Source organism: Dromiciops gliroides, chromosome 3 (genome assembly GCF_019393635.1).
Source record: "Dromiciops gliroides isolate mDroGli1 chromosome 3, mDroGli1.pri, whole genome shotgun sequence".
NCBI lineage: Eukaryota > Metazoa > Chordata > Mammalia > Microbiotheria > Microbiotheriidae > Dromiciops > Dromiciops gliroides.
The window spans coordinates 651,885,687-651,957,482 of NC_057863.1; the positions used below are offsets into that span (position 1 = coordinate 651,885,687).

The following is a 71,796-nucleotide window of genomic DNA, read 5'->3' on the forward strand; positions in this document are numbered from 1 at the left end:
ATGGTGGTGGTTATATTCTTTTTTTGTTTGTTTGTTTTGGTGAGGCAATTGGAGTTAAGTGACTTGCCCAGGGTCACACGGCTAGTAAGTATTAACTGAGGCCAGATTTGAACTCAGGTCTTCCTGAATCCAGGGCCGGTGCTCTATCCACTGCACTACCTAGCTGCCCTGCTGGTGGTTATATTCTACTGGGAGGAGACCACTACCTATTTCTTCACAATAGCCTCAGAGCAGCAAAAATAAACTCGGGGCAGATGTCCAAGACCCCTGGAAAGACCAGACCTCCAGGGGTGGAGGTTCAGCCCAAGTGAAGTGCAAACACAGCCAGGTTCACCAAAGAATCAACAAACAACAGGCCCTGGAGGCAGCTGGGTTGAGAGGCAGCCTCACCCTTGGAAACTTTTATCTTACAGACAGTGTGTGGGGTCTGACAGTTGAGCAGGAGATTGAAAGACCTTTCACTGTTGAGAGATGCCAAGCATAGCTCTGTTGACCAGATACCTCCTGGGCTATGACTGATGGGGAAAAGGAGCTATCGAATACCTGCAGGAGAGCAAAGTCCCTGGTTTCAGTTACAGAGCAGAGATTTTAGCTATAGTTTGCAACCACCAGAGGGACTGCAGGGAGCAAGAACACTTGTGGGAGAATGTGGCAGGGCATTTAGGGGTGGCTTAGGAATAAAAAGAGAAGAGGTTGGGCCCGAGACAGACCTCAGGAAATAACTGATAAGAAACAAAATAAAGCAAACAAACAAATAAATAAATAAAATGAGCAAGTAAAAAAGAAAGAACCCACCTATATGCATAGTGCTTTATCTGGTTTCATATTCAGAGGAAGATAATGGAGCTAAAAACAAGTCAGTTCTTTTTCAATGAGAAATGTCAAGTGGTCCCAAGCACAGTTCTTAGAAGAACTTAGAAGAACTTAAAAAGGACTTTAAAAACTAAATAAGAGAGACCAAGGAAAATTAGAAAAAAAAATTAGAGCAAGCCAAGAAAATCAAGAAATTTATGAAATGAAAGTTAAGCAACTTGAAATAGAGAACTAAAAACTTAAAGAAGAAAATAACTCCTTGAAAACTAGAATTTGACAAGGGGATGATAATGACATTCTTAGACAACAAGAAATCATGAAATAAAACCAAAAGAACAGGAAAAAAATAGAAGAGAAAGTGAAACATGTCATCAGAAAAACAACTGATTTGGGGAACAGAGAGAGGAGAAAGAATATAAAAATAATTGGACTAACTGAAAATTATGATAAGAAAAATAATCTTTATAAAATATTACAATAAATTATCAAGGAAAAATGCCCTGAAGTTCTAGAACATGAAGGGAAAGCAGAAATAGAAAAAGTCCACTGATCACCACCTGAAAGAGATCCCAGGAGAAAAACCTACCAGAAGTTCATAGCCAAGTTTAAAATCTTCCAGGTTAAGGAAAAATATTGGAAGCAACAAGAAAAAAAAATATCATGGAGCTACAATAGGGATTACACAAGACCTAGCAGCTACTATACGAAATGATTGTAGGTCTTGGAACAATATATTCCGTAGAGCAAAAGAGCTGGGGTTATGACCAAGGGTAACTTACCCAGCAAAGTTAAATATATCTTGAGTAGAAAAAAAAAAAAAGGACATTTAATGAATTGAAAGACTTTCAGGTTTTTGTGACAAAACCCCCAGAACTTTAAAGGAAAATTCAACATATAATATCCAGGAGAACTATAAGGTAAACATTAAAGACAAATTATAAGGGAGTCAATAATGACAAAGTGTATGCTTCTTATATGTGCAAATATTAGCAGTATCTTTATGACTGTCATTATAATTTGGGTAGTTGGATAGAAATGCTTTGGCTGACCTAAGTGTGATGGGGTGATTCTAAAAACAATAAAATTCTGTAGGGAGAGATAAAAAGGAGTAATTGCCTCATACAAATGAGGCATAAAAAGAGAAAATGATACAGAAGCTAGAAATGGGGAGGAACACCAGTGATGGAGCCTATTCTTATCATGAATGGGTTAAAAGGGGACAGGGAGGGGGCAGCTAGGTGGTGCAGTGGATAGAGCACCAGCCCTGTATTCAGGAAGACCTGAATTCAAATCTGACCTCAGACACTTGACACTCACTAGCTATGTGATCCCTGGGCAAGTCACTTAACCCTCATTGCCCCACCAAAAAAAAAAAAAGAAAGGAAAAAGGAAAAAGGGGATAGGGAGGGGGAGAAGAGAAGGGAGGAGCTCTTAGAGGGATGGGTAGGGTAAGGTCAAAGTAACAGGTAGAAGTAAAGCAAAGTAGGGAGGCATCTTGGTGGCTCAGTGGATAAAGCACCGGCCCTGGCTTCAGGAGTACCTGAGTTCAAATGCAGGCTCAGACACTTGGCACTTACTAGCTATGTGACCCTAGGCAAGTCACTTAACCCTCATTGCCCTGCAAAAAACAAAAACAAAAATGGAAGAAGTAAAGCAAAGTAGTGAGGAACGTTAGGGTAAATAGGGTGAGAAGGATAATGAGGAAAAATAGGAAGGAGGAAAATACAAAACAAGTAATGGATAGCAGAATAAAAACTTGAATTCAACAATATGTTGCTTTCAGCAAACATAGAAATGAAAGATACACACAAAGATAAAATAATGGGCAGGATTAGAATTTATTATGAAGAAAAAATGGAGATAGTAGTCAAGATCTCAAAGTTAAAATAGATTTAATCAAGAGGGAAAAACAGAGGAACTACATTATATGTCAGCAATAGTATTCACTATTGTTTTAAAATATTTAAAATAACTAGACAGTTGTTGTTTTTTGTCCTTCATTCTAGAAGAGGATTATGATATTGGGGCAGCCAGATGGCTCAGTAGATAGAATGCTGGCCTTCTAGTTGGGAGGACCTGAATTCAAATCTCACCTCAAACACTTACCAGCTGTGTGACCCTGGGCAAGTCATTTAACTAGACAGTATAAAATATTTGATTGTATACCTGCCAAGACAGACACAGGAACTATTTGAAGATAAACATAAGATACTTTTTATGTAAATAAACTCAGATCTAAATAATTGAAGTAATATTAATTTTTTGTGGGTAGGTAAAGCCAATATAATTTTTTAAATGACAATTTTATCTAACTAATGTATGGATTCAATGTCATCCCAATAAAATTACTTTAAAAATTGTTTTAATGAGTTAGAAAAAATAATAAAGTTTATTTGGAAGAACAAAAGGTAAGGAGCTTTCAAAGAAACCAGGAAAAAGGATGCAAAGGAAATTGTTTCAGCAGTATTAGGCATTAAGGTGAGAGCTCTGCTAAAGTGTAAAATGGTTAATTTTGATTATTTTAAATTATTCTTATATAAACAAAACTTCTGTAGCCAAGAATAGAAGGAATGCAGAAATTGGGGATAAAATCTTTCATGTTTAATATCTCAGATAGTATGTAATTAGGTTGGAATACTGCTGTGGTCTAGGAAATGATGAGCTAGCTGGTTGATTTGGGAAGGCATGGAAAGACTTGGACTTGTGAAGGAAGATGTTATCCACCTTCAGAGAAACTGATGATGAGTGGAAATAAGCATAGTACAGTTTTACATTTATGTGTACAAGTATATGTGTGTATAGATATCTTTCTATATGTATATGTGTATATATGTGTACATTTATGTATGTATGTATGTGCGTGTATACACATATACATCTCCACACTTAATTGTAGCCTTCTGTAGAGTTGGGGTGGGGTAGGGACAGGAAAAATAACAAATTAAAAATTAAACCGCAGAGAACAAAAGAAAACCAACAAGGAAATAAAAGCCGGGATGACTTGAAAACAATGGGGAGTATTTATTATGTAGGTTTTCTTGAAATGGAAGTGTATTGTTTTGTATTGAATCCTTTCCTATGTTCTACTGTGTACATGGCAATTTTTTTTTCTTTTCTCATTTTGTATTTAAGTTCAAAATAAAAAAAAATTAAAAAATGGAAGAGATGGTAAAATTGGAAAAGATAGAAGATAGAAGAAATGGAAGGATTAAAAGAGGGAGTAGATAGATTGAAATATAGGGGAGATAAGGAGAGATTATAGTTATGAGTAGGGATGGAAAGAGATGGGAAGAAATAAAGGAAAATAGATTAAGACAGGGGAGATGAAGATGGGAAGAGAGAAAGTTTAAGAACAGAAATGCAAGAAAAGAAGAGCTGAAAAAAAAGATAGCAATCATAGGACCATACAAGGAAGGGACTGTACAAGGCATGAACTCCCTCATTTTATAGTTGAAGAAACTGAGAACTAAAAACTTTAGTCTTTAGTGAATTATCCAGGGTCACAGAAGTCATAAATGCTAGAGTCAACATTTGAATATGGGTTTTCTGACCCCAAATCAAGACCTCTTTCTACTGTGTCAGATGATACATGAAATGCATGTCATAAGATGAGATGGACAAAAATGAGTAGATTGGGAGAGATGAATATAATTGAGGAAGAAGTGGAAGAGAATAAATGGATATAGATAGAAAAAGATGATGATAAGGAAATGATGGGGGAGATAGGGGAGATGGGAGAGATAAGCAGGAGATAGGAGGGGAGGGAGCTATTGAAAGTGAATGGAGGGTGGCTAGGTGGCCCAGTGGATAAAGCGCCGGTCCTGGATTCAGGAGGACCTGAGTTCAGATCCGGCCTCAGACACTTGACTTACTAGCTGTGTGACCCTGGGTAAGTCACTTAACCCCCATTGTCCAGCAAAAAAAAAAAAAAAAGTGAATGGAGATGGAGAGAGTTGATAGCTAGATAGATGATAGATCACTTGATAGATAGATGAATAGACAATGGATAGATAGATAATTTATGGATTATATCTATAATATACTTATATATGTGTGTCTATGTGTTGTTTGAAATCTATTGGGGGTACCTGTCTCTGTTCTAAGTTATTGGGGAACTTAGCTGGGGTTTCTAATATATTGCTACTTTTAAATTAGAGGCTATTGCACCAGTTTTGGAATTATGCATTTATTGATCATATTAAATATTAATAAAGAGAAAGAGCACATGGCTCCAAATTAGAGTTTAGGTAGAGAGGAGAGCAAGGGGCTACCCGTAGCTGTATCCTCCAGAGTCCCAGTCGAGAGAGAGAGAGAGAGAGAGAGAGAGAGAGAGAGAGAGAGAGAGAGAGAGAGAGAAGAGACAAGAAGAGCAACCCCCCTCTCCCTAAGGATTTTTATCCTCTTTCAGGTAGAGGTGGGTCACTGCATATTGATCCTAGCTAATTGGCCAGTAACATTCAAGTCCATTGAGTAACATGACTTGGGAGGGGGTCGCCCAGGTGAGTTAACATTCTATTGACTCTGGGCTGTCCCTCGGAAATCAGCCATGCCCTGAGTGGGGGGGGAGTCCCTGGGTCCCCCCAAAACCCCATTATTAATTTTTTCACACACACACACACATATATCCCCTATCCCTCCCTCCATCCATCTATCTATCTATCTATCTATCTATCTATCTATCTATCTATCTATCTATCTATCTATCTATCTATCTATCTATCTATCTACAGCATATATTAGTGTATACTTTGTGCCAAGTATTGTGCTAAAAAGACTAGTCTATACTAGTATTAATCCTAGTACTATTTACCACATATCAACTAGAGTTATATCACACTTTAAAATTTGCAAAGAGCTTTACATATGGAATCTTAAAATACTTACATTTTAATGAGTGGTGGGGTTGGAAACAAAACTTGGATAAAATGTAAGTGAAGGACAGGGGGAGGGTATTGCTGGATCAGAGGTGAAGAAGTACAGGTAGTAAGGAGTGGAGCCAGGAAAGAAGTGATTTTGCCGGGGACCCTTCATGAAATAATTAAGCTGGATAGATTCTCACCAATCAAGAGAGTGAGCCTCAGGGCAGAGGATTCAAGGTTGGCTTCTGGTGAAGGGGTGGAGAAGGGTAAAGAGTCAGCAGCGGATCTAGGAGTGAAGTGAATATGTAAAAGATAAGGAGAGATGGGAGGCTATAAATGGGGAGAAGTGGAAAGAATGGAGCTGGAAGAAGATGGGGAGAGTGGAAGAGCAGAAAGATGAGGAGCGATGGCTAGATTAGAGGAGATGGAGAGAAATGAGGGGAGAGATGAACATTGGACATTTCATAGCAAGAAATTTAACAAGGAAAAATATTCTTTTTTTGGCTTTAAAATTAAACCCACAAGTTAGGTATGACAAGGTAGCAGTTCATTTGAAAAAAGAACTGGAGGTTCCAGTGGATGACAAGCTCAATATAAATTAATCAAATTCACTTTTTTGCTGCATTAAGGCATAGACAGGTGAATGGTGTTCCTGCTGTATGTATTCTGTACTGTTCAAATCATATCTGTAACACCATGTTGAGTTTTGAGTACTTAAAGCATTGTCTCAAAGGATATAATATATATAAAGCATCTTCCAAACCTCAAAGCATTATATAAATGTCAGTTCTTGCTACCTCAACTTCTGCTACAACTACAACTCCCACCATCACAATTACCATCTGTGCTATGTCCATTGTCACCATCACTACTACTGCTAATACTAGTGTTACTACTACCAATAACACCACATACCACTACTACCACCTCCTCATTGGCAGCCTCTCCACTTTTGGATAGCTCAAGTCAAGCTTTAATTTGTCTTTCTCAAATTTCAATCATTATTTCTAGTTCTGATATCTGGAATCAAAAGGAGGGGGGAAAAAACTCCAAAATTTCATCCCTTTGACAAAATGAAAGTCCTTCAGATAGGTGAAGACAGGTTTACTGGTCATATTATTGTTGGTTTTAAGTATGTATCTTTTGCCTTGTGGAATATCTACTCCATGTTCTCTCCATGCTTCTCTTCTTCAGGCTAAACACCCCCTTTCCCTTTGACTAGATTTTAAGTGGCAAGATCTCAGAGCCACCCTGATCACCTTTTTCTGGATACTCTTCAGCTTAACAAGGCTTTTCCTAAATGTGGATGCCAGACTTTAACCCTTTACATCAGATGAGATTTGACACTAGTTAGCTTTTGCCTAAGTATAATTACTATTAACTCACATTGAACTTCCCATTCCTTGAACCCTTCAGAGCTTTCTCAATATATTGCTGCCTAATGAGGAATTCAGCACCTTGCATGTGGGAAATTGCTTTGTTTGAAGACATAAAAATCTGCCATTGACATGTTACTTATACCCCTCATCTTGGAATCCTATGAAAATGTACTGAAGGAACCTCAACTATGCTTTTGTCTAAGTCACTGATAAAAAGTTAACAGAGTGGGGCAGCTGGTGGCACAGTGGATAAAACAACAGCCCTGGATTCAGGAGGACCTGAGTTCAAATCTGGCCTCAGACATGACACTTACTAGCTGTGTGACCCTGGGCAAGTCACTTAACCCTCATTGCCCCACATAAAAAAAAAAGAAAGAAAAAAGTTCACAGAGCATATGGCTTCACAAAGATGACTGACATATTCCTTCTTGCAAGTTGATTTTAATGTTACTCTAGGTCACTAATAATAATAACAGAAATGCAAATCAAAATGTTTTAAGATTTCATGTCATATTCAGCAAATTGGCCAATATAGCAAAAGATAGGGGATGATGATGAGTGAGATGAGCAGAACCAGAAGAACATTGTACACAGTATCATCAACATTGTGTGTTGATCTACTGTGATGGACTAGATTCTTCTCACCAATGCAATGGTACAGAAGAGTTCCAGGGAACTCATGATAGAAGAGGATCTCCAAATCCAGGAAAAAAAAAAAGAACTGCGGAGTATAGATGCTGAATGAACCATACTATTTCTTTTGTTTTTGGTGCTGTTGTTTTGTTTTTCTATTTTGAGGTTTTTCATCATTGCTCTGATTTTTCTCTTATAACATGACTAATGCAGAAATATGTTTAATATTATATATATATATATGTAACCTATATAAGATTACCTGCTGTCTATGGGACAGGGGAGGGAGGGGAAGGAGGGAGAAAAAATCTGAAATTAGAAATCTTGTATAAACAAAAGTCGAGAACTATCTTTACATGTAACAGGAAAAAAAATAAAATACTTTATTAAAAAAAGATAGGAAGAACAAATGTGGCAGAATAGGTACCTAATACCTTGTGGTTGTTGAATATTATTTTGGAATAGAATTCAGAATTGTGCCAAAACCAAAATGATGACATCCTTTTTGTTAAGAGGTTCTACTGCTAGGTGTATCCCCTATGTAGATCAATGATAAAAATAAAGGTGCCATATCCCCTCAAACCTTTAGGTGGTAACAAAGAACTGGAAACAATAAAAATTTCCACTTATTGTAGAATATCTAAATAAATTGTGGTACATGAATGTAATGGGACATTATTGTACCATAAAAAAGAATAGATATGAAAATTTCTGAGAAGCATAGGAAGATTTATATGAACTGATGCAGTAAGGTAAACAACTATGAAAATGACATATATAGTGACTACCACAACATAAATGAAAAGAACAACTAGAGCTAAATGTTGTGTAATTATAATGCTCAAGGTGGGCCCTAAAGAAGAGATTTTTAAAAATTATACACCATTTTCTCTGTTCAGAGGCTATAGGTCTTAAACATTATATAAGCTGTAGGACTCATGATGTATTGGTTAAATTTGCTAAACTGCCTTTTTTCTCTTTCTTTTTTAAAACTCACTGTGGAGGACATGAGAGAGGACTGCATTGGAAAATGAGGTTGATATAAAAATAATTTTAAAGAAACACAAACAAGACAAGTCAGCATCAAACCAATAACTAGTCTTTAGGTGAAGCCAGCCAACTAATTCTGGATCTACCTTATTATTTTATTACAGAGCCCACAAATCTTATCCTCAGCAATAGCATTAGATGCTTTCTCAAATATTTTGGTAAAATTTAGACAAACTATATCTACCAGTATAGTAACCCTTTCTAAAAAGCAGGTTAGGTTAGTGTCATATGACCTGTTTTTTTTTTTTTATATATAAATCCATGCTGACTTTTTGTGATTGCTGTTTCCTTTTCTAGTTGTTCATTAAGTGACCCTTTAAAAAAATATACTTTAAAATTGTGTCTAGGATAGAAGTCAAACTCACTGGCCTATCTTCTGTGGAATCCATTCTATTTAATTTCTTGAAAATAAAGACAATATCTGTCCTTCTCAAGTCCTGAGTTCCCTTGCCAATTCTCTGTGACCTTTGAAAAATTACTCACAGTGGCTTGGTAACCATCTGTGCCAATTCTGTCAATATCTTGGGATGTAATTTATCTGGGCCTTCTGACTTGAACTCATCAAGGATAGTTACCTTGGGTAGCAACTCCCTACCAGTAGTTCTGTTCCATTGGAGCCACCATTCTCCTTGGCAAACAGAAGAAAGTGGGAATTGAGCATCTTCTGCTTTTCTCTATTGTCCATTATCATTGCCCCATCTACCCAAGCTATGCTCCTATCCCTCCTTTGATCCTTATTTTCCCCAATGTAAGGGACTAAAATTCTAGCTATACTGTCTAAAATATCTAATGAGTGGTCGCCAATAAATTATAAGCTCTAGCAATAGTTTAGACTTTTTTTTAATAAAGTATTTTATTTTTTTCCCATTACATGTAAAGATTGTTCTCAACTTTTTTTTTTTGTTTTTTTTTTTGCAGGGCAGTTGGGGTTAAGTGACTTGCCCAGGGTCACATAGCTAGTAAGTGTTAAGTGTCTGAGGCCAGATTTGAACTCAGGTACTCCTGAATCCAGGGCCGGTGCTCTATCCACTGCGCCACCTAGCTGCCCCAACAGTTTAGACTTTTAAGCATTTATTAAGGAGAATGAGAATTTGGTGAAGAGAGAGAAAAAGGCCTACATTCATCTATCTATTTCGGGGAGCTACAGTTCTCCTGCTCCGCTGTCCACGAGAGTCCTGGCGAAAGAAAGCAAGAGAGCCAGCCTCGTCCCTTCTTCCTCCCACCAGCAAACATCACTTCTTGATGCCAAAGAAAAGCCTCATGGCTTGCCCTCAGATGCCTTCTCTTCATGGCAGAGCTTTCCTACAGTAGTTCTCCAGCAGGTGGTGTCATTCCAGTCATTACAGCAATCTACTAAGAAAAAGAAAACAAACCTTTTTTTGCCTCTTTGATTTTTCCTTTTTTATTGTTTTTTATTTTTCAATTGAATATTTATTTTTTTCTCCCTCCCTCCCACCCTCTCCAATTTAAAAATGATAAAAACCCAAAACCTTTGTACAACAGGCATACATACTCCAGCAAACCAAATTCACATATTGTCCAAGTCCAAAAATATTATATCTTATTCTTGAATTCATTAGTTGTCTGTCAGGAGGTGGGTAGCAGTTTTCATTTACAATTCTCTGGAATCAAGGATGGTCATTGTGATGATTAGAGTTCTTAGTTAAGTCAAATGACTCCACATATTGGTTATGCTGAAGACAAAGACAAGACAAAGACATAGACATAGGTCTTTTTCTGCCTTTCGAGTCCCTTGCTTCTTGGTTAGAAAGTGGATAACATGCTTCACATGTTGCATGAATCATTCTTTCTTTCTTTTCTTTCCCCCAGGGAATTCAGGGTTAAGTGACTTGTCCAGGGTCACACAACTAGTAAGTGTCAAGTGTCTGAGGTCAGATCTGAACTCAGTTCCTTCTGAATCCAGGGCCAGTGCTTTATCCACTACACCACCTAGCTGTCCCCTGAATCATTGTCTTTCAAAGTTGTTTTTCTTTAAAATGTTCTGGTCAACATATAAATCATTCTCCTGCTTCTGATCACTTCACTCTGCATCACTTCATAAATCTTCCCAAGTTTCTCTGAATCCATTCCTTTTGTCATTTTTTTTCTAGCACAACAATATTCCACTATATTGATATATCAATAACTAGTTCATGTTGTGAAAACCTGTTTAAACCTCAATGCCCTATACTTGTTCTTTTGTCATTGTTCTTAATATATGCATATGAAGCCAATCACATAACCCACATATATCTTAGAGAAAATAATCTAATTTTGTTATTTTTTATCAGATTGAAGTTTACTACTCCATCAAAATGTAAAGTTTTTACATCTTTGCCACATCACATTTTTGTTCTAATTGTCCTATTCTCACTTTGAGATTATATTATCCTCAACTCATCCAGAAAGAATGAAATACTTTAAGTCCCTAATCTTATATATGAATGTATAATTCTTAAATTCTTTTTTTTTTTTTTTTTGGTAAGGCAATTGGGGTAAGTGACTTGCTCAGGGTGGCACAGCTAGTAAGTGTCAAGTGTCTGAGGCTGGATTTGAACTCAGGTCCTCCTGAATCCAGGGCCAGTACTCTATCCACTGCACCAACTAGCTGCCCCAACCTTTATTTTGGAATAGCCAATCATACAGAAAAGTTCCACATTATTCATGGGGATATCAGCCAGGCTCAGAATTAAGGAAATGGGAAAAATTTCCCATTCAGAAGGAAATAGCACAATGGAGAAATTGAGTCAATCAAATCCTACCATAGCAGTTGCAAACTCATTCTTTCAACCTTCTGAGGTACAGACTGTAGCAGTTCTTAGATTTCACTCCCTTTGAGCAGCAGTCAGCATGGGCCTTTCCTTAGATATAAACCTGATCCCCCAAAAGGGACTTTTCCTTTTGACAGTGACATGCCTGGTGGGGACTTGGGCACTCTGAGCTCAGTCCTAGAAAGCAAAATTCAAAAGGGGAACCTCTGTCCTCTCAGAAGGGATTCCCTTATGCCAGAGGACTATGAAAAAGACAGTGGCCATCTACTGAATATGTTGAAGTTACTGGTTTGGTACGGCCAAACCCTCAGACTGACACTGAAGTTCTTTTCAATTCTGTGATTCAGGATACTCTGTTACCTCATATCAAACAAATTCTTTTGCATCCACACTAGACCCTTCATGTTAGGATATAAGCACCAAAGGCTGTACCATTTTTAAAAATCTGAATTCTTCCAGTCAAACTCAGGATGCTGAGCTAAGCTCGTGACAGCAATGAGGAGAGGTGATGATATGGGAAAGATAGAAGGAAATGGAAAAAAAATGAAGACAGAGATGAGAAGAGGTAAGGAGGGATGAGAAGATGTGAGAGGTTCTCTGTTCTCCCCATCCCATTTGATATACACTCATTTATCCTGCTGGGGGAGTGGCTCCCAGTTTCTTAATCTTGGTTTCGAGCCAAAGTACCTCTGCCTCTGAGAGCTGCTCCCAGGGCCTCAGGGGCTGGCAGGGGAGTCTCAGTTTGAATTTAAGCTTTCCCTCTCCTCCCCCCCCCAAAAAAAAAAAATCTCCAGGTCTATCTTTCTGTTCCTGTTTCCCTACTATTTCCCTGTCTTTCCTTCTTCCTTTTCCAGTTTCTGTGTCTTCAGGGAATTTCTCTGACCCTAATTTGTTCATGCTGCCACTAGGCCCTCCCACTGTCCTTGTGAGGTCACAGGTCATTCACATCCCATACAGGATAAACTTGCTGTTCCTGACTCAGATTTGAGGGAACCACTGGATTCTCTTTATTCTTACCCTTCCTTCTCTTTCTCAAGGGGAAGGAAAATACACTCTAATCCGTCCCCTTTCCCCACCCGGTGTGGCAGGAGTGGGGGATCCCTGCCTACCCTTGAGGAACTGAGGAACGCCCTGGCCCCTTCACATATACACACCCAAGTCCCAACCCACAGTGTGTACAACTAGGCCTTCCAGTAAGCAGCCAGCTATTCCTGAATACTGTAGCCCCAGTCTGGGGTTGAGGCTAGGAGGCTGTTTCCCTTCAGCCCAGAGGTAAGCCTTCCCCCTCCCCTCAGGCCCTGGGGCTCCCTCCCCTCAGGATAATTTCCCAACCTGATTAATCATTGAAGGAGGAGGAAGGAGGGAGGAGATGGCCCCCAGCCAGTTCATAAAGCATCCAGGGAGAGGGCAGGACTAAGGACCCAGAGATCTGGGCCTCACGGCTGATCTCCTCGTCTTTCCCACTCACGCCAACTCTAGTGGGTTCTCCTTCCTGGAGCCTGGAACTATGAACCAGGTCATCTGCATGTCACTGTTGATGCTCCTTTGGGCAGGTGAGGTTTCTTTTGTCTCTCTGCTTCTTTGTCTACCTGTCTCTTGTTTGTTTGGTCTATATAATTGTGTCCTTGGAAATCTCTTGTCTCGCTGCCTTCTTGCCTCTCTGTGTAACTGTCCATCTGTCAGTTTGTATGTTTGCCTACCTGTCCCCAAGTCAATGGACCCCTGTCTGTCTCAAATATAATTGTCTAACCTATCAGATTTCCACTGACCCCTTGGACCTGCCTTCTGTCTCCCTAGGGCAGGGTTGGACAGAAACAAGGACCATCGGAGCAGAAGAATGCATCCCCAACTCGCAGCCCTGGCAGGCTGGGCTCTTTTTCCTCACTCGTCTCTTCTGTGGGGCCACTCTGCTCAGTGACCGATGGCTACTCACTGCCGCCCACTGCCGCAAACCGTGAGTGGGCCCAGGTTCTTGTCAGGCTGGGAGGGAGGAAGGGAAGAGTGCCTGGGTAATTTTTAAAGTGGAACAGCCTCTGGAAATCCCAGACATCTTGGAGTTTGAGAGGACAGAGGTCACAGAACTTGGAACTAAGGAAACTAAGACATTTGGTGGCCAAAGATACAGGGAGTTAGAACTTGGGGTCCACAGATGCATGGATAGATTTTAAAGAACCCATGAATTTGGATAAAAATATAAAATTACATATGTATTTCAATACGATTGACTTCCAGTGGAATTTTAGGTATTTCATTTTATGCATTTAAAAAGAAGATTCTGGGAAGGGATCCCTAGACTTTCCCAGACTTCCTGAGGAGTCTGTGACACCAAGTAAGGTCAAGAACCGGGGTCTGGAGAGTCTGCAGACTTTGAAGAGTTTGGGAAGCTTTGGAGGCATAGAAGTTTGAGGAGCTTATAGAGACCTGGGAGGCTGATAGAAACTGGGGATTGGAAAGCAAAGCACTGGCTATTCAAACCCATTTATTTCCTCTGTGACCTTGGCCAAGTCATTTACACTGTGTGGGCCTCAGTATCTTAAGCTATCAACTGAGGAAGGTGGGCAGGATGATTTCTAAAAGCCTCTGGTTCTTCATGTGGAGAGTTTAGGGAGGCCAGGAAGGGAAGGAGACTTGGGGAGAGAAGGCTTACAGTCTAAAGGTATGTGAAGGCTAAGGAGGCCACACAGGCTTGGGGTATGAGGAGCTTCAAACACAGAGGCAAGAGGGGTTAGATGGTCTTAGAGGGCAGAGATAAGGAGAGGCCAAGGTGGATGGAAAAGTCAGAGGGCTGAATTGGTGGAGGCTGAAGGCAGAAGATGCCAGAGAGGTTGGGACCAGAGGATTCAGGGGCCCTAGGAAGGCAGGGAGATGGGGAGGTCAGGAAGACTCAGGTGGAAGTGCCTGACTGTGGGTGAGATGAAGGCCATGGGGTCTAATGAGTATAAGGAAGATGGGAAGGTGTAGAGGCTGAGGAGGTGGGGAATTTGAAGATCTCGGGGAGTACAGAGTCTGGAGGAACTGGGAGACTTATAGAGTCTGAAGAAGCTGGAAAATACTGAGGTGGAGAGACCTAGGAGGCTGGGGTGCTGAGGGAGTCTGAGACTGGGGCTTTGGGGCATTTGAGGAGGGAGCCTAGACAGGTGAGAGGTCAGGGAAGTCAGGGAGGCTAGGGAAACCAGGTAATAAAGGCCAGGGATTTAGAGACCCCAGGAGTTCAGGAGCTTAGGTGGAGCAAGGAGACTGGGGAGACTGCAAACATCCGACGTCTTGAGGAAGCTGAGGAACAGAGGCAGATTAGAAGCTACATTGTAAAGAGGGAAGAGAGACTGGAATAAATGGAGATTCTGAGCCAGGAAAAAGGAAGCTATGGGGAGATCCAGGAGGTGTAGGAAGCTGGTAAAGGCAAGAGGCCTGAGAAAATGCAGAGATTCAGGTGTGTTGGTAGGAGAAACTGACTGGATTGGAGAGGAAAGAGCCAAGGAGGGGAGGGGGCAGTACCCTTTTGTAAGTCCCAGTGAGGAGGAAGAGGCTGTGGGGAGCCAGATAGTTATGGGACAAAGGAGCCAGCATCCTTCCATTCCGCATGTTCTGAAGGAATCCCATCCTGCATCTCTTCAAAAAGTTGACCAAAGGGTCCCCGGCTGGCTGTCTGGGTCCCAGGCCCAGGTTCAAAGGGCTGAGCCTCTTTCCTTTTTTTTTTCTTTCCTTTTCTTTCTTTTTTTCTTTCCTTTTCTTTCTTTCCTTTTCTTTCTTTCCTTTTCTTTCTTTCTTTCTTTCTTTCTTTCTTTCTTTCTTTCTTTCTTTCTTTCTTTCTTTCTTTCTTTCTTTCTTTCTTTCTTCCTTTCTTTCTTTCTTTCTTTTTTGAGCCTCTTTCCTAAGGGAATAGAGAAGACCTGAGGGACCCTGAGGCAGGGATGGAAGATCAGCCAGTCAGTCAATCAATAAGCATTTATTAAGTGCCTACTATATGTCAGTCACTGTGCTAAGCATTGGATAACCCAGAAGATGGATAGATAGGGAGGCTCAATGGTAGAGGTAAAGAGACAGAGAGACAGAGTGACAGAGTGACAGAGACAAGAGACAGAATGACAGAGAGAAACAGAGAGAGATGGAGAGACAGAGACAAGAGAGACAGAATGACAGACAGACAGCATGGTTCCCTCTTCCTCCATTTCCTAGCCCTCAGGCCGCTCCAATGGGGTATTAGCCTTTAGATCACTTTAGATCACTAGATTCACCAGATCTTTGAGTAACCAAGTTAGGCAGACTGGAGGACCATTGAGGGTTATTTAGGAAGGACGAGTAGGCCGGTGGAATCAATTGAAGAAACTGAGAATTATCCTGGAGAAGAGAAGACTGGGGCCAACAGAGGGGGAAGTCTCCAAATATTTGAGGGGCTGGCCAAGGGAACAAGGAGTAGTGTTTTTCCTTGGCCACAGAGGACACGATACGGGCACGGTGGCAGTAGGGAGAGGTCACTGTGGAGGAAGATTTCTTATGGGTGGAAGGTTGCCTTAGGAGGTACTGAGTTCCCTGTTATTGGAAGTCTTTATGTGGAGCCTGGATGAGCATTTATCCCATCTGTTGTAGAGGGGATTTCTGTACCCTAGTGCATTGGCCTAGATGGTTCCTGATATCCCTTCAGGCTCAGAAATTTTGTTACTGAAGCAAGAGTTTGAGGTTAGACTCTAGCAAGTCCTGGATGCTGAGGGTTAGCCAGGGGTGAGCAGCACCACCAGAGCTGGGGACTTTCCACACTCCCCTCCATGGGGCCACTCCCCTACAGAGTCACCAGACCTGTTGAGATAGGGTGATTATTTTTGGTGGGTGGGGTCCCCTCCAGCCCACACATTCCCTGGGCACAGAATGAGGTGGAGAAGGCCCAGGTGACATATCACAGAAAGGAGGGAGGGTTGAACAAAAGTCCACAAAGAGGAACTAGGGTTGTGGGATCTGGGAAAATAGAGATTGAAAAGATAGAAGCAGAAAGAGGTGGGAGCAGAGCTACAGTGAGGGAGATGGAGAGGAAGAGAGATAGAGGCAAATAGAGAGGGAGACAGGGAGACAGTCAGAGAAAGGAAAAAAATGGAGATAGAGAGGAGATTGATAAGACAGAAACAGATAGAAGATAGAGATGGAGATGAGGGCAGAAAGAAAAGTATAGAGAAAGAAAAGAAGATCCACAGAGATGGGGACAGAGGAGGCAGAAAGGGGGAGACACACACAGATAAAACTGGAGGTGCTCAGTTTAGAGAACAGAAAACTGAGGGGAATCAAGGGGAGATGGTAAGGGGAGACAGCTGGAAGAGCTGTTATGGGAAGAGTGATTGAATTGTTTTCTGTTTGTTCCCAGAGGCCCTTCCTATACTTCTTCCCTTTTTTTGTATCTCCCAGAGGGGAAAGAGAGATGTGTTCTGTGTTTCCTCCTTCCAGAGAAGAAAATTCAGAGCATTAGGAGAGAGATGGGTGAAAGGGAGATGTCAGCTCCGGAGAAGGACTAATCTCCCTTTAGAGTTTCCATATCTGGCAGGGCAGAGAAGGGATTCAGAAAGCCAGAAAATGTCAGAGGGTGAGGGGAACCTTAGGGACTATTTAATCCAAACCTCTTATGTTAGAGATGAGAGAACAGGGGCAGCTAGGTGGCTCAGTGGATAAAGCACTTGCCCTGGATTCAGCAGGACCTGAGTTCAAATCCAGCCTCAGACACTTGACACTTACTAGTTGTGTGACCCTGGGCAAGTCACTTAACCCTTATTGCCCAGCCCCCAAAACAAAAACAAAACATAGAGATGAGAGAACTGGGATCCACTGTGTACTTGTGGAGGTCACACAGGCTGCAAGGGAAAGGATGCAATAATCGTTTTCATTTGAGGTACTCAGCAGGGGCCACTGAACATAATTCCCTGTAAGATTGTGGTCCAGGGAAAGAACACTGGATTTGAGTCTGAGAACCTGAGTTCAAATCACACCTTCACAATTTACCTCCTGTATGACCTCATGCTAGTCATGTGCCACCTTGGGGCCTAGGCCACCCTATCATTCCAGTGGCTTTCATCTATTAATTGAAAAGAGTAATACTCTCTAAGGCCCCTTCTAGTTCTAAATAAAATTCTGAGACTCAAGGATATCCTTGCTTGACAGGCAGTACAGGCTTGAGAGAGATCTGGGTTCAAAGGCTACCATGGGCACTTATTAGCTATGTGACACTTAATGTCTCAAAGCCTCGGTTTCTCCATTCTTAAAACAGAATACATTTGTAGTCTACTTCTCAGGGTTGTCGTGAGTATCAGATGAGATAATATATGTGAATCTTGAAGCGTCATATCATTAACAGCTATTATAGTTATTAAACTTATTCTACTGTTTTCCATCATTACTGTTATTTTCATTATCATCTTTTTTTTTTTTTTTGGTGGGGCAATGAGAGTTAAGTGACTTACCCAGAGTCACACAGCTAGTAAGTGTCAAGTGTCTGAGGTCAGATTTGAACTCAGGTCCTCCTGAATCCAGGGCCAGTACTCTATCCACTATGTCACCTAGCTACCCCTATTTTTATTATCAAACTCAGAGTTTGATAATAAAACCCCTTCCTAAACAGGAAGCCTTTTTCCAAACTTGCCCAGGAGCAGTTATCCCATCTTTCTTTGAGGGCCTTCCAGGAGGTAGACCAGTCTCTTGCAGGAAGCCTTTTGTCTTTGAGATGCTCCAGATCCCCAGGAGATGTTTGCTTACCTCAAGCATAAATCTGCCTTTCCACCCAGTCCTCCCTTTCTGCTTATACCTGATGAGGCCACTTAGAAGAAGTCTATTCCACAGCCCTTTGGATACCTGAAGAAAACTCTCCAATTTGCCCTAAGTCTTTTCTTCTCCATGGTGACCACTCCTTCAACCTCTCTTCATCTGTCATGGACTTCAGGTCCTTCCCAAACCTGGTTGTTCTCCTCTGGAAACTCTCTAGTATGTTGGTTTCCTTTCTAAAATGCAGCTCCCAGATCTGAACATAACCCTCCTGAGATGCTACGGAGGAAGAGTCTTAGATTTGGAATCAGGACTGGGTTTCTGATCCGAGCACCACCACTTGGTGAGTGGGGGACCTCCGGGGACCTCTTTCTGACCTCTGGGCCTCTGAGAAATAAAGGAGACCTCTAAGGTCCCCTCCATATTTCTGGGATTTGAGGAGTGCTGGCCCTTGACTTTCTTAACTGCTCTCTCTTGAATTGGAAGGCTCAGATTAGAGTTGGAGGCTAATAGAGTTTGGGGGATTTGTCAACCCTCATACAGCATTTGAGATTCCCCACATTGCACAGAAGGGAAAACAAAGGTCTTTGAATGATATCATATGGTATGTTAAGTGCTCTCACCCTATCATTCCAGTGGATTGAATGGAGGCTGAGAGTTGTGTGACTTAAAGTAAGGAAGAGCCCAGGTTTTTCTCAATGATGCTTGGAGAGAAAACAGAGGCCCAGAGAACCTGCCCAAAGATCTTTTCTTATGGAATTAAAGACCAATTCTCTGAAAACCTAGAATGGTCAGACTGAAGATCCTAGAATGGTCAGATTGAAGAACCTAGAATGATCAGATTGAAGAATTTAGAATGGTCAGAGCCCATGGGAGGGGGGGATGAAAGGAGGACATTGAATCTTTGGAAACAGGGGGCATGAGAGAAAATACAGACTAGGAACTGACTTAAAGTTTGGAGCAATAGGGAATAGGATGGGCAGGGGCCAAGAGGGTTTGGGATTTGAGAGACCTAAGTCAATGAGAGGATTAAGGAGCTGAGAAGCCTGGGAGCTAAGGTTCAGAGTCAGGTTCCTTAGAGATACCCTCTCTTTACCAAATCTCTCCCCCTATACAAGTGATCTCATTCCACCTTAACTTTATTTTTTGTGAGGCAATTGGGGTTAAGTGACTTGCTCAGGGTCACACAGCTAAGTGTCTAGCATCTGAGGCTTGATTTGAACTCAGGTTCTCCTGACTCCAGGGCTGGTGCTTTATCCACTGCACTACCTAGCTGCCCCTCCACCTTAACTTTTGCAACAGATTGCTGCCTCCCTTATCCTTATCCTTTGATTTATCATCCATCTCTCTGTCTCCTGGCTGCTTCCCTATTACCTACAGACATGCCCAAGTCTCCCCCACCTTCAAAAAGTCTCACTTGGTCTGTTCATCCCCACCATCATCCCATATCTCTTGTACCTTTTGTGGCTGAACTCCTTGAGATGGCTGTCTAGAATTAATGCTTTCACTTCCCTGCTTCTATTTTTCATTTTCTACACCCTGGCTTCCAATGCCATTTAGCATAAAAGATTCCATCCAAAGTTATGGATGATCTCTTTTTGTTTGTTTTTTTGTTTGTTTGGTGGGGCAATGAGGGTTAACTGACTTGTTCAAGGTCATACAGCTAGTAAGTATCAAGTGTCTGAGACCAAATTTGTATTGTTTTTTGTTTTTTTGCCTGTGGGGCAATGAGGGTTAAGTGACTTGCCCAGGGTCACACAGCTAGTAAGTATTAAGTGTCTGAGGTCAGATTTGAACTCAGGTCCACTTGAATCACTGCGCCACCCACCTGCCTCTATCCCAGAGATATCGTAAACTCAACATGGTCTGAACTCATTATCTCAGCCCCTTAAACTCTCTCTCTTTCTAGATTCCCTTTTACCCACCATTTCTATTTCCATCTTCTATCTTCACATCAATGCCCCTCTGTGTTTACCCCCAACCCTTCCTTCTGACGCTATTCCCATCTCAATTTCCATCCTCTATTTGTCCATCTACATCTCCATCCTCCCCTCTTTCTTGATGCTGCTCTAGACCAGGGTCCACTATAAAGGCTGGAGATGGCCCACTGACTATCCTAGGCTAGTGTTGAGGGCAAAACTATCCACCCACTCACCCAGGCTTGCAACCTAGGTGTCATCTCTATTCCTCTCTCTCCCCCTCCCTCCCCCCACCTATAGCTAATCTGTTTACAAATCCTGTTGATTTTATCTTTATAACATCTTTAATATGCTTCCTCTTTCCTCTGACACGCCACCACCTTGGTGCAGGCCCTCATCACTTTATGACTGGACTGTTGCAACAACCTGCTAATGCTTCAAATCTCCCCATTCCAGTCTAGCCTCCATTCAGCTGTCAAATTAATCTTCCTAAATTGCAGATAGGACCACCTCCACCCCCAGCCCATATTTCATAAACTCCAGTGGCTTCCTATTACCTCTGAGATGAAATAAAAAGTCCTTCACATAAAAAGTTCTGCCATTATCTTACCCTTTAAGCATTCCTATATCTTATCATTTCCACATAATGTGGCGAGAATAACAGTTCTAGAGTCAGGAAGATCTGAATTCAAATCCAGCCTCAGACATTTACTAGCTGTGTGACCCTGGGCAAATCACTTAACCCTGTTTGCCTCAGAACACTGTTCTGACTCTTCATGATCCCATTTGGGGTCTTCTTGGCAAAGATACTGGAGTGGTTTGCCAATTCCTTCTTCAGATCATTTTACAGATGAGAAAACTGAGAGGGTTGTGACTTGACCAGGATCACACAGCTAATAAGTGTCTGAGGCCAGATTTGAAATCAAGTTGTTTTCCTGACTCCAGTCCAGCACTCTGTGCACTATGGCGCCACCTAGCTACCAGAATGGAGTATAGACTGGTCTAAAACCACAAGTTCATGCTTAGTTTCTAGGGGGAAATTCAAGCCCCGAGGGAATGAATGATTTATGCAGTCACAGGGTACCTGGGGAACCCTCCTTATGGTATCAAATAACACAGCGGAAGCCCAGAGAAGTCCAGTAATGTATCGAGAGCCATGCAGAACCCATCCCATTATACAAGCAAAGGAAGGAAGCTTGGGGAAGCTACCTTTCTCATTTAGTCTCCCATGGAGATATGATAGGATACAGTAGAAAAGTCAGGAACTGGGAGTCAGGAGCTCCAGTTCTGCTGACATTTATCTCTGATCCTGCTCAGTGAAAGGACCAACCAGAAAAACCAGAGAGAAACACACAGGCCAGCTTGGTTCTCTAACCCCAGCCTCTTGCTCCCACCCCAGCAGGGGATGCAGGTGAATCCTTTTTTTTTTTTTTTAAAGTGAGGCAATTGGGGTTAAGTGACTTGCCCAGGGTCACACAGCTAGTAAGTGTTAAGTGTCTGAGGCCGGATTTGAACTCAAGTACTCCTGACTCCAGGGCCGGTACTCTACCCACTGCGCCACCTAGCTGCCCCCAATCCTATTTTTCTTAAGGCTTCAGTTTCCTCAGTTATCAAGTGATGCTCAGTGATCTCTGAGCATACTTTCAGTTTGATATTATGAATCTGATTCACCTAAGCTCATGAGTGGTGGGTGTACCAAGTCACACAACTCTGGTGATTCATCCCGTGGCACAAGAGAAAGAAAGGGGGAGGGAGCCACAGAAGGCATCTGACTGGTTCAGGGTCACACACAGCTCTTTGACAAGCCTGGAGGCTATGAGAGGGTGTGGCTTAAGCTCACATAAGACTGGTGATGGACCGAAGTAAAATGCAGAGGCCCAGAGAGGGCTAGATGTTTGTCTGGGCTCCTACTGTGGCTCCCTCCCATCATACTCCCTTCTCCCCATAGGTACCTGTGGGTCCGGCTTGGAGAGCATCATTTGTGGGAATGGGAAGGTCCGGAGCAGCTGTTCCGTGTCACTGATTTCTTCCCCCACCCAGGCTTCAACAGTGATCTAAGAGCCCACGATCACAACAATGACCTTATGCTGATCCGGCTGAAGAGACCAGCCATGTTGGGTTCAGCTGTGCAGCCCCTCAACATCAGTGAGACGTGTGTCAAACCTGGCACCCCCTGTCTCATCTCCGGCTGGGGAGCCATCTCTAGTCCTGATGGTGGGTCGTGGTCTGGGGTAACATTGAGATGCAGAGGAGGATGGAGAGAGTGAAAGATAGAAGATGAAGACAGGAGGATGGGATTAGGGTCAGAGGGATAGATGTGTATCAGCATGAGGATAGGGACAGACAGGGAGATGGATATAAAGGTAGAGGATAGAGATAGGGATGGAGATGAGAGTGGGGATGACAATGGAAATGGGATTGAGATGGTGATGAAAATGAGGGTGGTGGTGAGGGGTAGGCATGAGGATGGGGATGGAAGTGGGGCATAAAGAAGAAAGGGATGGGGGGTGTCTGCAGATGGGACTGGAGTTGGGAGTAACGATGAAGAAGAGAGAGGCTGGGGATGGATTTAATTTTTTTTTAAATTTGTTTTTTTCCCCTCGGGGCAATGAGTGACTTGCCCAAGGTCACACAGCTAGTAAATGGAGATGGCTTTATAAAGATAAAATGGGAACGGAGGTGGGATTAGAGTTAAAGATGGCAATTTGAGGATGTGGATGGAGCTGGGTTTGGGAGCAGGGCTGGAGCTTCTGATGGGGGAGATACTGGGAATGTCTGAGGGCCAACGAAGCCCTATAAGCACAGGGGTGGTGGTGGTGGTGCCCTCTTGTGTTCTGCTCACCTCTTTGTTGAGCGCTTCTTCCCGGTCCTCCCACAGTGGAATACCCGCTTACGCTTCAGTGTGCGAACATCAGCGTTCTGGAGCCCCGCCTCTGCCATAGAGCCTACCCTGGCCGAATATCTAACAACATGATTTGTGCTGGCATCTGGGAGGGAGGCCGAGGCTCCTGCCAGGTGAGACCTAGACCCTTAGTCTCCAAAGGGATCGGGATCAGGACCCTAGCTACCCCTGGGGGATAGGAGTTTTGAGTACAAGATGAGCTCCTGCAGGAGGCAGGGGATGGGAGATCGGGATGCCGGGGTCCCTGAGCGGGGTAGGAACTGGGGGTCAGGATGCCCGGGTTCCTGAGGGGTCAGGCCCGTGGGCTCAGGACCCCTGAGTTTCTGGGAGCTGTAAGAGCTGGGGAGGAGCTCGAATCCTAGAGAGGAGGCGGAGCACCTGGTTCCCCGTGCGGAGCTTCGGTTAAGGGCTGTGGAAATGGGCACTTAGGGTGGGCTTCGAGGACAGGGATGGGGTGGTGGACTCTGCAAAGCACATAAGCCTCATGCTTTGTCTTTCTGTTTACTCCTTTCCTTCTGTCTCCGCCCTTCTAACCCCATGTGGCCACCTCCCTGTCCCCTCCCCTTACGCCTCTTTCGTGACCTGCTCTTTTCTTTCTTTGTGTCTCCCTTTCCTCCCCCTCCCCCCACCTGGGATACAGGGAGACTCCGGAGGCCCGCTGGTCTGTAACGGTGCCCTGGCGGGCGTGGTGTCGGGGGGAGCCGAACCCTGTTCCAAACCCAAGAGACCTACAGTCTACACCAGCGTCTGCCGCTACAGAGACTGGATCTACAAGACCATGAAGGAGAACTCCACATGATTGGATTGCTCTAGGCCCCGCCCACTGCGCCCCACTTCCCCAGGTCTAGCCTTCTCCCGGGACTCCTCTCTCGTGATCCCGCCCACCAAGGAAATCCCTCCCCGTGACGTCATAAACACGACTCCGCCCTTAATCTTTGACCCCACCCTCTCCAGCCTTGGAGCCCCGACCCTACTGACATATAGGATCCTCTGGGACTATCCCCTTGGGACTCCAAGGAGAATTTGGGGACTCCATGTTGTGGGCGGAGAACTGTCCCCTCTTACCTTACCCCTTTTAGGGACAGTAACGCTAATAGAATGGTCCACCCGTTTTTTCATTCAGATGTGAATCTTGGGGGAGGGGAAAGAAGAGGAGCCGGTTCAGAATTTCAGTTACAAAGAAGTTGAGTGACTTTGTTATCCAGCCCAAATCTGAAGAGGAGTCCGCAGATCAAGAGGACCTCTGCAAAGGATCTCCAGGAAGGAGAAACTCAACAAAGCTTCGGGACAGTCCATTCTACTTTGGGGCAGCTCTCGTTTTCCTGATATCAAACCTAAACGTGCCTCTTTGCACCTTCTACTTTGCTCCTGGTCCTTCCCTCTGGGGTAAAGAGAAAAAAAAAAATCATTCCTCCTTCCCCGTGACAGCCCCTCCAAATCTTGAAGACAGCTAGCATCTCTCTAACACCTGCTTGAGTCTTCCCTTCCCTAGGAGGAACATTTCTCGCATTAGTCCTGATATGGCATGAACTCCAAGTCACCCTCTTCTGGATTCTCTCCCGATTATGAATGTTCTTCCTAAAATGTGGGTCCCGGAAGAGGAAAGGGCTCTCCAGATGACCTGGACCAACGCTTCTCTGCTCCTGGACACTACATCTTTCAATGTATAGTGAAGAGATACTTCGAATCTCCACCTAGTGCCTGGCATAGAGGGTGCTTGGCACAGGGAGGGCATTTAAATAAATACTTGTTGAGTTGAATTGAACGTGGCCCAAGATTGCGATAGCTGTTTTTGGCAATCTCATCATCCTCTTGACTCATTGTGGTTCACAAAGCTTGTAGGTCTTTCAAAAACTGTTGATTACCTGGTCACACCTCACCGTGTCTTGCACTTGTGAAGCAGATTTCTTGAACTACAAATGTCAGACTTTGTATCAGTGTGAATTTATCCCTCACAAGAAATATTCTGCTTGTTCTCTACTCCCTGTGGGTTTCCCCCTCCCCCTCCCTGCCATGGTCAAATTCCCAAGAGATTCCACTCCTTTATGCATTTCTGCTCCTTGCTTTCCAACTCCCAGATCTCTAGCTCGGTATCATCAGTTATTTCAGTCAAGTCCTACTCTTCATGATTCCATTTGGGATTTTCTTGGCAGAGATACCAAACTGGTTTGCTATTTCTTTTTTCCAGCTCATACATCTGTAAGATGAGGAAACAGGCAAATAGGGTTAAATGACTTGCTTAGGATCACACAGCTAGGGAGTGACTGAGGCTTGATTTAAACCCAGATCTTCCTGACGCTACACTTGGCACTCGATCCACTGCACCACCTAACTTCCCAACTCGCAAACTAGCTTACTCTCAAGACTGTGACTGATTCCCGCCCCCCCCCCCCGCCAAGTTCACTGTATCCTGATCAGTACACTATTGAGAAAAGGATGGAGAGAAATGAGGAGGAGTTCTAGTCCAACGAGCATCATTTTAACCAATTTATCATCTATCTATGTTCTAGGCACTGGGATACAGGTACCAAAAAGAAAAGAAAAGAAAAGAAAAGAAACAATTCCTCCTGGAAATGAGCATCTAGTCAGTGCCTCCCCCCCCCCCCCCGCAAGCTGTGCTCCGTCTTCCCAGGGGAAGTAGAGGGGAACAAAGGGAGAAGGAAGAGGTATCAAACAGAGAAGGTCTTCCCCTTCTCCTCCTGTTCAGAGGCGGCAGGGTCTAGTAGGAAGAGCTGTGTGGGGGCGAGGAAGGGGGAGAGGGGGAGAGACGAGGCATTGGCTCTGCCATTTGCTGTGTGTGCTTGGATAAATCACCAGACCTCTCTAGACCTCAGTTTCTTCCTCTGTAAAATAAGGAGGGGGGGGCTAGATCAGGAATTCTTCACTTTTTGTGTGTATGTCATGGACCCCTTTGGTAGTCTGGAGAAGCCCTTTCTCAGGAAAAAATATTAAAAAATAACTGAAGGAAACGCTACATTTTAGCTAGAGGTTGGCGAAATAAAGATGTATTTCCCCCCCATCCAAGTTCGTGCAGCCCCACTCCCTCTTTCTGTAGGGTATCTGAGTAACCACTTCCCCCTCACTTGCTATTTCAGGGTATCTTCAGGACCCTGGAGAACTCCAGGGTCCTGGGGGCGCAGCCTTATGTGCCTCATTCCCTCATTCATGCAGCCCCTGAAATCTATCCACCTACCGCTGGACCCCAGGTTAAAGATTTGAGGAGCAGATGATGTCTAAACACACTTTGCCTTAACCCTACATAACTGAATAATAATAGACTCCCGCCCCCTCTTTGCGTATTACTAGATTTGGCTCACAGGCGGCGGGTGTGGTTGGGGGAAAGCCCCTGAACCTGGCGTCAAGAAGCCTGGCTTTGTCCCAAACAGACTGTGTGACCTGGGGAGTCCCTTTACCTAGCTGAACCTCGGTCACCTTCTCGGGTGAACAGAAACATATGGTGATGGGGGTGGGGTGAGCTCGGGGGAGTATATGGCGATGGGGTAGACAGCGGATTTCCAAGCACTCTGTCCGAGCTGAGATCCTCGGCTTTTGTGCTTCCTCAACCCTTGTTTGTCCCGTCGCGAGATGGCCAGGACTTACCCCGCCCAGTCGCTGCATCGGCAGGAGGGAAGGGGAAACCGGGTCATGGCGCCTCCCAAACCAGCCGTCCCGGATCGCTCCACCCGCCCCTCCTGGGACCCAGGTCTCCCGGACTTCTCACCCTCCCCCGCTCCTTCATCTCACAGCTCGAAGGTTTGACTGCAGCCAGCTGCCAATCCCCCCCAGACCCGGACGTCCGATTCCGCAGCTCCCTCCTCCTTCGGGGATAGAGGTACCAAGCTCAGCCCTCTTAGGGACTCAGGCGTCCGGATACCCAGTGTCTCCGATACAGCCGGGCTTCTGGCTCCAGGCCGGCTTCATAAAAAGCAGTGTAGGGCAAGAAGAGGCGGGGCGGGGAGAGGAAGGGCAGGGCAGGGCAGGGCCGGTTCCGCCTCCTTAAAAGTCTGGTCCTAGGAGTTGGTGACATCTGGGGACCAGGGGATTTGAAGCATCATAGGAACCCTAAGGGGGGACTCAGCCAGGAGCCTAAGCCCAGAACTGCCCCCCGGAAGAGTCCCTAAGGTGAGGAAGCCAAGACTGAATGGCCCCGGCTCTCCTTTCTGGGGCTCAGGGGAGTCGGTCTCCTAATAGGGACCTGGGCATCCTTCCCTCCCCTCCACGTCAGGAGCAGACATTTAGGGCATCGATTCCCGTGTCACCGTCCCCACAGGGATCAGGGCATCTTGTCTCCTACTGCACGGAGGGACCCAATCACCCTGATTATACAGCTGAGAGCCCTTCTCTTCTCCAATCTCTCACCCCCCTATGCCTCAGTCCCTCACTTCAGGGAAGGACGTCTGGAATTTCGACCCTTCGCCCTCCCCCCTCCTCCCTTCCCTCAAGGGTTAGTCCCTACCTGACTCCCCCCTCCCCCTCCCACTGTCCAGCCCAGCAGGCCCTGCCATGGGACCCTCTTCAGGCTCCTGCTCCCACACCTGGAAATGCTTGGCCTTCCTCCCGCTGCTACTGACAACCCGTGCAGGTGAGAGATGGGGCTGGGGGTGGATTCCAGAGTGTGGGAAACGCACCAAGAGAATCTTTACCTTGTGCTTCTGAGGCTATGAGGGATGGTGCCGGAATATATTTGAACACTGGAAAAAACTGTGTGGGAGCACATGGGATGGGAGGGGGTAGTTTGAGTGGATTTAAAGGCCCAGGGGAATTTATGGGACCCTTTCTGAGAGCTCACTAGAGAGTGAATGGCTGTGGAAACACAAAGGGTTGGGAGGGTTTTGTATAGGCTATAGAAGTGTGTGAGAACATAGAGTGGATCAATCTTGGTATGAAGCATGGGTGAAGGGGGTGCTGGTGTAGTCTTGTGGGGGTATCACAGGAAGAAATCTCTGCCTGTATTCTTACCCAGCTCCCTCTTTCTGTAGGGCATCTGAGTAACCACCTCCCCCTCACTTGCTATTTCAGGGTATCTTCAAGGAGAGGACTCCAGGGTCCTGGGGGGGCAGCCATGTGTACCTCATTCCCAGCCCTGGCAAGCTGGCTTGTTCCAGGGTGTGCGACTCCTCTGTGGAGGGGTCCTGGTGGCCCCTCAGTGGATACTCACAGCAGCCCACTGTCAGAAACCGTGAGTGTGAATGTTTGGGTCCCTAAGGGAGCAGGGCACAGGGGTCCCTAAGAAGGGGGTAGAGACTGTGTGAAACTCATGTATAGGTTGGTCTCTGTCTCACTGTCTCTCAGGGAGACCATTTTATTGAAGGGTGGGGGAAGAATATCCTCCCAGGGCCTTGGGACTTGGGGGATGGATGCCTAGATCTTTGAGGAGGCTGATTCGAGGGACCAAGTGTCTACACAGGTGCCTCAAGGCATGGGGGTGGGGCACCTCTAATAAAGAGACCCTCTGACCCTCTGCTCATCTTCCCAAATGAAATACTTCACTGAGGTAGTGGGGGAGGAAGAGCCTATATCTCCCAGTGGGGGCTATGGAAACACAGCAGTCTCTGTCCTTTTGTGAATGGCTGCTTCACTAGGGAATGTGGAAAGTGTTTGGCATCTCTGTACCTGGGTGTGTCTGTTCCTTTGGCCAGAGGCATGGGCTGAATTTATAGTTAAGTAGGTCTCTGAGGTGGCAGAAGCTAGGTGCTCAGTTGTGGGGGGTCCTGTGGGAGGCAGAAGCTAGGGAGGCAGGGTTAAGCAAGGGGGCAAGAGTGCAGATGCTTGTATCCCTTGGTGAATTGGGGATTGAGCAACTAGTTGACTTCATCCCTAGGGGGTGGGGTCTGAGGGCCTGGATGCCTGGGTATCTGGGGGAGAGAGGCTCAGTTATCTGGATTCCCTGGAAGGCTTGAGACTAGGCCTGGACACCTGGGTTTTTAGGGGTACAAGGTTCCCAAGTGGGTAGGGAACAGATGCCAGAATCCCTGAAGGGTGAGTGCTGGGAGCATTGATACCTGGGTATAGTACAATCTCTCCCCACCCCCACCAGGAAGTACACAGTCCACCTAGGACAGCATAACCTGCAGAAGCCAGACGGTTCTGAGCAAGAAATCAAGGTGGATCGATTTATCCCTCATCCTTGCCACAACTCATCTAATAACAACAGACATGACCTGATGCTTCTCAGACTTCGGAAATCAGTCAATGTGAACAGCAAAGTGAAGCCCATTGAACTTCCTTCCCAATGTCCTCAGCCTGACCAGAAATGCCTTGTGTCAGGTTGGGGTACCACCACCAGCCCCAGAGGTACTTCTCCAGGAGGAGGGATAATAGGATATTGTGAAAACAGACCCCCCAAAGTTATGTCCTCATTTTACAAATGAGGAAACCAAGGCCCCCAAGGGACAAATACCTTTTGCAAAGTCAGATATCTAAGAAGGAGAGGAATCAGAATTCTAACCCAAACCACCCTGTTCTGAATCCAGAGCTCCTTCCAATGAGGGGTGCTGCTGGGTGGAGCAGGGAGATCTCAAGTGGACCCTCAGAAGGAACAGGGGGAACACTTTGGCCAAAAGATCAAGTGAGGCTACCCAGGGATTTTAGTCTGAAGAACTTAGAATGTTCCACCTTCAAGGGCCGTTGGTAAATAGGATGCTGAAAATGGAAGGTCAGCACCTTCACCATTATAGCATATCAGAGCTAGAATAAGCCTTAGTATAAAGAATTTAGGATGTCAGAGGTCACAGAGCCCTTAGAATAGAGATGGTCAGCTCTGGGCAAACCTTCAGAACGGAGAATGGCAGAATGAGGAAGGGACAGTTCTAAGTGTGTCACCATCAAAACTGTTTTTATAATAATACTAAAATAGCTTAAGTTCTAATATGGCTAATATAACTATAACCCACAGAAGCAAAGGCAGCCGGGGGTCATGTCTTTAATAGTTCTTAAGAGCATACAGGTGTCCTGGGGTGAAAAAGTTGGAGAATTGTTGATCTAGCTCAACACCCTCATGTTACATATTAGGAAACTGAGGATTAGAGAAGGAGATCACTTCCTCATGGTCATAAAAGTAACAATAAATCAGAGATTCTCCTTCCCTTTCTCTTCTCCTTCCTTCCTTCTTTCCTCCCTCCCACCTTTCCTTCCTTCCTTCCTCCCTTCTTTCCTTCCTTCCTTCTTTCCTCCCTCCCTCCCTTCTTTCTTTCCTGCCTTCCTTCCTCCCTTCTTTCCTTCCTTCTGTTAAGGGCTAAAATTCTAGCTAAACTGTCTAAAATATCTAATGAGTGGTTGCCAATAAATTATAAGCTTTAGCAAGAGTTAGACTTTTAAGCATTTATTAAGGAGAATAAGAATTTGATAAAGAGAGAGAGAAAGGCCTAGATTTCTATCTATTAAAGGGAGAGCACATTTCTAGCTCCACTCTCCACCAGTCTCAGGAAAGAGCCTGAGAGCAAGCGCCAGTCTCTTCCTTCCTCCTCCCACTAGCCCGCGTCACTTCCTGACGCCAAAGAAAAGACTCCTGGTCTTGCCCTCAAAGACCTTCACTTCATGGGCAGAACTCTTCTACAGTAAGTCTCCAGCAGGTGGCGTTATTCCAATCGTTACAGTTCCCTGCTTTGTTTCCTCAAGAAACGGTACGTTTCCTTGATGAAACAGTCAAAAATAACAGAATATAATAACCTATGCTAACTAACAATATGATAATATCAATATAGAAAAGGGAGAGAGGAAAGTTTTGTCCAGAGGGGCGATTTTTTGTCCTCATGAACCGACGCTTTGACATTGGTCTTGCAAAGGGAGGGCCTCTGCAGAGAATACATGTTATAGATGGTGTATATTATAACAGAAAGAGAAAGAGAAAAAAAACAACAACAAAACAAAACTGTTCATTTAAAGTCTCTGAAAGTCTTTTCTCAGATGTCCTCTAGGTGTAGTCATGGAATGGAAGTCTTTTCAGGGGTTGATGTGTGGATGCTGGTAATCAGCCAGGAAAATTTCCTACAAAATTGAGCTTAACACAACTTTAAAATAGCTTTGTCAATAATCAAATCAAACAATGAAAGTTCTCAAAAACATGTCTAAGGGAATTCAGAATCTTAGTTGTTACACATGAAACATATAATAAAACAAAAATTGAACCATTCTTTAAAATTATAATATTATTACAGTCCCCCTTTATGGAGGGTAATTGAGAAGACAATTGCTGCGATATTAATTTTTAAAAATAATTTTTATCTTTGTTTCATCACTTTTTGCATCATCTGCCTAATTATCCTCATGCCATTATGAGAAATTAAAAAATCTAATATAATTGGTAACAGATGTCAAGGCCAAATTCAACACTATTTATCATGACACCTGAGATAATTATGGGGGTTACCATAAAAGAACAGAGAAATGATGGGATATGAGCGTTCCCACACTTGAGCAATATGTACTGCCCATGCAGTATGCCAGGCTTAAAATAGGTGGATGGAATATACGTCCATGCCACCGAACATATTGGAGGAAACTGAGTCAGACTTAATCAGATGCATGGGATTGAGATGTCCATGGCATCAGGCATATAGGAGGGAGCATAGAAGCCAGGTGTAGAAGTGAGATGGGTGGGATGAATACTTCCAGCCATCTGTACAATATTGTGGGGAAAAATAAAATAAAATATTAAACCAAGAGAATCCAACCTCAACATTTGTCAAAAGCCGTTCCCTCAGCCATACCTTGACTTCATGCATGTCTCCCCTCATGTGACAGTTCAGTGTCTGCTCTTGCATGTATTCCTCTTGTGATTGGATGGCATCTTGGCCAACTGGCATCTGATAACTCAGAATAAAGGCAATTAATGTCTTAAATGATAAGTTCCCATAATCCAAGTCTCATATGGATTTAAAAATTGAGGATAATAAATGATTGCAAAAAATGTGAATACATCTTGACTCAGAACACAATATATAATTATGCAACAATTTCAAATAATACCCCTTTTTTTTACTTAGTATACTATTACTTTTGTGAAAAATCAGAACATATTTAAATACAAGTTAAAGCACAACAGAATCTCAAAGAAAACTTTTTTTTAAAAAAGAAAACTTTTACAAATGTTCCCCTCTTTTTTTTTTTTTTAGAATATGCTTATCAAAAATAATACTTCTAGAATCCATTTACACTTGCCATGGCAACCAATTTGCCAGGGAAATACTTTAAAGAGTTTGATCAAATAATCAGTTGAGAAAAAATAACAAAAACAAACAACTCAGAATATGGGAGCACAATACTCCTAGAATTAACATTGTATTATGAAATCAAAACCATCTTGCAATTTTTAAAAATTAGATAAATGAATAGAAGAAAATACACATGGAACAATAAAAGACAGTGAAATTCAAACTAAGGAAATCTAAATGAGCATGAACTTAATATTAATGAGTATTATAAAATATAAACTTGATCACATGACTAAAAAGCTTTTACAAATATTCTCCTTGTTTTAAAAACTAAGTATAAGATACAATCTCAAAAGCATGAAAATCTCTATAAAAATAAACCCATACCATTAATTTCAAAATGTAGATGTGATAGCATAGAAATCCTATGTAACCTCTGAACTGACATTAATACTCTGAGTAAATTCAGAACACTTTTGATTCCGATATCTAAAATCCCCAATATTCATATCAATACCTTGCTGCTTACTTCTACATTTCTGTAAAATATATACCCTTCCATGGCAAAAGAAGCAGAGTCTTGAACTATGTTGATGGTTGTCATTCTTATTCAGCTTAAGTTTTTCTTTTTTAACCCCTCTATATTGTCTGTCAGTCTTTTCACCATACAAATGCTTTATAAGATTACTAATTAAAGACAAAAGCAGCTTAGCAAAATTATGAACAAAACGAGCATATCTGGAATTTAAAGGGCTTTCTAAGGTTGTCTCAGAAGCACAGCCAGGTTGGAGAAGGGCTGAGCCTGAAGCTGCAAATGTAGTTAGAGAAAGTTGAGCATGCGCATCAGTTCTCTGGACTTCCCAGGCTGGGGAAGCAATGGGCTTGGCCATGGGAGGAGTAGAGGGTGGGGTCTGGAGAGGAGGGGAGGGACCAGAGCAATTTGAATCAGACTTGATTTTGAACTCAGGCCTGGATTCCTCTTCCCCCACTTTGCCTCCAGGTGCTAGGGGATTAAAAGCTTCTAGAGGGTGGGTCATTGCCTCCAGGCATGCAAAATTAAAGCGACGATTAGTGTTAGAACTGGGAAAAGCTGCGGGGAATCTCTTCAGGTTTCTCTGAAAAAGCATGGTTGGGAGAGGGAGAGATATTTCCTTGTGTGAGTAAGTTGCTGGCTCTTTTAACAAAAATAAAAAGAAAAATAGAAAATCCACAAAAACAAAGCATTAACATGATCTTATCTCCCATTTGTCTGGTTAAACAGACTAAAATCAAAAATAGGGTAATTAGGGAGTTTAAAAGGTCCATTCGAAAAAATTTAAAGGGAAAACACAGCCAGTACGCCAGTACTTAGCAGTTAAAGGGAGAGGGAGGGGAAATTTCTTACCCAACCAGAAGATCAAAAGACTGAGGTTTAGCTTTCCTCTTTGTGGTCAGCCATCCGTTAAGGGCTAAAATTCTAGCTAGTCTGTCTAAAATATCTAATGAGTGGTTGCCAATAAATTATAAGCTTTAGCAAGAGTTAGACTTTTAAGCTTTTATTAAGGAGAATAAGAATTTGATAAAGAGAGAGAGAAAGGCCTAGATTTCTATCTATTAAAGGGAGAGCGCATTTCTAGCTCCACTCTCCACCAGTCTCAGGAAAGAGCCTGAGAGCAAGCGCCAGTCTCTTCCTTCCTCCTCCCACTAGCCCGCGTCACTTCCTGACGCCAAAGAAAAGACTCCTGGTCTTGCCCTCAAAGACCTTCGCTTCATGGGCAGAACTCTTCTACAGTAAGTATCCAGCAGGTGGCGTTATTCCAATCGTTATACTTCTTTCCTCCCTCCCTACTTTCCTTCCTTCCTCCCGCCTTTCTTTCCTTCCTTCCTTCCTTCCTCCCTTCCTCCCTTCTTTCCTCCCTTCTTTCCTCCCTCCCTTCTTTCCTTCTTTCCTCCCTCCCTCCCTTCCTTCCTTCCTCCCTTCTTTCCTTCTTTCCTTCCTTCCTTCTTTCCTCCCTCCTTCCTTTCCTTCCTTCCTTTCCTTCCTTCCTTCTTTCCTCCCTCCCTTCCTTCCTTCTTTCCTCCCTCCCTCCCTCCCTCCCTCCCTCCCTTCCTTCCTTCCTTCCTTCCTTCCTTCCTTCCTTCCTTCCTTCCTTCCTTCCTTCCTTCCTTCCTTCCTTCCTTCCTTCCTTCCTTCCTTCCTTCTTTACCTTAGACAATTTGGGAAAGACAGAAAAAGGCCTCACAGCCTCAGTGGGGCAGCAAGACTAACACATCTGGAAGAGTGTTGTAGTCAAGAGATGTCTAGACTCAGAGTCAGGCAAAACTTCTTGCATTCAAATCCCATTTATGATGAATATATTGAGGCCATTGATGGGTCACTTAACATCTCATGCCTCAGGCTTTCTGAGATACTAAGTTATACATGAGCTGCTGCTCTGCATTTGTGGAGAGAGTTTTTACACTAGTATTTTCTTTTTTTTGTTTGTGGGGCAGTGAGGGTTAAGTGACTTGCCTAGGGTCACACATCTAGTAAATAACAAGTGGTTGAGGCTGAATTTGAACTCAGGTCCTCCTGAATCCAGGGCTGGTGCTTTATCCACTGTTCCACCTAGCTGCCCCTACACTAGTATTTCTTTACAAGAATGAAATTGCAGGTAAGGACTTGAGAAACCCATTATTGTTGTTGACTCATGTCCAACTCTACCTGACCCCATGAATGTTGGCCATGGAGTTTTCTTGGCAAAGATAATGGATTTATTTGCCATTTCCTTTTCCTGTGTGTTGCAATTTTACAGATGAGGAACCCCTATTTACAAATAAGGGTTAAGTGACTTGCCAAGGGCCACACAGTTAGAAAGTGTTTGAAGCCAGATTTGAACTCAGATCTTCCTGACTCCAGGCTCAGAGCTCTATACACTGTGCCACCTAACTGCTTCAAGAAACCTTAATAGTGTATAATCAGGGGGCAGCTAGGTAGTGCAGTGGATAAAGCACTGGCCTTGGATTCAGGAGGACCTGAGTTCAAATCCAACCTTAGACACTTGACACTTACTAGCTGTGTGACCCTGGGCAAGTCACTTAACCCTCATTGCCCCTAAAAACCCCCCCCAAAAACCCCAAAAAACAAATAGTGTATAATCAAATGAGAAATGGGATAATGCTGACTCCTTATAGCAGTAGGAGTTCATCCAGGTAATATATGAAGTAGTCAGGGAAAATAGTAATATTTATATAGCCCTTAGATAGGTGAAGGGGAGAAACCCCATATAGTAGACTGAATCTTGGACTTGGAATCCTGGAGGGCCAAGTGCAAATCCTGCCTCTGCCACTTATCAACTTTGTCACCCTGGGGAAATCACTCAACCTTTCTGAATTCCAGGCAAGTCTCTAAGACTAAACTCATGGAAAGAATGGGCCAGGGAGGAGGGAATAATCATTCTGAGAAAATCACAGAACCTTGACATGTTGACATCTTGTTTGCTTGATCCAAGTAATCTAGTTTGATCTTCTTCTTCTTCTTCTTCTTCTTCTTCTTCTTCTTCTTCTTCTTCTTCTTCTTCTTCTTCTTCTGTTTTGTTTTTTCGTTTGTTTGTTTTGTTTTGTTTTTTTGGTGAGGCAATTGGGGTTAAATGACTCATCTAGGGTCACACAGCTAGAAAGTGTCAAGTGTCTGAGGCCGGATTTAAAAATCCAGGGCCAGTGCTCTACCCACTGCATCACCTAGGCACCCTTTAGTTTGATCTTTTTAACAATTTTGGGATGTAGGCAATGTATTATTTGTACTTTGTAGACAAGGAAACTGATCTAATCCAAATCACATCTATTGACTTAAATTAATTAATTAATTAATTCATTCATTCATTCAAATAGTGTCTACTGTATGCCAGGCACTGGGTTAGGTATTGGGGATATAAAAACAAAAATGACACTTTCTACTACATACCTCAGATATTTACCAAGTGTGACTTTAGTTAAGTCACTTCACCTTTGCCTCAGTTTCTTCAATTGTAAAATGAGATAATAATAGTGCTTACTGCCTGAAGTGTTGTGATAATCAAATGTACTAATATTTATACAGTGCCTTGGAAATATTAAAGCACTCTATTAGTGATAACCATTATTGTTACCGTTGCTATTATATTGTCCTGTATCCTGAAGCAAAAAGGACTTAAGTTGGCTGCTGTAGAATAAGTCAAGAAGAGCTTCAATATTTGAAACCAAATTTTTAAAAGTATGATAGAACTGGGGGTTGGTGGGAGGTTGCCGTATTATAAATAAGGCCATAATTTGTAACTCAAAAATCTCTCTCTAAGCTGAAGCTCAAAAGGTGAACTTTTATAGGGATAAATTAACCAAACCTTAGATACTTCCTTGCTGTGTGACCCTGGGCAAGTCACTTTACCCTGTTTGCCTCAGTTTTCTTACCTGTAAAATGAGCTGGGGAGGAAATGGCAAACCACTCCAGTATCTTTGCCAAGAAAACCCCAAAATGAGGTAATGGAGAGTTGGACATGATTGAATAACTGAACAGCAACCACCATCAAATCCTGGGTTTGGTTAAACTGCATGCACACATACATGTTTGTGCAACAGTAACAACCACACAAAACAAATAGGTTTTCTTTTTCTTTTTTTTTTTTTTTCAGGGCAATTGGGGTTAAGTGACTTGCTCAGGGTCACACAGCTAGTAAGTGTTAAGTGTCTGAGGTCAGATTTGAACTCAGGTCCTCCTGAATCCAGGGCCGGTGCTCTATCCACTGCTACTCCAACAAGTAGGTTTTTTAAAAGTCAGAAGGGACCTTACCAGAAGTCATGTAATACAATACCTACCTAAAGGAATTCTTATTACTACCCACTGGATGAGTGATTGGTTGTTCAGTTTCTCCTGGAACACCTCAGGTCCTTCCAAGGCCACCCATTGCACTCTGGGACAGCTCTAATTGTTGGGGAATTTTTCCAGACATTGAGCCTAGATCTATCTTTTTATAACCTAGGGCTGGTGTTTAATGATAGAACAAGCCAAACTCTTCTTCCTTGGTCTGGCTTTTCACATCCCCAAAGACAGTTTTCATCCTTCCCCCTCCCCAATTCCTCCATCCTCAAGTCCTTTAGTCAATCCTTATAGCATGTGGACTGAAAACCCATCCCCAGACTGAGTGTCCTCATGTGGTTGTCCTACGTCATCTCAATGTTCTTCCTAAATTTTGGTGCCTAGAACTGAACGCTAGATGTGATCTGGCCTGGAAAGAGTTCAACGGTACCAGCACTTCCTATTCCTGGAAGATTCTTCTCTTAATGGAGCCAGAAATCACATTAGCCTTTTTGGCTGCCATATTGAACTTGTAACTAACTAACCTTTCTCACCTGCTTGCTTACCTGGATCTTGTTTTATCCAAATTGCTGTATAGCCATGACTTCCCCCCTTTAGACAGGCAACACTGACTTTTTTGAACCCCAAGACTTGATGTTTAATTATAGTAACTTTCATCTTTTTTATAGCTAGGTGATACAGTGGGTAGGGTAGACTTGGACTCAGGAAGACGTAAGTTGAAACATGACCTCAGACACTTATAACTGTGTGACCTTGGGTAAGTTACTTAACCACTATTTATCTCAGTTTCCTGACCCATAAAAATGTTGATATTAATAGCATATATATTCCCAGGAATGTTATGATAATAAAACTAGATAATATTAGTAAAGCATTTTGCAAACCTAATATGTTTATTATTATTATGATTAGTTATATTAATAATAATAGCTAAGATTCATATAGTACCTACTATGTGCCAAGGTAATATACTAAGTGCTTTACAATTATCATCTCATTTGATCCTTAAAACAACCCTGTGAGGCAGTGCTATTATTATCTTCATTTTACAGTTGAGGAAGTTGAGGAAAAGATAAGTGCCTTGCCTAAGACACACAGTTAGTGTCTGAGACCAAATTTAAATTCAGATCTTCCTGATTCCAGGTCCAGTACTCTATCCTGTATGCCACCTAGCTGCCTCAGTTATAGTAATAAATAGTAATAGTAATAGTAATAGTAATAGTAATATTAATAGTAATAGTAATAGTAATAGTAATAGTAATAGTAATAGTAATAGTAATAGTAATAGTAGTAATAGTAGTAATAGTAGTGATAGTAGTGATAGTAGTAGTAGTAGCAGCAACAACAGTGACAGTAATAATAGTAGTAGTAAGTAATAGGTAGTAATTATTAGTAGTTGGTTGGCAGAGTAGTTGTTATTAGTATTAGGGGTGATGGTGGTAGTATTAGTAGTTGCAGTAGTAGCAGTAGTGATAGCAGTAGTAGTAGGTAAATAATAGTAGATGTTAGTAGTAATAAACAGTGGTGGTGCTAGTAATAATTGTAGTAATAGTAGCGGGGTAATAGGTAGCAGTTATCAGTAGTAGGTAGTAGGAGTAATTGTCAGTAGTTAGTAGTGTGGTGGTGGTTGGAGTAGCAGTAGTAGTAGTAGGTAAGTAATAGTAGATGTTAGTAGTAGGTATTAGTAATAAACATAGTGATGGTGGTAGTAATTGTAGTAGTAGTAGTAGTAGTTGTAGTAGTAAGGTAAGTACTATGTAGTAGTTGTTCACTGTAGGCAGTAGTGGTTGTTAATAGTAGGTAGTAGTAGAGTAATGGTGCTGGTAGTAATAATTGCAGTAGTAACAGTAAATATCATGCTAGTAGTAGGTAGTAGTGGTTGTTGTTATAGTGGTAGAAGTAGTGATGACAGTAGTAGCAGCAGCATCAGTATTCAGCCCTATATCCTGGTTTGTAAAGCTGATCCTGGTGGTATCATCCAGTATTTCAGACATCCCTCCCAACTTCATGATACCTGTAAATTTGATGAGCACATACCAGTAAGGCATAGGGAGACCACATTTTATGTGACGAGGAGCTAGCCTCCAGTTAGTCTTCAAGTCCAATGAGAGTCAACAATGCAATGTGATCCAAAAGATTAACTGGATTTTAGGAGGAATGAAGAGTAGCAAAGTGTCTAGCAGGTTGGGGGAGGCCTCACACTCCCACCACACTTTTCTCTGGCCATGACCCTTCTAGTAGGTGCTATTCTGGGGAGACATATTTTAGGAAGGCTATGGAAATTCTGGAGCAGATCCAAAGGAGGACAACCCATACAGGTAAGGCAACTGGCACACAGGACATAAGGGGAATGACTGAAGAAGCAGGAATATTTAGCCTGGAGAAGAAAACAACAACAACATGAAGTTTGGATTGGGGAGGGGACACGCTATCTGTCCTCAAGTCTCTGGAGGGTTATTATATGGAAGGGAAATTCAATTTATTCTTTTTGGCCTCAGAGGCAGAACTAGAAACAGTTGCACTATGCAGCTGGGAATTTCAAAGGGGCAGATTTCAGCTTGAGGGAAGGGAGAGTGCTGAGCACAGTGTCTGGACCAGAGCAGGCGCCTAATAAATGCTCGGGAACCAATTATTAGAACAATATAACAATGAACAATATAATGATGTAATGGCCTTATCGGGGAGTGAGTTTTCCATCCTGAACGTATTCAGGAAGAGACATGAAGAGTGTATAAGAGACATGGTGAGGAAGAGAAAGAGAAGTGTAGAAAGACTTGGGGTAGGGATAGGAAAGAAGAGGAGAGGAAAGGGAAAAGGGGAGGAGAGAAGGGGGAGGGGACAGGAGAGGGGAAAAGAGGAGAGGAGAGGAGAGCAGGGGAGAGAACTGCTCTGGAGTTAGAGAAAGCTAACACAGAAAGTGTAGACAGAAGGTGACAAGGAGAGCCAGAGGTGGAGAGTTGGTGGGTCATAGGACTCTTCCAGTGATTCGATTCTAGAATTTTCCAGGTGGTGCTCAGCAGTCACTTCTCTGGATTGAGAAATCGAGATTGTGTGTGTGTGTGTGGGGGTGGGGTGGGGGTGTAGGGGGGAAAATGAAAGTACAATTTTGTTTAACATGGTTATAAAAGAGGGGCTGCACCAGAACCTCTTCAATCACTGAATGAAAGAAGATTCTATTTAGGAAATGATCCCCATTAGCTGATCTTTTTTCTCCTATTCATTTACCATATTTTGGAGAGAGAACAAGAATGCTCAGGGTCCAGGACAGAGCTCTGCCCTTTGGCCCTGTTATCTTCATTTAGAGAGCTCTCAAATCTTCTCCAAGTTGTGCTTTTTAGAAACCTTGTTTAGTTGTTTCTTCTTTCCCTTCTGCATTTTGATCTTCCATCTAGACTCTAGTTCTCATGAGAGAATCGACCATCTTATTAAGATTTTCCACCAAATGTTTTAGCATGTCAAGTTTTATGTTTATTATTTTTCCTTCTTCCTGAATAGATTTTAATTCCATTTTTATTGAATTAGGAGACTCCTTTATTTCTCTTACTGAACTTATGAGAATGCATTGAAAATTCTTGGAGCAAATTCATTTGCTTTTAGGGATTTTGACTTTGTTATTTTCTTTCCTTGTGAGTTCTTTTACCCTATACCTTGGAGCCTTTTAGAAAATATATTTACTCATTTCTTCTATCATTCCCCACTCCCACCCCCCATATAGACGAGGAAGGCTAAGATCATGTTTTCATCCAATAAGCTAGTCAGTTAAAGCATTGCACTCTCTTTACAAGAGCAGTGAAATCTCCAGTTGCAAATCTTTCAAATTTTGCAGATACGGATTTGTATTTTTCCATCACTAATCAACCTTCTCTCCCCAACCCCATTCCTAGAGAACTTTCCTGAAACCCTGATCTGTGCAGAACTGAACATCTGGTCTCAGGATCAGTGTGAAGAGGCCTACCCAGGCAAGATTTCAGACGGTATGGTGTGTGCAGGAGACAACGCTGGTGTGGACACCTGTCAGGTCAGGGCTCACGGGGAAGAAGTCAGTTGTGGGGGTGGTGAGACTGGGGTTGGATTCAGGGACTTGGGGGAGCCTAGAAACCCAACATCATGGTGCGGTGGGCGGAGTCCTTGCTTGGATTCTTGGCTGTTGCAAACCCTCTGGGTAGCCTCTTCATGATGCAGAGAGGTGAGGCGATTTCTTTCAGATCATTTGGTGGTAAATGAACAACCATGGGATTTGAACCCAGGGCCTCTGACTCTAGATCAGTGCTGTTTCCACTGTCCTCCAACTATAGGATCTTGCCACTGAAAGGACTTTGGAGATCACATTATTCTTTTTTTTTCTTTATTTGTTCAGTCGTTTTTCAGTCTCGTCTGACTCTTCATGACCCCATCTGGAGTTTTCTTGGCAGATATAATGTAGTAGTTTGTTTTTTCCTTTTCCAGCTCATTTTACAGAGGCCAACAGGGTTTAGTGACTTGCCCAGGGTCACACAGCTAGTAAGTGTCAAGTGTCTGAGGCTGGATTTGAACTCAGGTGCTCCTGAATCCAAGGCCGGTACTTTATCCACTGCGCCACCTAGCTGCCCCCACCCATTATTTCTAATAACTAGGACTAAGGTCCCTTAGTTGAGGCCACGCCCCCTCCTCAGGGATTGGACCCAATGAAACAAAGTCCTTTTCCCACTTTGGCAGGGGCTGGGACAATGTGATGAAAACTTCAGCTGGGTTCCCTAGGTGGAAATCAAAGCCCAACACCCAAAATACACAACGAGGTTGTTGGTGGTGAAATGGGGGGGTGGGGAGGAATGACAGTGCCCTTTCCCCGCTGGCTAAGGTAGGTGGTGAAGTGGATAGAGTACTGGGCTTGGAATCAGGAAGATTCATCGTTGTGGGTTCAAATCCGACTTTAGACACTAGCTATGTGACCCTGGGCAAGTCACTTAATCCATTTGCTTCAGTTCCCTCATCTGTAAAAATGAGCTGGAGAAGGAAATGCATACCACCTTAGTATCTTCGCCCAAAACCCCAGGATAGGTCACAAAGGGCCGGAAACGGGGGACACAAGTGAAACGACTGACCACCACCAGCACCAGCACCAGCAAGTCCGGGTTGTTGTCTAAATTCTTGGGGAAATAGAGGGATCTCAGCCATTGTCGAGAGATCTCTTTAATCCCCCGTTTCCTAGTCAAGGTCAAGGCTGGAATCTAGGAAGAAGTCACTCCTCCTACCGCCCCTCTCACGCTCCCCTCTCAAGCGTGGCCCTCTGTTGGACCAGGGCTCCCCTCGGTGTTTGTCCTCGAGATTCAGTCGGTTACCTTTTCTTCTCACTCTCTCATTCAGGGTGACTCCGGGGGCCCTTTGGTGTGCGAGGGCGTTCTCCAGGGCATCACATCTTGGGGCGCAGACCCCTGTGGGACAGTGAATAAGCCAGGCGTCTACACCAGCGTCTGCCGCTATACGGAGTGGATTAAGAAGACCATCAGTGCTAACTGAGCCCACGGTGGGCGGGGGAGATCGGGAAGGAGGAGGAGGGGACGGTCCTTCTCCCTTAATAAACGCTTAGCCCTGGCCGTGCTCCCCCTAGACCTACCGGCCTGCGCTTTGCTGCTCCATGGAGAGGCGTAGGACAGCGCCGAGGCGGAGCTGGGGGCTCTCCGAGGCGTGCGTGCGTCGCTTCCATTGGGGCCCCTGTCCTCTTTCTCCCGGTGATTCCTTCTTTAAGATTTGGCTTGGGAGGGAAGTGTTCAGTGATTGGCACTGTGGGTGTGCGTCTCTGAATCTCCCTCCGTGACTACGTCTCTGTCCTTTCCTTCTTTCTCCCTCCTGGTCTTTGTCTCGTCATTCCTTGTTTTCTTCTCCCGGTCTCAGAGCTGTCTGTCCCCCAGCGTCTCCCTCCCTTTTTTTTTTTTTTTTTTTTGGTGGGGCAATGAGGGTTAAGTGACTTGCCCAGGGTCACACAGCTAGTAAGTATCAAGTGTCTGAGCCCGAATTTAAACTCAGGTCTTCCTGAATCCAGGGCCGGTGCTTTATCCATTGTGCCACCTAGCTACCCCCCAGCGCGCCTCTTGCTATTTCCGCTCTCCCCTTTCCTTCCCCCCCCCTCCCCGCCCTGTTCTCTGGGCTCTCCTTTCCCGGCCTGTGACAGTTCCCCTCTCCCCGCCCCCCGACATCAGGCCATCTACCTCCCGCGGCTGGCGTCTGTGGGCATGGGAGTCGTGCCCCCGCCCCAGCGGCCCTTGGTTACCCTGCTCTTTCCCAATTCCTCCCGGGGCGAGGGCGGAGGGAGCATGTCCTCTCGGGTGGGACCCCAGAGGCGGGTGGGGCCCCAGAGGCGGGTGGGGCCCCGGGGAGGAGCCTCAGGACAGGAGACACAAGATGCTCCCAGACCCTTTCAGACAGACGGAAGGATGCGCAGACTTCCAGACAGGCAGTCGGTCCAGTCCTCTGGTCCGCCGGCCTTCATCCCGGCTTCACAACAACTTGGGATACCCAGGACACGACTCGCGGGCCCCGTAGCACCCTTGCCAGGACCTCCTGGCTTCTGTCTCAGGCCTGCCCCAGCCCGCAGTTGGTGCGCAGCTCCCAGCTCTCCCGACACTTATTCTCACACTCATAGCACCTAGGCGTTTGGGGCCCGCCCGTAAGCCACGCCCTGCTCCCCCAGTCCCCCCCCAACCCGGAGTTCTGGGCCCGCCCCTAAGCCACGCCTTGTCCCCCAGTTCCCCCAACCCGGAGTTTTATACCCTCCCTCACGTGGTGCCCTGCCCATGCCAACGGCCTATCGCCTATCTCTGCCCACTCGGGTGTTCTGTTCCCACACTCAGACTTGCACACTCTCCCCTCCCTTTCCAGTCCCCCCATAGCTCTTTAGTTCCACCCTCTTCGTCTTTCCTGCACCCCTTTTGCCCCATGTTCCCAAGCATTAAGTCATGCCCTCTATGCCAGATGCTCCCCTTCTCCAGGCTGGACCTTGTCCCCCAATCCTACTCACACTTTGCACCGGCGGCCTAACCCCGCTCCCAAACCACCTCCTTACCCCAAATTCTCTCTAGTCCCCTTTCCTGAATTCCCAGGCTTTCAGTGTTGCGACCATCCAAGACTAGCTTCAAGTCTCTTTCTTAAAAGGTCCATCCTTCAGGACCCGCCCCAGCCCCCACCCACTCCATTTCCCCGCCTTAGAATTATGGCTTTGCCCAATTGACCTAACCCACACTAGAGCATCCAGTCCCCCGAAACCCACCAGTCCTAGTCCCGCCCCTTTTAGTTTATCTGCGATTAAAGATCCGGGCCCCACAGGCTGGTACCTTGGTATCTAGAACCACTTGGGGCTGGGAAAGATTCTGAAGGGGCTGGACACCTGAATGTTCCCAAGGCCTGGGTCATGGCCTATATCCTCAGTGAGGCTGGCAACTGAGGTTTCTCAAAGGAGATTGACCTGGGGACCCCAGGGAGAACTTAGGAGGGATTTCTTTAAATGTTCCTATTCACCTAATCATTACAGCTTATGAAATAGTTTGGTTATATAGGGGTTGTTGCTGTTGTTCAGTCCTGTTGGATGTGTGTGTGTGTGTGTGTGTGTGTGTGTGTGTGTGAGAGAGAGAGAGACCCCATGGACCTGTCGATGGGATTTTCTTGTCAATGATACTGGAGTGCTTTCCCATTTTCTCCTCCAGTGGATTAAAGCAAAGAGCCCCAGAGTTATACAGCTGGTAAGTCTGAATTCAGGTCTTCCTGACTCCAGGCCTAGTTAGTACTCTACCCACTGAGTCTCCTAGATGCCTCCTGTATAGAAGTTATTATCCCCATTTTTGACAGGGTTAAGTAATTTGCCCAGGGTCACACCTTACTGGCTATTTGCCTCAGTTTTCTCATCTGTAAAATGAGCTCCAGTATCTTTGCCAAGAAAACCCCAAATGGGGTCTCAAAGAGTCCTAAGTGACTGAAATGACCCAACCACCACCACTTCTACCCCCATTTTAACACTGAAAAAAGGAGGCAAAGTGACTTCTAAATCTAACTCTTTTGGGGCAATGAGGGTTAGGTGACTTGCCCAGGGTCACAAAGCTAATAAGTGTCAAATGTCTGACACTGGATTTGAATTTATGTCCTCCTGAATCCAGGGCTGGTGCTGTATCCACTGCACCACCTAGCTGTCCCTCTAAATATAACTCTTAAGACAGGAAGCAGGTGTGACCTGGAATCTGGTGAAAACCAATTGCCTTTTGTCAGAGCTCTGGAATCTTGGGTCTTTATTATGTCTCACTCTCCACCTTTTTTTTTTTTTTTTCTCTCCAAAGCCCAGATGTTTCTAAGTGCTTTCTACTAAACATTATGAATTTAGACCTGGAAAGAACCTGAGACATTTTCTTTTTTTAAAAAATTCAAGGGGCAGCTAGGTGGCACTGCAGAGGATAGAGCACCGGCTCTGGAGTCAGGAGGACCTGAGTTCAAATCTGGCCTCAGACACTTGACACTTACTAGCTGTGTGACCCTGGGCAAGTCACTTAACCACTCTGACCTTCAGTTTCTTCATCTGGTGGGACTCAATGATCTCTAAGATCTTTTGCTATGATATATTTTTGATTATCTACAGGCTGAGGACCGAGCCCCCATCAGTGTGACACTTCTCTACATTATCAGTTGTTGCCAACTACACAGTCAGACAGGTATTATTAAAGTAATGTGGTAAGAGCAGTTGGTACAAAACATCTCCTCCAAACTCTGTGGCATATCCTGCCATAAGTTAGTGATACATGGGGCAAAGGGTGATATCTCACAACTCCTGGAAGTTCCTTTACTAGAGTCATTAAAGTATTTCCCTTCAGTATATTTCAGTCTTCTGGACTTCTTGGTGTAAAGGTGCCTTTCCACAGTATGCCTAGTTTGTCTTTGGTCCCTATTGCAGACACTGCTGCTGGTCACTACTGCTCTTGGGATAGAGTTAGGACCTCCAAAAGAGGTCTAAATCCTTGAATCCTTTGAGACCACCAGGTCATTCTCTGGCTGAAGAAGGGGAGGACACTTGGATCCTTCTGGAAGTGATTTCCTCTCAGTGGCTTGACTGGAAATGTTCTCTCCTTGAAGCTTCTAGAAACTCCAAACACTGAGTTCAAAACTGGACGGCTACTTATAGATGACCCAAAGGGTATGACTGGGTGACTATTACATCAAAACTTTTGGCTAATTGATTCGCTAGATATGATGTCACCTGATAAACCGCATCAGGGCTCAAGTATTTTGGCTGTTACTTTAAGTGTAGGTGGGGTGATTAACTCAATAGATTCCCCACACATACAGATTTTTTTCACCACACAGTAATTTCCCAGTGAGAGGTCCCAGGCTTTAGTGGATAGTGGGTAAGTCTTGGAATCAGGAATGTAAGTCCTGATTTTGTTGTTGTTTTTGCGGAGCAGTGGGGGTTAAGTGACTTGCCCAGGGTCACACAGCTGGTAAGTGTCAAGTGTCCAAGATCAGATTTGAACTCAGGTCCTCCTGACTCCAGGGCCAATGCTTTATCCAGTGCACCACCTAGCCGCCCCCTGTAAGTCCTGATTTTGACATGTCCAGTTTGTATGATCATGGGAGATCATTTAATCTCTCAGAGAACCCAGCCCCTCTGTCTGATATTCATTTGCAGAAGGAGGTTTAAAAGACAAAACAAAACAAACAAAACCCCAACAGTTTCAGACCCTCTATCTTTCCAATCCCTAGGTAGCCCCATGATTAAAAACTCCTTTGTAAAACAAAACAAAAAATAAGTAGAATCAATTGACAAAGCAACTGTGACCATATATGATTGTGTATGCAACAACTCAAACTGCTACACCCCCTCTTATCTATCAAATAAAGGAAATCATTTTTTGTGAGTTTTTTTTTTTTTTTGGTGAGGCAGTTGGGGTTAAGTGACTTGCCCAGGGTCACACAGCTAGTAACTGTTAAGTGTCTGAGGCTGGATTTGAACTCAGGTCCTCCTGACTCCAGGGCTGGTGCTCTATCCACTGTGCCATCTAGCTGCCCCAGGAAATCATTTTTTAAAAGAGCATTTATTAAATGTCTCTTGTATATCAGGCACTGTACTAAGTTATGGGGTTACAAATACAATCAAGCAAATTTTTGCCCTCAAGAGAGTAGAGAAAGTCCAAGAGATTAAAAAAATGTAGAGCTAGATTAGAAATCAGAGACAAACAAACAGAGGTGAGAGACATGAAAGGGAAAAAATATGTTGAGAAAAGGACAATAATACAAAGAGGTCCTCTGACTTGAACCTCAGGCTCCTGGAGGAGGCAGCTGTGATGAGGCTCCTCCCCATGGAGCCTCAGGAGCCCTCTATATATATAGAAAGAGCTTTCTTTTCTGGGCATCTACAGGAAGAGAGATACACAGAGACACAGAATCTAGGAGAGAGCCTCAGGAACTTTAACGTGCTGGCAGAAGAGCAGCTGGCAGAGGGTTATAGGAGTGGTTCTGTGCAGTCTCCTGAGGGTCTAAACAGTCTCTTTCCCAATGCTCTACTTTTTCCTATTACACATGGGGACTAGGGCAGCTGAGCCACAGTGGCAGGAAGTCAGCAGTTGTTAACAATACCCCTGTGCTCTGTACCAACCTCTGTTCCAAACTGATGCTGCCTTATAATAGCAAATAGAAGCAAGAAGTAGAATTTCCACACTGGTATTAATTCAACTGTTGCTCCAGGATTGTTTATTTTGGAAAATGGGAGAGATCATGAACAACATAAACTTCTATTTTTTTGGCAGAGCAATATGACTGTACAAGGATGACATACAAATGGGCAGAGGTCCATATTTTTTAAACCTAAAAGGAAGGGGAAGGAGGAACTCTTTAAAGGTATATCTACGAAGCTAGATAATATAGAAAATCCTGACAATATAGGAAGAAAAATAGCCTTAGAAATGACCAGAAACTCTAGATACACAACCTAAAAAAGGAGACAGAGAAAAAGCTCGTAGCCTTAGAAATCTCCATGAAAATGTACAAATTATGGGTTGCTAGTAAATTGAATTAGTTATCCTATTTTTTTTTCTTTCTTTTTTTTTGTGGGGCAATGGGGGTTAAGTGACTTGCCCAGGGTCACACAGCTAGTAAGTGTCAAGTGTCTGAGGCCAGATTTGAACTCAGGTACTCCTGACTCCAGGGCCGGTGCTCTATCCACTGTGACACCTAGCTGCCCCTAGTTATCCTATTGCACAGAGGAACATTTCATCTCACATGTCATTATTACATTGGAGGATAGGAACCATGAGTAAAATATGGCTTTGGAAGAGTATGTCTTAGTCAATGGAACTTCATAAAGTTGAGGGGGGGAACACCATTCTTTATTAAGAAGATATAAAGGGGCGGCTAGGTGGCACAGTGGATAGAGCACCGGCCCTGGATTCAGGAGTACCTGAGTTCAAATCTGGCCTCAGACACTTGACACTTACTAGCTGTGTGACCCTGGGCAAGTCACTTAACCCCAATTGCCTCACTAAAAAAATAAAAAAAAAAGAAGATTTAGTCATTCAAAGAAACATAGAAACCAGAGGGAAGAAGGACGGTTCAGAGCACTTAGTGAAGATCCAAAGAGGCAGGAAAGAGCTACTTTGGCATTAGAATAGTCTATAGGCCACTGAGACAGAAGGAGGAAACTGATGAATTAGGGAAACATAAGTCTAATACAGGGGCATGATGAGGTGCTGCAATTATCCAGACATCTTCTGGAGCTTTCTATCTACCAAAAGCAGAGCATTCAATAATTTCTTGGCTCATAAGAATGATAATTTCACACTTAAATATGGGTTAAGTGAAACTGCTGTTCTGGATCTGATTCTGACTAACAAGGATTTAACTAGTTACTGAAAGATAAATGATTGGAACCTCATTGAAAGGAGTCTGAGAACACTTTATTTTTTTTTGTGTGTGTGAGGCAATTGGGGTTAAGTGACTTGCCCAGGGTCACACAGTTAGTAAGTGTTAAATGTCTGAGGCTGGGTTTGAACTCAGGTCCTCCTAAATCCAGGGCCGGTGCTCTATCCATAACACTATCTGACTATTAACAACACTAATATTTACCAAATACTTTCTTTAAACCCCACCTCAAGCCATGTCATGGAAATATTGCTTTCATATTGCAAGTAAGGAAACAGAGGGCCTAAGAAGTTAAGTGAATTCTCCAAGTTCATATGCATAGGAAATATCTGAGATAGTGGCTCAGATGGATGCCAAATTAGTGCTCTTTCCAGTGTCATATTGAATATAATCCTAGAATTACAAAGAATACTATGGAGAAAGAGGAAGGCATGAATAATCTGAGAAGTACTTTAGATTTTGTTCAGGGAATGGATTGGAAAGATTCTATAGAGAAAATAATTTATATGGAGTAAGTCAGCCCAATATAGTAATGTCAATAACAATAATAATAATAATAAATAATTCATCAAGGATGAAATGTTGAAGGCAGATAATGAAACAATTTTGATAAGTAGGAAAAGGGGAGTTGTTTAAAGAAACTGATAAAGAAAAATGCAGAGAGCTCACCAGTTAGCTTGGATTTAAAAACAGATAGATTTGAAAACTAGAATAAGATTAAGGAACAAATGATGACTATAATCATGTATAACAATCTTTTAGGAATAGTGTGCAGAGTGATAAATTGCAGGATGCACAGAAACTGACAAGGAATGCTAGAGTAAACAAAGAAAGTGATTTTTTTTTTAAAAGCTGTATTAGAGGGGCAGCTAGGTGGCACAATGGATAAAGCTCTGGCCCTGGATTCAGGAGGACCTGAGTTCAAATCCGGCCTCAAACACTTAACACATATTAGCTGTGTGACCCTGGGCAAGTCACTTAACCCCAATTGCCTCACCAAAACCAAACCAAAAAAAAAAAAAAAAACAACCGCAAAATAAAAAAAGCTGTATTAGAGAAAAAAGAAGGGTTGAAGAAGAGGTAATACCACTGCTTCTGCTTGGAAGGACAATAAAAACAGATCCTGGAGGGCGGTCCTTCAGTTATTGCTAACCAACTCTTAAATCTTAGTTAAAAGCTTTCACTTCTTACCACAATAGATTAGGGAAATGCTGTAGGCAGCATTTGCCCAGATGTTATTGCTCGTTCTATCCTTACAGACAAGATGTAGAAATGCAGGGTAGATGAATGGACAACTAGATGAATTCTGAACTGCTTGGATGACTGTGAACAAAGAATAGTCACTAATGGTTCAATGTCTACTTGTAAGGTGGTCCATCATGATATCCACATATATTTGCCCTTGGCTCTGTATTATTTAAATTTCCCCTCCCCCCAATAATTTCAAGAAGAGTATTGAATCAGGTGCTTATCTGATTTTCAGTACCATTTTATAAACTTCAGCGCTGCCAGGGAGTCAATCAATCCTCTTGTCATGGGGAAAGAGCTTAGGAATGCTAGAGTTGTCCTTCCCTTCAGGACAAGTCCAGTCCACATGACTCACAGTATACACAGAAAGGTCTGGTTTTGTGCTTTCCTCCTAACTGGAACATGAAGAATCAAATGTTTATTTTGCTTTTAGTCCATTTATTTGTCATGATGTTCATTTTTGATGCTCTGTCTTTTGAGGCTATGGAGTGTCCTGTAGAACTCTCTCTCTCTCTCTCTCTTTCTTTTTTTTTTTTTAATTTATTTTTTTTTTTTTAGTGAGGCAATTGGGGTTAAGTGACTTGCCCAGGGTCACACAGCTAGTAAGTGTTAAGTGTCTGAGGCTGGATTTGAACTCAGGTCTTCCTGAATCCAGGGCCGGTTCTCTATCCACTTCACCACCTAGCTGCCCCTCACCACCTAGCTGCCCCTCTCTCTTTCACATGCACACACACACACTTTATGGTTTATTCTGTGGGCTGCCTTTTTTTTTCTCTCACTTTAAGGCTTGCATAGTTACTTTTCCCCCCTATGGACTCTGCCTATTCTTCCCTCCCATCCCCCTGCCATTTTAGTGTCCACATTTGGCAGTGGTTTATTAGTGAATAACTTTCCAGGAGGAGTTGCTCAGACATCTCTCTATAGATCAGGCTAGATAAAAATGGAAAAGGATTTTTTGGCTTGGACCAATTTAGTCTGGGAGGAAGGAAAAGTTCAAGGTAGTGAATGGGGTCCTGGATTTGTAGTAGAAGACCCAAGTTTGCCTGGCTCCCCTGATGATGTGTGACATTCATCTAGTCATCTAACCTTAAATTTCTACATCTGTGAAATGGGGATTTTAATAATTGCCACACCTACTTCACAGGGTTGTTGTAAGGCCCAAGTAACATAATGTACATAAAGCATTTTGCAAACTTGAAACGGCTACTATGATGTTTCATGCTTATTATTAAAATTGTGATGTACAAAGATAAGAACAAGGGTCAATCATGCAGGCAAAAAATATATATTAATAAGTATATAGTAAGTGCCAGCCATTGTCCTAAGGTCTGGCAAAAACATTGTCACTGCCCTCAAGAAGTTCACATTCTATTGGAGGAGACAATATGCAAATGACTACGTAAGACATAGTGTAAATGGAAGGCCATCTTAGAGGGAAAGGGTGAGCAATGAGTGAGGACTGGGAAAAGTCTCTTGTACAATATAGGATTTGTTCTGAGTCTTCAAAGAAGCCAATAGAGCCAGGAGTCAGAAATGAGGGAGATCTTTGTAGGTATGGAGGACAGTGAATGAAAATATTGGAAGGTAGAGTGTCACATGTGACAAGCAGTAAGTAGTCCAGCATGGATGAATCATATAGTTTGATGAGTCATGGTTGTTCAGTTGTTTCAGTTGTGTCCAACTCTTCATGACCCCATTTCTTTTCAAAGATACTGGAATGGTTCACCATTTCCTTCTCCAGCTCATTTTACATATGGGGAAATGGAGGCAAATAAATTAAGTGACTTGCCCATGGTCACACAGCTAGGAAGTGTCTGAGGTCATATTTGAATTCAGGTCTTTCTAACTCCAGGGCTGGTGTTCTATCCATAGCTGTCCCGAGTTCAGCAGGGGGAGTAGGTAAAAGAGTGGAAAGATAGAAGAAATCATGTTAAAGAGTGTTTTAAATGAGAGAGGAGTTTATATTTTATTCCAAAGGTAAGAGGATTAGAACCCTGCTTTAGGAAAACTATCTTAGCAGCATCCATCTCAAGTGGAGAATGGATCAGCTGGAGGTAGGGACATTTTACAGGAGGGTATTCTAATGAATGATTATAAATGAACACTAAATCTTCAAATGTTAAAATGCTATATGCTATCCCTCCTCTACTGCCTCTTCCCCACCAAAAAAAACCCAAAAACAAAAACCTAAAACAAAAATCTTGAGAAAAACAAATTTTGAACCACTAAAAAGAAATGAGAATATTGGATATAAGTATGTGTTCCTAAGATAAATGAGGAGATAGAAAGAAACAACTTGTCACTTTTTATGAGTTCAAGTCCCCAGGCCTGGATGAAGATAAAAACAATTCCAGATGTGATTTGTTAGTCACTGTTAATCTTCAAAAAGTCATGGAGACAGGGACAGCTAGGTGGCCCAGTGGATAAAGCAGTGGTCCTGGATTCAGGAGGACCTGAGTTCAAATCTGGTCTCAGACACTTACTAGCTGTGTGACCCTGGGCAAGTCACTGAACCCTCATTGCCCTGCAAAAAAAAAGTCACGGAGAATGGGAAATGTGTCATTGCAATAGAGACAAACCAATGTCTTCATCTACAAAATGGTAAAACTTCAAACTATAAATCAATGACCTGTACTGTGATTCCTGGCAAAAGTCTATTGATTGTATTGAGGGAATCATTTGTGGGCACTTAGAAAAAGGATTAAAATTTTCTTTTTTGCCAAACTGCTTTTATTTCCACATCTTTCAATTTTCCATGTCCTATTCTTTACCCTTCCCCCTGCCTCTTTGCTCTGCAGGGTTATTACATTGGTAGAATAAGGGCAGAATAAGGGAAAGGCAGAAAGGTGACTATCTGGATTTCAGCAAGACATTTAAAACAATCTCCACAATATCCCAATATACAAGTAGATTTGCCTTCTGTTGATTTGCACATCTTCTCTCACAATGTTGATGACAATCTATGTATGCTCACCCAGCCTGTGCAACTCTTGCTCATGTCATGCTGGAAATTTACCACAGGAGATCCACCAAATGTGCTGTGAAATTTCTTTGATCTCTCCAGACATATTAAGGCTACCGCTTGTGTGCTCTTTCCATGGTCTAGTGTCCCTGTCTAGTTTTTGTTTGTTTGTTTTTTTTTGGGGGGGTGTCATCAATGCTTTTGTGACATCATTTACTCCCAGTTTTCTTCAAAGTTTCTTGTTTGTTAAGTGCTTTGGCCTGCTCAGACACACCCTGCACTTCTCAGTTGCCCTCTCAATGATTCTTGTTTTCTGTGTTCCAATGTTATGGTAATAATTATCAGTGATGTTTATGTAGAACTTTAAATTTACCTAATATTAAATTTTTTAACTTCATAATAACCCTGAAGGACAGGTGTTAAAGCATTATTATCTGGATTTCATAAGAATCTTTACTTTGAAAGTTTATTTTACAGAGATTATGAAAACTGTTACTATCCCTATAAGATACAGAAGAAAAGCTCACATATTGGTATTGTAACTTTAGTAGCTAAGATGAAACCTTAGGGGAAAAAAAAGACTGATACTGTTGACAATTGAAAATAGCTTGGTATGAAGCATGTCTTTCTTGCTTTCTTAATTAATTAATTTATTCATTCATTCATTTGTTTGTTTGTTTATTTTTGTGTGGCAATGAGGGTTAAGTGACTTGCCTAGGGTCACACAGCTAGTGTCAAGTGTCTGAGGCTGGATTTGAACTCAGGTCTTCCTGAATCCAGGGTTGGTGCTTTTTTCATGAAGCATGTCTTTCTATGGATTCATGGAGAAGGTATATGTGTTTATTTTAAATTCCTGGGAAACAAAAAAAAATCACTTAGGAAAATGACATGAGATGAAATACCTTTCCTTACGGAATCAAGGAGAAGGTATGTTTATCTGTGGTCCATGAAGGTTTAGGAAGAATCTATAGAAAAAAAAACAGGAAGGAGCTGGTGATAAACCTCTTCCTGTTACAAATATTTTAACTCCGGTTTTAAAAAGCAGCCATATAAAGAGAACTTTACAAAGGGCATGTGAAAAGCTAGCAGGACAGTGTATCCTGGAAAGATACTTTTCTGTATTCATTGAAGAACAGAAAGCACAAGCCCTGAACAGAAATAGTAAGAAGGTATTTAAGAGACTTTAATTATGACCTCGAGTCAGTTGAATGATTTAAGGCTGAGTTTCCAGATGAGTGAAGGGGAGTCAACTACTGATATTTTGAGGGTTTGAAGTGACTCAGCAGTGACATTGTTCATAGTCCAAATATGATAAATGTATAAATATGTCTTTATGTTTGTCATTAAATTTATTTGCTCATAAATTATATGTATGTTTAGTAATTTAAATATTAACTTAACTATATAAAAATACAAATAATTACTGATCACTAATTCAATTTCTCTTGATGATTGAACAGTTATTGTTTGGTGAATTGGAGTATGAGCTCAAACCATTTTGTTATTAATAAAAGGTGATTGCAATTTTATTAATGAAAAATACACTCTATAGCATACCATATGGATTGATATAGAACTTGGGAATTATAAATTAAATATATAATAACAATGAGTCAAGTGGCAAGTTAAGTTTAGTTGGTGTCTTAAGCATATGGACTAATTTTATTCATGTTACATACAAATGAGGAAAACAAAGCTAATGTAGAATGAGAAACTTTTGCTCAAGGTCACACACAACTAGTTAATGTCCAAGGTTGAGTGTGAACCCAGGTCATACTGACTCCAAGTCCATCATTGTGTTCAGTATGCCTATCCATGTCCATACTACCTATTTCTCTTTGCTGAAAAGGTGTTGACACAGGAGAGGGGTGAGAGTATAGTTGAATGGATAGTATGCTAGTGGACCTACTGCATGCAGAGAGTGATGATTAATCCATCAAAATCAACCTAGGCAGTTTTCATGGTTAGTAATCAGTCAGTCAACAAACATTTATAGATTGCATACTTATGCCAGGCACTGTATTAAGCACTGGATTGAGGTTCTGTCTTCAGCTCCATTTTGTTAAAATGTACTTCAATAAAATTGATGAAAGAAAAGATGACATTCTTATGAAATATGAAATTTTACATCAAGTTGAAAGACAAAGATAACTCAGTGGGAGGTAGAATCAGGCTCTATAAGATGTTCAAACAGGCAGGAATCATTCTTTTAATCTAACAAAACAAAATTAAATAAGGAGTATTGTACAGTAAAAAGGTTGGATTAAATAAATCAGCTGCACAGTTAACATGAAAAAGATTTCAAAGTTTTAGTGGACTGAAAGCTTAACATTAGTTAATAGTGGGGCAGCTAGATGGCGCAGTGGATAGAGCACCGGCCCTGGATTCAGGAGTACCTGAGTTCAAATCTGGCCTCAGACACTTAACACTTACTAGCTGTGTGACCCTGGGCAAGTCACTTAACCCCAATTGCCTTACTAAAAACAAAAACAAAAACAAAACAAAAACAAAAAAAAAATTAGTTAATAGTGTGATATGATAGTCAAAAAAAGCCAATGAAATCTTACACTGAATTAACAAAAACAGTATCCAGCCTGAGGGAGGATTGAATTCTTTGATCTGGTGATATTTCATCTTGCTTGTCACCTTTAGTTCAGAGTACCATCTTTTTTTTTTTTTTTTTTTTTTGCAGGGCAATGGGGGTTAAGTGACTTGCCCAGGGTCACACAGCTAGTAAGTGCCACCTAGCTGCCCCCAGAGAGTACCATCTTTTAGGAAGGAAATGGACAATCCAGGGTGCATCTAAAAAAACAGCAACCAGATTGGTGAAGTGACTCAGAACAGTGTTATTGAAAAATCATTCGAAAGAAATAGGAGAGTAAAACATGGAGAATAGATGACTTGTTGTGTGTGTGTGTGTGTGTGTGTGTGTGTGTGTGTGTGTGTGTGTGTTTGGTGGGACAATGAGGGTCAAGTGACTTGCCCAGAGTCACACAGCTAGTAAGTGTCAAGCGTCTGAGGCTGGATTTGAACTCAGGTCCTCCTGAATCCAGGGCTAGTGCTTTATTCACTGTGCCACTTCGCTGCCTCCAATAGATCACTTTTTTTTTTTGCAGGGCAATGGGGGTTAAATGACTTGCCCAGGGTCACATAGCTAGTTAAGTGTCAAGTGTCTGAGGCCAGGTTTGAACTCAGGTACTCCTGAATCCAGGGCCGGTGCTTTATCCACTGTGCCACCTAGCTGCCCCCCAATAGATAACTTTTGAGAAGGGATATAATTACCATCTTTAAGAGTTTGTTGAAAATTACTTACTACTTCTTTTATTTGGGTCTAGAGAGAAGAAGTAGGAGTAATGAGCAGAAGTTTTACAGAGGCAGAATAGCTAGAAATTAAGGGGAAACAATCCTAACAATGAAAATTGACACAAAATGGGTTGCCTTAGGAGGAAGCATTTTCCTTACCTTGTGGCTTGCAAGATGGCGATCCTGCCCAAACATGAGCAGAACTAGATGACTTTTAATATCCCTTCCAACCTTTATTTCAAGGTTTTTTTGTTTGTTTTGTTTTGTTTTGTTTTTTGGTGAGGCAATTGGGGTTATGTGACTTGCCCAGGGTCACACAGCTAGTGTTAAGTGTCAGAGGCCGAATTTGAACTCAGGTCTTCCTGAATCCAGGGCTGGTGCTCTAATTCACTGCACCACCTAGCTGCTCTGCATTTCAAATTTTAATTATAAAGCCAAGGGCTTATGCTGGGGTGGAGGTGAGGTGGTGGTGGAGATGTGTGCTAGAACCATGGCTAATATTTACAGGGATTCAAAGAAAAGCTGAGTTCAGCACTGGGATAGTGGATAGCACTAAGCAGTTTTCAGTTACTCATATTGTTTAAACAAAGATATTTAAAAAGTGGGAAAGTATTTAAGGAGCCAGAGAATTAAGTTATGCCTACCCATTTTTGTGCCTTTTTTGGTGGTCTGAAATGTCACAGCAGGCATAAGAAGCAGGTAAACCTTTAAGGTGTGGGCGACACTTGCCTCTACATTCTTTTTCTTTAAACAAATATATTTATTTAAAGTTTTGAATTCCAAATTCTATCCATCCGGGGCAGCTAGATGGCGCAGTGGTTAAAGCACTGGCCCTGGATTCAGGAGTACCTGAGTTCAAATCCAGCCTCAGACACTTATCACTTACTAGCTGTGTGACCCTGGGCAAGTCACTTAACCCCCTTTGCCTGCAAAAAAAACAAAACAAAAAACAAAACAAATTCTATCCATCCTTCCCTCACTCCTCTCCACCCTCCCCAAGGTCCTAAGCAAATAGATATAGGTTATACATATGCAATCATGTAAAACATTTTCATATTAGTCATTTTGTATAAGAAAACTCAAAAAAATGAAAGAAAGTGAAAAATAGCATGCTTCAGTCTGTATTTGACCAATATCAGTTCTTTCTCTGGAGCCAGATAGTATACTTCATCATTAGTCCTTTGGCACTATCTTATATCATTGTATCATTAAGAATAGTTAAGTCACTCACAGCTCTTCATCTAACAATATTTCTGTCACTGTGCACAATATTCTCCTGGTTCTGCTTACTTTACTATACATCAGTTTATCTAACTCTTTCCAGACCTTTCTGACACCATTCTGCTCATCATTTCTCATAGCACAATACTATTCCTTTACAATCATATACCACAGTTTGTTTAGCCATTCCTTAATTGATGGACATTCCTTTGATTTTAATTCTTAGCCACCACAAAAAGAGATGTTATCAAATATTTTGTACAAATAGGTCTTTTTCTCATTTGGGGGATGTCTTTGGAATATAAACCTAGTAGTGGTATTGCTGTATCAAAGGGTATACACAGTTTGATAACCTTTTGGGCATAGTTACAAATTGCTCTCCAGAATGGTTGCATCTTTTCACAATTCCACCAACAGTGGATTAGTGTCCCAGTTTTCCCACATCCCTTCCAGCATCCAACATTTCCCTTTTTTGTTATATTTGCCACTCTGATTGGTGTTAGGTGGTACTTCAGAGTTGTTTTAATTTACATTTCTCTGACCAATAGTGATTTAGGTGCTTCTACATTCAATTTGATAAACTTTTATTAAGTGCCTACTATGTGCAAAACATTGGTGATGAAAAGGTAATAATGAAAAATAGTTTCTGGACTTAAGGGGTTTACATTGTATTAGAGGATACAATAAGGAGAGACGTGTGTGTGTGTGTGTGTGTGTGTGGAGAGTGAGAGAAAGAGAGAGAGGAGGGAGGGAGGGAACACAGAGAACAGAGAGAGGGACATGCACACAGAAAGACACACAGAGAGGGTAGGGACAAACAGACAAAAACAGAGACAGAGAGAGAGACTGAGAGATAGAAACAGATAGAGGCAGAGAGAGATGGACTGACAGACAGACAAAGAGAGAAACAGAAAGAACCAAAAAGTAGATGAGATAAGACCTGAAATGAACCTCGAAGGGATCCAAGGATTCTCCAAAGTGGAGGGGAAGAGGAAGGTAATTCTAGTCATGGGGGAATAGTCTATGAGAACACTGGATGCAGGCAATGGTATTCTGAGTTTCAGAAGGAGCAGGTAGACTAGTTTGCTCAAGGAATCACATCTGTGATAGGCAGCAATGTAAAATAAGTCTGGAAAAGGAGATCGGGGCCAAATTGTGAAAAGCTTTTATGTTGGGCTGAGGAACTGATCTTTTATTCTAGGTTCAGGTAACATGTACTTTACGATGATAATTTGGGGGTTTTATTTTGTTTTGTTTTGTTTTTTTGCAGGGCAATGAGGGTTCAGTGACTTGCCCAGGGTCACACAGCTAGTAAGTGTCAAGTGTCTGAGGCCAGATTTGAACTCAGGTCCTCCTGAATCTAGGGCCGGTGCTTTATCCACTGCACCATCTAGCTGCCCCCTAGGATTATTATTTTGATAGTGATTTAGAGGATAACTGGAGGGGAGAGACTGAAAGCTGGGAGTTGTTAGAAAGCCTTCAGTAGCAGGAAGGAGTATTCTAGGAATATGAATAAAATTCCTCCCATTATATGATGAAGGGAGTATTTTCTTGGGGTCAGGACAGAGGGGTTACTAGAAGTCATTGTGGAATAGTAGAAAAGAGTAGTGGGTTTGATGCCAGAGGATGTGGACCTGAGTTTACATGCTGCCATTTAAGCATTGTTGGCCCTGGAAAAGTCCCTTATCCTTTCTTTTTCTTTTCTTTTCTTTTTTTTTTTTTGGTGGGGCAATAAGGGTTAAGTGACTTGTTCAGGGTCATATAGATAGTAAGTGTCAAGTGTCTGAGGCCAGATTTGAACTCAGGTACTCCTGAATCCAGGCCTGGTGCCTTATCGACTGAGCCACCTCACTGTCCGACCCTTATCCTTTCTTGACTATATTCCTTCATCTCTAAAATAAGAGTGTTGCTGAGATGGCCATCAAGATGGCTTCTGCCTGTAAGCCAATGATATCATGATTCCATTAAGCCTCAAATCATCCTGGGGCCTCAGGGAAGAACATTGTCCATAGTTTATGCATGAAATGGATTGTGCTAACCAGGCAAGATTGAGTCCCAGAAAAAAAAAATATTAACACATAAGAGAGAGCTAAAGGAGGATGATTGGTTTAGCAGAAAACTCTAACAGACTGTATCATAGTGGATAGAGCTCTAAACCTTGTGTAAGCAAGATGGAGATCCAAAATAACACTGACTACCTGTATGACTATGGGCAAATTATTTACCTGGGTGATCCTTTTCCTCAATTATGAAATAGCATTAATGAAATTTATAGTACCCAGATCACAGGGCTTTTATAAGTATCAAAAGGGATTATATATGAAAAGTGTTTTTCAAGTTTTTTTTTTTTTTTTTGCAGGGCAATGAGGGTTAAGTGACTTGCCCAGGGTCACACAACTAGTAAGTGTCAAGTGTCTGAGGCTGGATTTGAACTCAGGTCCTCCTGAATCCAGGGCAGGTGCTCCATCTACTGTGCCACCTAGCTGCCCCCTCAAATTTTAACAATATATAAATATCAATGATTTCTATATGTTTTTTCTGGACCACAGATCTAGCTCTATACAGTCATCTTGCTTTCTCTTTCCAAAGCTCACCCTCTTCCAGGCCTACCAATTTGCCCTCTTGGATAAGAAGCTTCCAATGGTTGCCTTCTCTCACCTACCTCTTGAGAATAACTGGAATGGCTTACTGTCTTTCATGCTGTTTTCCATCTCAGTGTAAGTTCTGATAGTCATTCCATGCTGGCTGGAACACATCCAGTGCCCACGGTTCCACCCCAAGGACCAGGGCAGGGAAGTCTCTGAAAACTTTCCATGTCTTTCTTCAAATATATATAGTTTTGTTTTGAGTAAAGGACTTTGAAAACCTTATGTGGGCTATAGTTATTTAATTTCCCTATAGTGTGTTGTAGCAAATTCATGCACTATTTACAGGGAGCACAGGAAGGGAAAAGGGACTGCATCATATGTAAATTCAGTGGCATTTTAGGGACCAAAGAAACAGGATAATGGTGATGGTGATGGTGATGGTGGTAACAGCAGCAGGGGGCACTAGAGAGCCAAGTCTTGGAACTGTCAGGCAGAAGGAGAAATATTGTCAAGGAGGAATGGTTGGAAGCCTAATATTTGGATAACTGAAATAAAAATTGCTTGCCTCTCAAGGAGAGGGAAGGGCAAAAGGAAGGTAAGGAATCTGAACTCAAAATTTTAAAAATTATTGTTAATTTCATGGGAGCCAAATTTAATATGTGGAGAGTTAATTGGGTGGCTTGCTGTAATATTGGGGTTCAGAAAATAATGAGGGGTTTCTAGGTCCAAAACTTCGTCCCCTCTGAACTGCCTTTTTAGATATTTCTCCCAGGCCAGTAAGAAAGGAGCTTAACATCCTCTTTTCCACAAATGAATCAGGTTTTATTAATGGGAATAAAATACACAGCAAAAGTGAAATTAATAAAGTCAAGGACAAGGGAATAGGGCAAGAGGAAAAATGGATAATCCCCCTAACTCTAACAAAAGCCTCTACAAACCCCAAACTCACTTCCAGCTTGGCTAATTCAAAGAGCTGGCTCATATTAACTTACCATCTGGGGTCTGTACTTTCAATGAGAAACAGCTATGCAACCAGCTCCAACAGGCAAAGCCCACGGGAGAGCCGACTGGCAAGGCCCACAGGAAAAATCTCTCGTCCACTCCCAGAAGCTTACCGACTGGAAAGGGGCAGAGCTCTCCTCAGTGAGCGTTTACTCTCCCTCCCCGAAAAGGGAGGTCCTTCAAACTGCCTGTGGAGAGTGTTTCCCCTGCTGACATCAGCAGCATACATCACTCGGGACAGGCCAGGTGGGGCCTATATCCAATCATCCCTAGCTGCTTTTCCAAACACTCCTAGATCATTCAGGTGAGACCCCCTAAGCCTCTGCCAAATTCCATTATTTTACCACAACTTTTTACACATAATTGGTGAATATTTAATAAATTTTTTTTTTAAAGAAGGAATGAAAAACTTGGAAGGAAGCACATTAAAGTAGTGTAGCTTTGAAAGATGGTCTAGTACATATATATATTTATAAATATATATATTTAAAGTAAACAATGTGAAATCAAAATTCATGATTTTATACTGAATCTTCTTTTTGTGTTAGGCTGTGTACATGGAACTTTCTCTTTTTTTAGTATTTTTGCTTTTAAGTTCAAAATGGATCAATATGTAAAAAAGAAAAAAAGTGAAAAAGAAGGAATGATTGAGGGGAGGTAGTGCGGATCAATCCCTGGGGAAGGTTGGAGGGGTTGCTATGGTAGGTCTTGAGAATCAAAAGTAACAGAGAAGAAAGAAGTCGGTTAGAGGCAGGGAGATGAACACGCCCACACAGAGAAGGAAAAAGATGCTTCAGTGTTCTCATGGCTATGTCAGCAGTCTTCCACGCCTTCTCATCCCTTGAGCACCTTGTCTATTTCCTGAATTTTCTTCTGCAAATATCCAACAAGTACTCTAGGCTTCCTCTTATGGGATATCTTAATGGTCTGAATCTGGCAAAAGGATGTTTGGTTTAAGGAAGAAAGAAACTGCATCAGAGTCAGGAAGTCTTGGGTTTGAGTTCTGACACCTAGCAGTGGGGTGACTGTGGGCAAATTATATATATATATATTTGTGAGGCAATTGGGGTTAACTGACTTGCCCAGGGTCACACAGCTAGTAAGTGTTAAGTGTCTGAGGTCGGATTTGAACTCAGGTCCTCCTGAATCCAGGGCCGGTGCTTTACCCACTGCGCCACCTAGCTGCCCCAGTGGGCAAATTATTAACTTCTCAGCGACCCAGGCAATTCTAGAAGACCACAAATTACTGAACAATTGATGATCTTCATTGATGGTGGAGTTCTGTCACCAGGAGTTCTCTACACCAAAACATAAAAATGCAATGAAGATAGCTCTGGGGCCTACTTGTCTATTCTATATGATATGCCTACCTTCTTTTCACACCCCAGTGTCCTCAACAATGTATATTAGCCCAGTTATTGGGAGAAAGTTCATAGGATCTAGAACTGAAAAGGACCTCAGGCCCTTGAATTCAATCTCCTCATTTTTCAGACAAAGAAACTGATGTCTGGGTGGGTGGGGGGTTGTGTCTTTCTCAAATTTATACAGGTAGCAATTCTATCATTAGTGAAATTGCATCAGGTTCAAGGAGCTGTGGTATTGCACACACTCCATCTTCCTAAAGGGCCCTTCAGCTGTTATAAATTATTTATTCATCCATTTACTTACTTATTTATTTTCAAATGTTCATTCATTCATTTGAATATTCATTTATTCATTTAAGGTATGTAATATTATAGCCAAATTTCAGATAATGGAGTGGTCTCCCATTTCCTTCTCTAGCTCTTTATAGATAAGGAAACTAAAGCAGACAGGGTTAAGAGACTTGGCCAGGGTTACACAGCTGGGAAGTATCTAGAGCTGGATTTAAACTCAGGAAGATGAGTCTTCCTGACTCCAGGACCTGCACTGTATGTACTGTACCACTAATAATGACTCATTTTGTTGTTTTCTTTATTTTTTTAAAGTAATAAACATTTTTATTTATAGTTTTGGATTCCAATTTTTATCCATCTTCCCCAGCCAGGCAATAAGCAATCAGATATAAGTTATATATTTAAGATTATGTAAAAAATTACCATATTAGTAATTTTATATAAGAAAACTTGAATAAAAGAAAAAAAAGAAAGAGTGAAAAATAACATACTTCTGTCTGTGTTCCATCAATATCCATTCTTTTTTTAGGAGGTGGATAGTATGTTATGTTTCATCAATAGTCCTTTGGGATTGTCTTGGATCATTGTATTGTTGAGAATAGTTAAGTCATTCACAGTTCTTAATTGAACAATATTGCTGTCTCTGTGCACAACATTTTCTTGGTTCTGCTCATTTCACTATACATCAGTTCATACAAGTCTTTCCAGGACTTTCTGAAACCATCCTGCTTGTCATTTCTTACAGCACAATAATATTCCATTATATTAATAGCTTGTTTTGTCATTCTCTAATTGATGGGCATTCCTTTTATTTCCAATTCTTAGCTACCACAAAAAGAGCTGTTATAAATATTTTTGTACTAATAGGACTTTTTCTCTTTTTGGGGTTGTCTTTGTGATATAAACCTAGCAGTGGTATTGTTGAATCAAAGGGTCCTTTGGTTATAGTGGAACAAATTATTTAGAGAAATTTAGGCATGTATCTATGTTTTAACTGAAAGGGGAGTAGAAAGGCATGCAATATATAATGTGAATAAAGTGTGGGACAGCAATTTATTTCCTAAACACATATACAATGCTAAAGTATAAAAAAACTCACATGCATACAATAATCATAAGAAAAACTAAACAAGTTTCAGAGCTACACATTCTTTTTTGGGGGGGCTGGGCAATGAGGGTTAAGTGATTTGCCAAGGGTCACACAGCTAGTAACTGTCAAGTGTCTGAGGCTGGATTTGAACTCAGGTCCTCCTGATTCCAAGGCCAGTGCTTTATCCACTGTGCCACCTAGCTGCCCCCCAGTGCTGCAAATTCTTATCCCCAGTCAGCCAGTTGATCCTTAAAACTCCATCAGAACACAAACCATTTGAAATACTGCTGTTTAACTATTCTCTGATACATTAGAATGGGAGCTTTTTGAGGGAAGGGCCTATGTTTTTGTCTTACTTTGTATCCTGGCACTTAATATAGTGTCTGGCACATAGGTAAGGGCTTAATAAATGTTTGTCAGTAGTCGATTGGTTTCATCTTCCCTCTGTACTGTATTTCTCAAAGTTCTCATATTTTGACAAAAAAGTCCAGGAATAGAAATACAAAATGGACACATTAGTGAGGAGGCCAGGTGCAAGCTCATGCAGTTGATTCCATTCTCCAGATTGAAGGGTGGGTCAGTGGGTGGGGAGGAGATATTACTGCCTAACCATTTATAAGAAGATTGGAGTGAGAATGAATTTTCACCAGATAGGAGAGTTAAAGAGACTGAAGATGAAGTTTTCTTTAAACTGTCAAGGAACAGGAAGAGGGTCTGAGGGACTACTTGAGCCTTGCTGCATTATGCCAAATGTCATGTTCTTTTAGTGCTAGGTCATCACGGGGCTAGAAGCAGTCAAGAACTTAGTCATCTTCAACCTGTCCAGATGCTGAGTCATACATGTGGTTAATTGGAAGCAGGCAGGAAATATCTGTACATGTGCTATGTTATGCAAGAATTAGAGGTATAATTATCAGACTATCTGAAAACCATGATCAAAAAAAGAGCTTAGACATCATCTTCCAAGATATTGTCAGGGAAAATTTCCCTGATATTCTAGAAGCAGAAGGCAAAATAGAAATTGAAAGAATCCACCGATCACCTCCTGAAAGAGATCCCAAAGTGAAAACTTCCAGGAATATTATAGCCAAATTCCAGAGGTCCCAGTTCAAGGAGAAAATATTGCAAAGATCCAGAAAGAAACAATTCAAGTACTGTGGAGCCACAGTCCGGATAGCACAAGATCTAGCAGCTTCCACATTAAAGGATAGAAGGGCATGAATATGATATTTCTGAGGGCAAAGGGAGTGTGATTACAACCAAGAATCACCTACCCAGTGAAACTGAGTCTAATCTGAAAAGAGAGGCATAATTTGAACCCACACCCCTTGCCACCAGAATCAGTGCCCTTTCCCCTGTTCTATACTGTTTTCACCTGTTATTGCTGATGTTTTTGATTAGATGATATGACATATATAAAATGTTGTGTGAATCTTCTTGCATTATACAATTGCTGCTGCTCAGTCATGTCTGAATCTCAGTAACCCTGTTTGAAATTTTCTTGGCAAAGATAATGGAGTGGTCTCCCATTTCCTTCTCTAGCTCTTTATAGATAAGGAAACGAAAGCAGACAGGGTTAAGAGACTTGGCCAGGGTTACACAGCTAGGAAGTATCTAGAGCTGGATTTAAACTCAGGAAGATGAGTCTTCCTGACTCCAGGACCAGCACTGTATCTACTGTACCACTAATAATAGTAGTTGTCACCATCACCTACAGCTAGGTGGCACAGTGGATAAAACATAGGCCCTGGATTCAGGAGGACCTGAATTCAAATCCAGCCTCAGACACTTGACACTTACTAGCTGTGTGACCTTAGGCAAGTCACTTAACTCTCATTTCCCCTGCCCCCCCCTCCAAAAAACACACACAAATAAAAAACACAAAAAAATGATTACAGAATTAGTCCATTGCTAATAATAAAAATAACTAGCATTTACATAAACATTATAAAGTGCTTTACAAATGATCTCATCTGGTCCTCACAAGAACTCTATGTGTTAGGTGGTATTATTTTGACCATTTTACAGGTGAAGAAATTGAGGCAGGCAGTGGTTATATGACTAGCTTAGGGTTTCATAACTAGTAAGTATCTGAGGTCAGATTTGAACTCAGGGTTCAGTTCATGTACTGGAGATGGACATGGCATATGAACAAGGTTCTGGGCCCATAAGCGAACTGGACAAGAGAGGGCTTGGGATTGTGTAGTGCTTTCAATGACTCCAAGCTTCTTCTTGAAATAATTCTCTCTCTCTCTCTCTCCACATTTATGTATATGTGCGTATATATGTACATATATAAGTACATATACATATATCTCCCCATGGGGATGCTGGTGTGTGATTCATGGACTACGTTCATCTCTAATGAATTCAAATTGAGAGTCACCCAATGGAGAGGTGCATAGTGGGTGGGAGTAGGCTGCTACACATTTGCCAATCAAGGACCAGACAAAGAGAATCAGGTAACAAATGTCATCAAGAAGAAGATGGTGAGATTGAGGGACAATTGAAGGACAGCCTGGATGCTCCATTGGGAGCTATGCGATGTCAAGAGAACTCGAGTAAGCCCCCCCACCCTCTCCCGCCAAGATGTTGGGTGGACACCTAGGTAGATTTAATGGAGGAGGATGTGGATAAGAGTTACATAGGATGAGAAGGCAAGGGTGGGTTGAGATGTGCACCATTAGAGGGAGTATACACAGGAATGAGATGATAGATCCATTGAATAATTGAGGTGTGTGTATTGCTATCATCACCATCACTGCTAAATTGCAGTTTTTCACTCAGTTCTTTGAACAGCAACTTGACTGCTTCCATCTTTGTGTAGGAAGTCAGGTGGGCAGCTAGGTGGTACAGTGGATAGAGCACTGGCCCTAAAGTCAAGAGGACCTGAGTTCAAATCTCACCTCAGATGCTTCTTAGCTGTGAGTCCCTGGGCAAATCACTTAACCTCAATTGCCTTAAACATCTGGGAACATCTCCAGTCATACTGATCTATATCTTGTCACTAGACCCAGATGGCTCTGGAGGAGAAAGTGAGGTTGCTTACCTTGTACAGCCCTCCCTCACTTAAATCCAATTCATTGCAATTCACGACTTTCCCATGTCATGATCCACTCAGAGAATGAAGGACAAACAACAACAACAACAGGAAGTCAGGTGCAGCTCAGTCACAAGCCTGGGCCAGAGACTGGACACCTGAATTTCTCCAGGGGCTGGTTGATTGTGTCATTAGGTATCATTATGTATCATGAGGCAAAGGGTTTGTTGTAGTGTGAGACAACATGGAATAGTGGAAAGAAATCATGGATTTGTACTCAGAGGATATAAGTTTTAAACCACATGTTTACTGCCGGTTTGTCTTTGAATTAATCTTTTCCTCACAGGCAGCTTTGTGGCTCAGTGGGCCTGGAGTTAGGAACATTTGAATTCAAATCCAGCCTCATACACTCACTGTCTGTATGACCCTGAGCAAAGTCACTTAACCACTGTCTGCATCAATTTATTTACCTGTAAAATGAGGATAATATCACCTACCTTCCAGGGCTGTTGTGAAGATCAGACAACATAATATTTGTAAAGTGCGTAGCACAGTACACATACTTAAGCCCACAATACATTATTTTTTCTTTCTCATCTGTAAAATGAGCTTGAAATTTATGATTGTATGACAAGTTAATTTGTAAGTTTTACTTCCCAAGACTCCAGGATGAGGGAGTTGTGTGATCTGAAGCTTGCACAGCTATTGAGCTTAAAGCTGGTCTAACCTGACACACAGCATCTGGCATGGCCACCTTCAGGAAGGGTCTGCATGGCAAAGCAAGTTGGTGGCAAGTCCACCAAGAGGAGCTGGAGTGGAGTCTCTTTTATTTTTGAATTTTCCTCATTTTTGAATATATTCCTCACCATCCTCTCTCCAGAAAGGCATACCTTTAAATATTTCTTCATTCTGAACTTAAAACACCAAATAAAAATTATACACGATATGTTGAAGTGTCTTTTAAGTCATTCAAGGCTGTCCTTGTCTATATTTCTGCCTGGCCCCTCCTTTCTATTTTCTTTTGTGCATTTAAAAATACCTCAATGACGTTTGGTCTTTCCTTTCCTTTCCTTTTTCCTTTCCTTTCCTTTTTCCTTTCTTTTCTTTTTCCTTTCCTCTTTCCCCTTTCCTTTCCTTTCCTTTCCTTTCCTTTCCTTTCCTTTCCTTTCCTTTCCTTTCCTTTCCTTTCCTTTCCTTTCCTTTCCTTTCCTTTCCTTTCCTTTCCTTTCCTTTCCTTTCCTTTCCTTTCCTTTCCTTTCCTTTCCTTTCCTTTCCTTTCCTTTCCTTTCCTTTCCTTTCCTTTCCTTTCCTTTCCTTTCCTTTCCTTTCCTTCTGTAACGATTGGAATGACGCCACCTGCTGGATACTTACTGTAGAAAAATCTCTGCCATGAGGTGAAGGTCTCTGAAGGCCAGACCATGTGTCTTTTCTTTGGCATCAGGAAGTGACGTTTGCTTGTGGGAGGAAGAAGGGGGAAGCCTGGTGCTCAGATAGATGAATGTAGGCCTTTCTCTCCCTTTTTACCAAATTCTTATTCTCCTTAATAAATGTTTAAAAGCCTAACTCTTGCTAAAGCTTATAATTTATTGGCGACCACTCATTTAGAAAGACTAGCTAGAATTTTAGCCTAAACACTTCCCTTCCCTTCCCTTCCCTTCCCTTCCCTTCCCTTCCCTTCCCTTCCCTTCCCTTCCCTTCCCTTCCCTTCCCTTCCCTTCCCTTCCCTTCCCTTCCCTTCCCTTCCCTTCCCTTCCCTTCCCTTCCCTTCCCTTCCCTTCCCTTCCCTTCCCTTCCCTTCCCTTCCCTTCCCTTCCCTTCCCTTCCCTTCCCTTCCCTTCTCTTCCCTTTCTCTCCTTCCTTTCTTCTCTCTCTCTCTCTCTCTCTCTCTCTCTCTCTCTCTCTCTCTCTCTCTCTCTCTCTCCCTAGTGATAAATCCTCTCATTTTACCTTTGCCACCAACTAGATAGATAAAATAGAATAAAACAAAGCCCTCGTAAAAATATCAACCAAAAAAAACCAAACCAAACCAACAAACAAAAAAACCAAACCCCAAACTCACATTGGCTATTTCCTAAAAATGTATCCTATTTCATTCATTCATTCATTCATTCATTCATTCATTCATTGAGGGGCAATGGGGGTTAAGTGACTTGCCCAGGGTCACACAGCTAGTACGTGTCAAGTGTCTGAGGCTGGATTTGAACTCAGGTCCTCATGAATCCAGGGTCGGTGCTCTATCCACTGTGCTACCTAGCTGCCCCCCAAAATGTATCTTATTCTTCACCCTGATAACATATGCTCTCTTTCATGAAGTGGGTAGCACATGCTTCAAAATCAGTGAAAGTCACAGTGGTTGCATTGATCAGAGTTCTTAAGTTTTTCAAGATTTTGGTTTTCTTTATGATGTTAACATTTCTTTGAAATGTTATTATGTATAGTTTTCTTTTGGTTTTGCTGATTTCACTCTGTATCAGTTGGTACAAGTTTTGCTAGGTCTCTTTGCAACCACCATTCAATGATAATGCATATACCACAACTTGTGCAACCGTTCACTAATCAGTGGGTACCTCCTTAGTTTCCAGTTCTTTAGTATAATGAAAAAAGTTGCTCTAATTTTTGTATATTAGTCCTTTTTCTCTTTCTTTGAGATGAACTAACGTTTGTAACAACAAATTTAAAAAAGAGGAAAAGAGGTTGAATGAAACTAACCAACATGTTAACAGAGTCTGAATACTGCATCTGTGCCATTCTCCCATTGGTTATTTCCCTCTGGAGATATCTTTGCCAATTTTCTGGGTGTGATATGAGGCCTTAGAGTTGACTTGAGTTGCAAGTCTTTTTTTGATCATTACTTGGAGCAATTGTTCATCCAGATGCTAATAGTTTGCAGTTTTTCTTTTCAAAATTGCTTGTTCCTTTTTCTTGTTGTTTGTTTTGTTTATTTTTTCTCTTAGGGAATGGCTCTTGGTCTTACCTATTTGTGTTAATTAAGGGCAGGGGGGGGGGGCGGGGAGTAAAGTTGCTACCAGGGAAATCTTCTTAGAACAAACAATGTTTAACTTGGACTTTAAAGTATGTGTAGGATGTGGGCTTTAAAGGAGTGAACAGTGAATATGGGGAAAGAAGACATTCCTGGCAAAGAGAATTGCCTGAGTCACCTAACTAGTATTTATTTACCACCTCCTCTGTACCAGACACTGTGCTAATCACAGAGGATACAAAGAAAGCCCCAAAATATCCCTAGGCTCAAGGAGTTCACCATTTAATGATGGATCCAACAATACACAATAACTATGCACAAACCACACAGAGATATTCAGTGAGGGAAGGAACTAACAACAAGGGGGATTGAAAAAGCTTCCTGAAGAATATGAGACCTTGACTGAGACTTCAAGGAAGTCAGGGGAACCAGGAGATAGAAATGAGTGGAGAGTTCCAGGCATGGGGGACAGTGACAAAAAATGCCCAGAGTTGGGAAATGGAGTGTACAGTTTGAGGAACAGCAAGTAAGACAATGTCATTGGAGTAACAGTAAGGAATATCAAGGAACAACAAGGAAGCCACAATACAGAGATGGGGGGTGGGGTGAAAAGTGAAAAATACAGGAAAGGTGCATGTGTGTGTGTGTGTGTGTGTGTGTGTGTGTGTGTGTGTGTGTGTGTGTGAACTTATGGAATGATTGAAAAAACAAATAGAAGATTTTATATTTATTCTTGGAGATAATGAACAGATGTGTAACATGATGAAACGTGCTTTAGTATTACCAGTTTGACAACTGACTGGAGAATGGATTGGCATAGGGAAAGACTTGAGGAAAGGAGACCAATGAGCAAGATACTGCAATTGTCCAAGTCTGAGATGATAAAATCTGCCCCAGGTGGTGATTGTGTGAAAGGAAAGAAGGTGGGTGTATACAAGAGGTGTTGCAAAAGTAAAAAAGACAGGACTTAGCTACTGATTGCTCCTGGAGGAGGATGAGAGAGATGAGGAATTGACACTGGCACCAAGGGTGCTAGCCCAAGAGTCTGGGAGGATAGTAGTGTCTCTTATAGTGAGAGGGAAGTTAGGAAGATGTGAGAGGGCTTTTTTCGGGGGGGGGGCTGTAGGAGGGAATGGAAAACAATGAGTTTAGTTTTGAATATGTTCAGAATTGAAGATGTTTACTGGACACCTACTTCATGATGTCCAATGTGAGACTAGATGGATGATTTTCAGCAAGAGTCCGAGTATCATAGTGGAAAGAGACCCAGCCTTGGGGTCATAAGATTATGGAATTTAGGACTCAAAGAGGACTTAGAGATCATCTAGCTCAACCTTTTCATTTTACAGATGGGGAAACTGAGGCCCAGAAAGTTTAAGCAACTTCTCTAAGGTCATACAGATTGTGAGAAGCAGAACTGAAGATTAAACTCTGGTCTTCTGATTCTTAGTCTAGGGCTCATTCTCCTACATGCATGCTGATTAGACCTGGGTTCTAATCCTGACTCTCCAACTTTCAAGAGAGTTAAAGGCTAAGGCAAACTAGAAGATAATGAAGAAATGCTCAGTTGCACTTGGTGAGTTCAAGTCACTTGGTACAGATCAACTAAATCTCTGGACACCAGAGAACTGAAACATGAGATTACTGAGCTACTCTCAAAGGTCTGTGAAAGACTGGAAAAGGGAAAAGGTTTCAAAGGAGTGGAGAAAGGTCCTAGTTGTTTGTCCCCTTAAAATAAAAAGCAAAGAGGATGGAGTTTGTAAACCCCAGGCTAGTGAGCTTGACTTAAATTCCTGGGAAAATTTCTGGAAGATAT

At 42.4% G+C, this 71,796-nt stretch overlaps 2 protein-coding genes across 2 annotated transcripts; both read left to right on the forward strand.

Annotated features, from left to right (window-relative positions):
• The first annotated feature begins 13,012 nt into the window (after window positions 1–13,012).
• Window positions 13,013–23,860, forward strand: KLK9 (kallikrein related peptidase 9). Its single transcript, XM_043998180.1, has 5 exons — window positions 13,013–13,058; window positions 13,303–13,459; window positions 22,108–22,373; window positions 23,038–23,174; window positions 23,702–23,860. Exons 1-5 carry the CDS (start codon window positions 13,013–13,015, stop codon window positions 23,858–23,860), a joined length of 765 nt encoding a protein of 254 aa, XP_043854115.1.
• A 3,704-nt stretch (window positions 23,861–27,564) lies between these two features.
• Window positions 27,565–42,519, forward strand: KLK8 (kallikrein related peptidase 8). Its single transcript, XM_043997181.1, has 5 exons — window positions 27,565–27,643; window positions 28,081–28,240; window positions 29,099–29,355; window positions 40,908–41,041; window positions 42,367–42,519. Exons 1-5 carry the CDS (start codon window positions 27,565–27,567, stop codon window positions 42,517–42,519), a joined length of 783 nt encoding a protein of 260 aa, XP_043853116.1.
• Window positions 42,520–71,796: the final 29,277 nt, after the last annotated feature.

Coding starts and splice junctions, on each gene's coding strand:
- KLK9 (XM_043998180.1), top strand. CDS start 13,013: ATGAACCAGGTCATCTGCATGTCACTGTTGATGCTCCTTTGGGCAG. Junction 13,460..22,107: donor GCCGCCCACTGCCGCAAACC/GTGAGTGGGCCC, acceptor TTCTCCCCATAG/GTACCTGTGGGTCCGGCTTG. Junction 22,374..23,037: donor AGCCATCTCTAGTCCTGATG/GTGGGTCGTGGT, acceptor GTCCTCCCACAG/TGGAATACCCGCTTACGCTT.
- KLK8 (XM_043997181.1), top strand. CDS start 27,565: ATGGGACCCTCTTCAGGCTCCTGCTCCCACACCTGGAAATGCTTGGCC. Junction 28,241..29,098: donor GCAGCCCACTGTCAGAAACC/GTGAGTGTGAAT, acceptor CACCCCCACCAG/GAAGTACACAGTCCACCTAG. Junction 41,042..42,366: donor CTGGTGTGGACACCTGTCAG/GTCAGGGCTCAC, acceptor TCTCTCATTCAG/GGTGACTCCGGGGGCCCTTT.